The following is a 72,089-nucleotide window of genomic DNA, read 5'->3' on the forward strand; positions in this document are numbered from 1 at the left end:
CTCAAGCATTAAAGCATTTGTTAAAAGAATCCCTTCAACTATGAGGCCTCTAGGAAAGTGAAATTCACTAGGCCTACCCCTTGCCCCCAATCCTGGAAAGCTAAAAAAAAAAGGAGCTGTACTTTGACCTGGCTCTCTTCTTTTTAAAGATTGTATATTCTGTAATTTTGATTCCTTACTCTTTTTCTCAGGTGTTTGTAAAATTCTCCCTTTTGAGGCAAATAGTGACAACAACTAAACCATTATTTTTACTTACATGTTTGCAAATTTGGCCCAATTTTTATATTTCATTTGGATAAAGATGGAGTCATCAGGGATAAAATTAGGTGTAGCTTATATATTCAAGCATAAACTGTCTTCTCCTTTACATTATACTTCTCATACATTTCTAGGCAAGTTCAAGTATACTAGTTAGCAGTTCAAATATGTTCGATCCCCAAATAATTAGAATAAAAGAAATTCATATTAAGTGAGTTTGAGATGGGAAAAGCTGAAAAAGTTATTTCTGACGAACTGTACTGCATAAGTGAACAAACTAATACGTTAAAGCTTTCTCATATGTGCAAGATATCTGAATCATGGAACTCTCTTCTTAGAATATTTTTAATGCATATCTCTATAGAGAAGCTCTGAAGGCATAATATTGAATACAACTGTAGCTGTCAATTCTAACAGTAAGGTAAGAGAGAAGACTTTACTATGAAAGTGTACCAAACTATTCCTTTTGTAAAAAAGTAGAGTGTAAAATAGACTGAATTATGAAATATCTAAATTCTCATCCAGTATTTAGAAACTCCCTATCAACCCAGTAATCGCACCATGCATTATATTATACATTTATACACACGCATCTTTCTTCATAAACATCCCTACACAACTACAAAATACCTCATTGCATTTTGAAAAGCTGAATTCACATTCAGATTATGTTTTACTTTATTATTTTCGCGAAACTCTCTAAATTAAGTTTAAAACATGCATTTGACCTTATTCTTCCTTTACCATTTATCCTGTCATGGATCCTTTCAATAATAAATCAGAAAGCAACTTGTATAATTTCAAGAGTCTTGAACAACATTTAGCATGCATTTAAGCAGAAAGCAACTCAGCACTTTAATCAAGTGGAGAATTACCTGGGCTGTCTAATTGCAAGATGCCATTACGTGAATGGCATATGTTGGGTTGTGTAGTACACAACCTGAGCAGCCATATACAGGAGCAAAAAGTAGTGAAACAGATTGATGTTGTAGAGATTCAATATGCACATCTTTTTGTTTGTTCATTCGCTTTTCTCTTTACTAGGTGCATTCAAGTGTATAATAAAATTGTTAAACGTTTCTGGTGAAATAAACGTTGGTTATTTAGTGAGGTTTTATACTCCAATTATGCATTTTTAAAGTGTCTTTTATCTGATATTAGCATGACTACCTCAGCTTTCTTTTGATTAATTTTTGCCTTTTATGAAATATTAATTTCTTTACATTCAATCATTCTGTGTCCTCAATTTTTCAATGTTTCCCTTTTTTTTTTAAAACATCTTTATTGGAGTATAATTGCTTTACAATGGTGTGTTAGTTTCTGCTTTATAACAAAATGAGTCAGTTATACATATACATATGTTCCCATATCTCTTCCCTCTTGCGTCTCCCTCCCTCCCACCCTCCCTATCCCACCCCTCTAGGTGGTCACAAAGCACCGAGCTGATCTCCCTGTGCTATGAGGCTGCTTCCCACTAGCTAGCTATTTTACATTTGGTACTGTATATATGTCATGCCACTCTCTCACTTTGTCACAGCTTACCCTTCCCCATCCCCATATCCTCAAGTCCATTCTCTAGTAGGTCTGTGTTTTTATTCCCGTCTTACCCCTAGGTTCTTCATGACCTTTTTTTTTTTTTTAGATTCCATATATATGTGTTAGCATACCGTATTTGTTTTCTCTTTCTGACTTACTTCACTCTGTATGACAGACTCTAGGTCCATCCACCTCACTACAAATGACTGAATTTCGTTTCTTTCTATGGCTGAGTAATATTCCATTGAATATATGTGCCACATCTTCTTTAACCATTCATCTGATGATGGACACTTAGGTTGCTTCCATGTCCTGGCTATCAAACATTTAGAGAAGACATAACGCCTATCCTTCTCAAACTCTTCCAAAATATAGCAGAGGGAGGAACACTTTCAAACTCATTCTACGAGGCCACCATCACCCTGATACCAAAACCAAACAAAGATGTCACAAAGAAAGAAAACTACAGGCCAATATCACTGATGAACATAGATGCAAAAATCCTCAACAGAATACTAGCAAACAGAATCCAACAGCACATTAAAAGGATCATACACCATGGTCAAGTGGGGTTTATTCCAGGAATGCAAGGATTCTTCAATATATGCAAATCAATCGATGTGATACACCATATTAACAAATTGAAGGAGAAAAATCATATGATCATCTCAATCGATGCAGAAAAAGCTTTCGACAAAATTCAACACCCATTTATGATAAAAACCCTGCAGAAACAGGCATAGAGGGAACTTTCCTCAACATGATAAAGGCCATATAGGACAAACCCACAGCCAACATCGTCCTCAATGGTGAAAAAATGAAAGCATTTCCACTAAGATCAGGAACAAGACAAGGTTGCCCACTCTCACCACTATTATTCCACATAGTTTTGGAAGTATTAGCCACAGCAATCAGAGAAAAAAAGAAATAAAAGGAATCCAAGTTGGAAAAGAAGAAGTAAAGCTGTCACTGTTTGCAGATGACATGATAGTATACATAGAGAATCCTAAAGATGCTACCAGAAAACTACTAGAGCTAATCAATGAATTTGGTAAAGTAGCAGGATACAAAATGAATGCACAGATATCTCTGGCATTCCTATACACTAATGATGAAAAATCTGAAAGTGAAATTAAGAAAACACTCCCATTTACCATTGCAACAAAAAGAATAAAATACCTAGGAATAAACCTACCTAAGGAGACAAAAGACCTGTATGCAGAAAATTGTAAGACACAGATGAAAGAAATTAAAGATGATACAAATAGATGGAGAGATATACCATGTTCTTGGATTGGAAGAATCAACATTGTGAAAATGACTCTACTACCCAAAGCAATCTAGATTCAATGCAATCCCTATCCAACAACCACTGGCATTTTTCGCAGAACTAGAACAAAAAATTTCACAATTTGTATGGAAACACAAAAGACCCCGAATAGCCAAAGCAATCTTGAGAACGAAAAATGGAGCTGGAAGAATCAGGCTCCCTGACTTCAGACTATACTACAAAGCTACAGTAATCAAGACAGTATGGGACTGGCACAAAAACAGAAATATAGATCAATGGAACAGGATAGAAAGCCCAGAGATAAACCCACACACATGGTCACCTTATCTTTGATAAAGGAGTTAAGAATATGCAGTGGAGAAAAGACAGTCTCTTCAATAAGTGGTGCTGGGAAAACTGGACAGCTACATGTAAAAGATTGAAATTAGAACACTCCCTAACACCATACACAAAAATAAACTCAAAATGAATTAAAGACCTAAATGTAAGGCCAGACACTATCAAAGTCTTAGAGGAAAACATAGGCAGAACACTCTATGACATAAATCACAGCAAGATCCTTTTTGACCCACCTCTTAGAGAAATGGAAATAAAAACAAAAATAAAAAAATGGGACCTAATGAAACTTAAAAGCTTTTGCACAGCAAAGGAAACCATAAACAAGACCAAAAGACAACCCTAAGAATGGGAGAAAATATTTGCGAATGAAGCAACTGACAAAGGATTAATCTCCAAAATTTACAAGCAGCTCATGCAGCTCAATATCAAAAAAACAAACAACCCAATCCAAAAATGGGCAGAAGTCCTTAACAGACATTTCTCCAAAGAAGATATACAGATTGCCAACAAACACATGAAAGCATCCTCAACATCATTAATCATTAGAAAAATGCAAATCAAAACTACAATGAGATATCATCTCACACCGGTCAGAATGGCCATCATCAAAAAATCTACAATCAATAAATGCTGGAGAGGGTGTGGACAAAAGGGAACCCTCTTGCACTGTTGGTGGGAATGTAAATTGATACAGCCACTATGGAGGACAGTATGGAGGTTCCTCAAAAAACTAAAAATAGAACTGCCATACGACCCAATTATCCCACTACTGGGCATATACCCTGAGAAAACCATAATTCAAGAAGAGTCATGTACGACAATATTCATTGCAGCTCTATTTACAATAGCCAGGACATGGAAGCAACCTAAGTGTCAATCGATAGATGAATGGATAAAGAAGATGTGGTACATATATACAATGGAATATTACTCAGCCATAAAAGCAAACGAAATTGAGTTATTTGTAGTGGGGTGGATGGACCTAGAGTCTGTCATACAGAGTGAAGTAAGTCAGAAAAGAAAAACAAATACTGTATGCTAATACATATATATGGAATCTAAAAAAATAAAATAAAAAAGGTCATGAAGAACCTAGGGGTAAGACGGGAATAAAGACACAGACCTACTAGAGAATGGACTTGAGGATATGGGGATGGGGAAGGGTAAGCTGTGACAAAGTGAGAGAGTGGCATGGACATATATACAGTACCAAACGTGAAATAGCTAGCTAGTGGGAAGCAGCCTCATAGCACAGGGAGATCAGCTCGGTGCTTTGTGACCACCTAGAGGGGTGCGATAGGGAGGGTGGGAGGGAGGGAGACACAAGAGGGAAGAGATATGGGAACATATGTATATGTATAACTGATTCATTTTGTTATGAAGCGGAAACTAACACACCATTGTAAAGCAATTATACTCCAATAAAGATGTTTAAAAAAAAAAGATTATAATTCTTTCAATTCAAGTTCTGTCAGGTTACAGTCACCCTTGGGTGGATTGTGGTAAACCACCTAACCAATGTCTTCCCCAGGTCTTTAAAGCTAACATACAGGAGGTCTAGTGCTTGAATGCAGGCCTTATAGATCAAAACTGCCTGGTCTTCAACACTGGATTTTGATTGACACAAGTGGACAAGATAGATTTTTGACATAGCATAGATTAGAATTGGCATTTTTTGGAAATCAGTTGAACATGGAAGAGAATGGAGTAGGTAAAGAAAATGCCTGAAACAAAGAAAGAAATTGCAGTAGTCAAAGGAAATTCTAATACATGAGTATGTCAGTGAAGCATTTGTCAAGAAACAGGAAGCACACTAGCTATTTTAACAGGTAGAATTTAATATAGTCAATTGGTTACACTGGTGTTAGAAGATGGTAGAATTAAAGGTAAGACTAAGTATATAATTGCAGGAAGCAGCTACTACCCTAGAGTTGAGGGAACAAAGGGAAGAAGTTGCTGTTATCAGAACCTAGAAACTCAGGAGGGCTCTATGGATTTAGAGCTCAGACCCCTGAAGAGTGAGTGCTGCTGTCTGCTGCAGGTGTACAATAAACCTGGTTCTGTGTATGCAGAGAAACTGGATGCTGGAACCAACTACGGCTAGGACAGTGCTGACAGCAATAGCAAACAAATGAAAGAAATTACAGTCTCCCTTCCTCTTGCTTGCTAATTTCTCTGTATTGCTACCTATGGGTATTAAAAGGAAGTCTATTAGTAAAGGAGAAATGTAATTTGCAAATTCCTCACAGATTCTGGTTTAAAAAAAAAGGGTAATTGTTTCTGAGACAAAAATGTACATAACTACAACAATTATATAGAGACCATAGGCAGAGTGAATATATTAGAGGTACTGGTGCTGATGAGGCAGATAATGAATTCAAGATTGAAATAATTCAATTTAAAACATTTGGGAGATACATAAGTAGAACCCAGGTAGTTGAATATTTATGTATATCTGTAGCATAGGAGAAATATCATTGGCAACACAGCCATCATTCATTCATCTATCATTCATTTGTTTATTCATTCATTCATTCAATATACCACTGACATATAGGTAATAATAGAACCATGGGCTGGTTTATAACATCCAGGTGAATAAGAAATATTGAGAAAAGAAAAGCTAAGGATGTAAATCCTAGGATCTGCATTTGTAAAAGGCAATCTAAAGAGGCTCAGGATATTTACCAGTTACCAGATGTTTGACCTTGGCTACATGGCCCCTTTGTACCTCAATTTCTTTTTTTGTAAAATGAGGTTAATTATACTTGCTTCATAGGACTGTTGTGAGGATTAAGAGAATCAATGGCAGATGTTTACTATAACACCAAGTATATTGTAAGTGTCCAATCACTATTAGCTTTTATTGTGGTTACAGGAACACCAAAATAAAACGAATCAGCAAAGTTATTCCTACTACTGTTAAAGAAATAATTGGAAATTAAGATGTGCATATTTTGGTACATGACTCTTTTTGAATTATGGTTTTCTCAGGGTATATGCCCAGTAGTGGGATTGCTGGGTTGTGTGGTAGTTCTATTTGTAGTTTTTTAAGGAACCTACATACTGTTCTCCATAGTGGCTGTATCAATTTACATTCCCACCAATAGTGCAAGTGTTCCCTTTGCTCCACACCCTCTCCAGCATTTATTGCTTGTAGATTTTTTAATGATGGCCATTCTGACCAGTGTGAGATGATATCTCATTGTAGTTTTGATTTGCATTTCTCTAATGATTAATGATGTTGAGCATTCTTTCATGTGTTTGTTGGCAATCTGTATATCTTCTTTGGAGAAATGTGTGTTTAGGTCTTCTGCCCATTTTGGGATTGGGTTGTTTGTTTTGTTTTGTTTTTATTATTGATCTGCTTGTAAATTTTTGAGATTAATCCTTTGTCAGTTGCTTCATTTGCAAATATTTTCTCCCATTCTGAGGGAGTGTTCTAATTTCAGTCTTTTACATGTAGCTGTCCAGTTTTCCCAGCACCACTTATTGAAGAGACTGTCTTTTCTCCACTGCATATTCTTAACTCCTTTATCAAAGATAAGGTGACCATATGTGCGTGGGTTTATCTCTGGGCTTTCTATCCTGTTCCATTGATCTATATTTCTGTTTTTGTGCCAGTCCCATACTGTCTTGATTATTGTAGCTTTGTAGTGTAGTCTGAAGTCAGGGAGCCTGATTCTTCCAGCTCCATTTTTCGTGCTCAAGATTGCTTTGGCTATTCGAGGTCTTTTGTGTTTCCATACAAATTGTGAAATTTTTTGTTCTAGTTCTGCGAAAAATACCAGTGGTTGTTGGATAGGGATTGCATTGAATCTAGATTGCTTTGGGTAGTAGAGTCATTTTCACAATGTTGATTCTTCCAATCCAAGAACATGGTATATCTCTCCATCTATTTGTATCATCTTTAATTTCTTTCATCTGTGTCTTACAATTTTCTGCATACAGGTCTTTTGTCTCCTTAGGTAGGTTTATTCCTAGGTATTTTATTCTTTTTGTTGCAATGGTAAATGGGAGTGTTTTCTTAATTTCACTTTCAGATTTTTCATCATTAGTGTATAGGAATGCCAGAGATATCTGTGCATTCATTTTGTATCCTGCTACTTTACCAAATTCATTGATTAGCTCTAGTAGTTTTCTGGTAGCATCTTTAGGATTCTCTATGTATACTATCATGTCATCTGCAAACAGTGACAGCTTTACTTCTTCTTTTCCAACTTGGATTCCTTTTATTTCTTTTTTTCTCTGATTCCTGTGGCTAAAACTTCCAAAACTATGTTGAATAATAGTGATGAGAGTGGGCAACCTTGTCTTGTTCCTGATCTTAGTGGAAATGCTTTCATTTTTTCACCATTGAGGACGATGTTGGCTGTGGGTTTGTCCTATATGGCCTTTATCATGTTGAGGAAAGTTCCCTCTATGCCTACTTTCTGCAGGGTTTTTATCATAAATGGGTGTTGAATTTTGTCGAAAGCTTTTTCTGCATCGATTGAGATGATCATATGATTTTTCTCCTTCAATTTGTTAATATGGTGTATCACATCGATTGATTTGCATATATTGAAGAATCCTTGCATTCCTGGAATAAACCCCACTTGACCATGGTGTATGATCCTTTTAATGTGCTGTTGGATTCTGTTTGCTAGTATTTTGTTGAGGATTTTTGCATCTATGTTCATCAGTGATATTGGCCTGTAGTTTTCTTTCTTTGTGACATCTTTGTTTGGTTTTGGTATCAGGGTGATGGTGGCCTCGTAGAATGAGTTTGGGAGTATTCCTCCCTCTGCTCTGTATTGGAAGAGTTTGAGAAGGATAGGTGTTAGCGCTTCTCTATATGTTTGATAGAATTCGCCTCTGAAGCCATCTGGTCCTGGGCTTTTGTTTGTTGGAAGATCTTTAATCACAGTTTCAATTTCAGTGCTTAGATTGGTCTGTTTATATTTTCTAATTCTTCCTGGTTCAGTCTCAGAAGTTTGTGCATTTCTAAGAATTTGTCCATTTCTTCCAGTTGTCCATTTTATTGGCATAGAGTTGCTTGCAATAATGTCTCATGATCCTTTGTATTTCTGTAGGGTCAGTTGTGACTTCTCCTTTTTCATTTCTAATTCTATTGATTTGAGTCTTCTCCCTTTTTTTCTTGATGAGTCTGGCTAGTGGTTTATCAATTTTGTTTTCCTTCTCAAAGAACCTGCTTTTAGTTTTATTGATCTTTGCTATTGTTTCCTTTATTTCTTTTTCATTTATTTCTGATCTGATCTTTATGATTTCTTTCCTTCTGCTAACTTTGGGGTTTTTTTGTTCTTCTTTCTCTAATTGCTTTAGGTGTAAGGTTAGGTTGTTTATTTGAGATGTTTCTTGTTCCTTAAGGTAGGATTGTATTGCTCTAAAGTTCCCTCTTAGAACTGCTTTTGCTGCATCCCATAGGTTTTTGTTTGTCATGTTTTCATTGTCATTTGTTTCTAGGTATTTTTTGATTTCCTCTTTGATTTCTTGAGTGATCTCTTCGTTATTAAGTAGTGTATTGTTTAGCCTCCATGTGTTTGTATTTTTTACAGATTTTTTCCTGTAACTGATATCTAATCTCATAGCATTGTGGTTGGAAAAGATACTTGATACGATTTCAATTTTCTTAAATTTACCAAGGCTTCATTTGTGACCCAAGATATGATCTGTCCTGGAGAATGTTCCATAAGCAGTTGAGAAGAAAGTGTATTCTGTTGTTTTTGGATGGAATGTCCTATAAATATCAATTAAGTCCATCTTGTTTAATGTATCATTTAAAGCTTGTGTTTCCTTATTTATTTTCATTTTGGACGATCTATGCATTGGTGAAAGTGGGGTGTTAAAGTCCCCTACTATGATTGTGTTACTGTCGATTTCCCCTTTTATAGCTGTTAGTATTTGCCTTATGTATTGAGGTGCTCCTATGTTGGGTGCATAAATATTTACAATTGTTATATCTTCTTCTTGGATCGATCCCTTGATCATTATGTACTGTCCTTCTTTGTCTCTTGTAATATTCTTTATTTTAAAGTCTATTTTGTCTGATATGAGAATTGCTACTACAGCTTTCTCTTGATTTCCATTTGCATGGAATATCTTTTTCCATCCCCTCAGTTTCAGTCTGTATGTGTCCCTAGGTCTGAAGTGGGTCTGTTGTAGACAGCATATATACGGGTCTTGTTTTTGTATCAATTCAGCCAGTCTCTGTCTTTTGGTGGGAGCATTTAATCTATTTACATTTAAGGTAATTATCGATATGTATGTTCCTATTCCCATTTTCTTAATTGTTTTGGGTTTGTTATTGTAGGTCTTTTCCTTCTCTTGAGTTTCCTGCTTAGAGAAGTTCCTATAGCATTTGCTGTAAAGCTGCTTTGGTGGTGCTGAATTCTCTTAGCTTTTGCTTGTCTGTAAAGGTTTTAATTTCTCCATCAAATATGAATGAGATCCTTGCTGGGTAGAGTGATCTTGGTTGTAGGTTTTTCTGCTTCATCACTTTAAATATGTCCAACCACTCCCTTCTGGTTTGCAGAGTTTCTGCTGAAAGATCAGCTGTTAACCTTATGGGGATTCCCTTGTGTGTTATTTGTTGTTTTTCCCTTGCTGCTTTTAATATGTTTTCTTTGTATTTAATTTTTGACAGTTTGATTAATATGTGTCTTGGCGTGTTTCTCCTTGGATTTATCCTGTATGGGACTCTGTGCTTCCTGGACTTGATTAACTATTTCCTTTCCCATATTAGGGAAGTTTTCAACTATAATCTCTTCAAATATTTTTTCAATCCCTTTCTTTTTCTTGTCTTCTTCTGGGACCCCTATAATTCGAGTGTTGGTGCGTTTAATGTTGTCCCAGAGGTCTCTGAGACTGTCCTCAGTTCTTTTCATTCGTTTTTCTTTATTCTGCTCTGCAGCAGTTATTTCCACTATTTTATCTTCCAGGTCACTTATTGGTTCTTCTGCCTCGTTTATTCTGCTATTGATCCCTTCTAGAGAATTTTTAATTTCATTTATTGTGTTGGTCATCATTGTTTGTTTGCTCTTTAGTTCTTCTAGGTCCTTGTTAAACGTTTCTTGTATTTTCTCTATTTCCAAGATTTTGGATCATCTTTACTATCATTATTCTGAATTCTTTTTCAGATAGACTGCCTACTTCCTCTTCATTTGTTAGGTCTGGTGGGTTTTTGCCTTCCTCCTTCATCTGCTGTGTGTTTTTTTGTCTTCTCAGTTTGCTTAACTTACTGTGTTTGGGGTCTCCTTTTTGCAGGATGCAGGTTCATAGTTCCCATTGTTTTCGGTGTCTGTCCCCAGTGGCTAAGGTTGGTTCAGTGGGTTGTGTAGGCTTCCTGGTGGAGGGGACTAGTGCGTGTGTTCTGGTGGATGAGGCTGGATCTTGTCTTTCTGGTGGGCAGGTCCACATCTGGTGGTGTTTTTTCTTGTGTCTGTGGCCTTATGATTTTAGGCAGCCTCTCTGCTAATGTGTGGGGTTGTGTTCCTGTCTTGCTAGTTGTTTGGCATAGTGTGTCCAGCACTATAGCTTGCTGGTCGTTGAGTGGAGCTGGGTCTTGGCATTGAGATGGAGATCTCTGGGAGATTTTGCCGTTTGATATTACATGGAGCTGGGAGGTCTCTTGTGGACCAGTGTGCTGTAGTTGGCTCTCCCACCTCAGAGGCACAGCACTGACTCCTGGCTGGAGCACCAAGAGCCTTTCATCCACACGGCTCAGAATAAAAGGGAGAAAAAGTAGAAAGAAAGAAAGAGGATAAAATAAAATAAAGTAAAATAAAATAAAGTTATTGAAATAAAAAATAATTATTAAGAAAAAAACAAAAACGGACGTACAGAACTCTAGGACAAATGGTAAAAGCAAAGCTATACAGACAAAATCAAACACAGAAACATACACATACACACTCATGAAAAGAGAAAAAGGGGAAAAATATACATATATCTTTGCTCCCAAAGTCCCCCTCCTCAATTTGGGATGAATCGTTGTGTGTTCAGGTATTCCACAGATGCAGGGTACATCAAGGTGATTGTGGAGATTTAATCCGCTGCTCCTGAGGCTGCTCAGAGAGATTTCCCTTTCTATTCTTTGTTCTCACAGCTCCCAGGGGCTCAGCTTTGGATTTGGCCCCGCCTCTGCGTGTAGGTCGCCGGAGGGCGTCTGTTATTCGCTCAGACAGGAAGGGGTTAAAGGAGCAGCTGATTTGGCGGCTCTGGCTCACTCAGGCCGGGGTGGGAAGGGAGGGGCATGGAGTGCGGGGCGGGCCTTCGGCGGCAGAGGCCGGCGGGACGTTGCACCAGCCTGAGGCGCGCCATGGGTTCTCCCTGGTAAGTTGTCCCTGGATCACAGGACCCTGGCAGTGGCGGGCTGCACAGGCTCCCCGGAAGGGAGGTGTGGAGAGTGACCTGTGCTCGCACACAGGCTTCTTGGTGGCGGCAGCAGCAGCCTTAGCGTCTCATACCCGTCTCTGGGGTCCGCGCTTTTAGCCGCGGCTCGCGCCGTCTCTTGAGCTCTTTTAAGCATCTCTCTTAATCCCCTCTCCTCGTGCACCAGGCAACAAAGAGGGAAGAAAAAGTCTCTTGCCTCTTCGGCAGGTCCAGACTTTTCCCCGGACTCCCTCCTGGCTAGCCGTGGCGCACTAACCCCTTCAGGCTGTGTTCACGCAGCCAACCCCAGTCCTCTCCCTGCGCTCCGACCGAAGCCCGAGTCTCAGCTCCCAGCCCCGCCCGCCCCGGCGGGTGAGCAGAAAAGCCTCTCGGCCTGGTGAGTGCCGGTCGGCCCTGATCCTCTTTGCGGGAATCTCTCCGCTTTGCCCTTCGAACCCCTGTTGCTGTGCTCTCCTCCGCGGCTCCGAAGTTTTCCCCCTCCGCCACCCGCAGTCTCCGCCCGCGAAGGGGCTTCCTAGTGTGTTAGAAACTTTGGCTCCTTCACAGCGCCCTCCCACTGGTGCAGGTCCCGTCCCTATCCTTTTGTCTCTGTGTTTTTCTTTTTTCTTTTGCCCTACCCAGGTACGTGGGGGGGTTTCTTGCCTTTTGGGAGGTCTGAGGTCTTCTGCCAGCGTTCAGTAGGTGTTCTGTAGGAGTTGTTCCATGTGTAGACGTATTTCTGGTGTATCTGTGAGGAGGAAGGTGACCTCCGCGTTTTACCATTCCGCCATCTTGAAGCCTCTTTAAGAATTATAATCTTTGCACTTCATTGTTTCAGATTATATGTTTGTCCTTTTCTATTTTCCAGAGGCAAAGGGAAGGAAAGAGGTCAAGAATATGAGGGAGAAGTGTGTGAATAGGGGGGTGGGGGGGCAGACAAAGAATCTAGTTAGAGAAAAAAAAATCATAATTTTTTTAAATGAAAAGGAAGAAACACAATAACACGTGTACATATATATATGAAACTGTATATGTGCAGACACATATTTGTGTATGTATATACATATTTGATATGTTTTATATTTTATGTATCAATTTTATATTATATATAATTTTAACATAATTCTATACATAATCATTTCATTAGTGCTCTCAGTCTGATACTGTCTTTGCCCAAATTATTATTTTTACCATTATTCCTTAAAAATTAGGAAGAACTTAATTTCTTAGGGATATGACAAATGCTAGATTTACTGAAAATAACCTGCTATTTAGAACATGTTTTGTTCTTTCCTCTTTTGAACAATTCTTTAAAATCAAATCAATTAAAACTGTATTCAATTAAATATTTTAGTCTTGTTTTAAATATATGACAGTTTTATCAAAACTCCTAATATGATTGGTGGAAGTCTGGGTGAAAAGATACCAAAATACAGGTATAAATATTGACTTAAAGTATGGTATACTTACATTGCAAGATTATGGAATGTTTGGCTAAATGCAGCCTTGTGATTAATAAAATTACTGTTAAGTCTTGTGCTTAGATAATAATAAAAGGAATTCACTTATAACATCTAGCTTTTTAGAATATTCTTATAATATATCTGTATAATTCAATTTGGTAGTTATCATTATGAATTGTAATGAGCTACGGATGAGTCTATGAGTAGAAGTTCTGGTGGATAGAATGCCATTTTTGCGGCTTGAAGCAACATTTGCTGAGCCTTGGTCTGTCTTGCCCAAGCACTATTAAAAGTTCTGTAAAGGGAAACTCTTCATCTGCTCTGTGTTCTTTAACTTTCTACTTCATAGTGTTTGGCATGATTCCCAGCTCTCCCTGCTTATTCATATAATAATTGTGTTGAGTCTTTTAAAAATTCATGTAAAAGAGGGCACTTCCCATGTTTAAAAGAATAAAATTAGTTTTCTATTTAACTGTGCTGATACACTTTCCACATCTTAATTATTATAAATAAAGGTAATATATTTTTTTGTTTTTGCACCACTAATGTTTCTTAAAATGTTCAGTGTTTGCGGTTCATGGAATCGGAACATGTGGCAGATTTTCCAAATGTTCAGTAAAGTTAAATACAGGTGTTTCAAATAATATAAGCTACATTAAAGTTGTTTTACAGGACAAATATTACACAGTGAAACAAATGTTGAGTTGATTTAAAAATAGCTGTAAGTATTAAAAAATAATACTTAGGAGAGCAGCTTTATTGCTCAAAATAGACTAAATAAAGGGATTATGGGTCTGATAGTGAAAATGAAGGGAATTTGTGTCTATGAAAATGCCTTGAGGATAGAGAGCCACATCTTGTATATCTTTCTTATTTTTCTGAAGCATCTGGTTTGGCAATACTTACACAAAAACATTTTTACTTAATGAGTACCTAAGCCAATAATTGTTAATTTTTACTTATAGGTCTCTACAGATGGTAGGAATAACTCATTTCATTCAATCAACACATACTTAATTGACTGCTTCAAGAACTCTGACATGAACTGGGGATACTACATTGAACAATGTAAGTGTTGTGTTAGATTCCATGAGTTTAGAGTCTAATGGGGGAAATGGATAAAAATAAATCAATTAAAAACAATCCAAAAAATCTATAAAAATTACTAGCATATTTATCAATATAGCTGAATGTAATTTTCTGTCTTATATTAACAACAAACAGCTAAAAAGTGTAAGTGAAAAAGCAATCTAGAAGCTATTTACAACACATTATGCCAAATAATCAGTATCTAGAATATATGAAATATTCATTATAATCAATTTTTTTAAAAAAAGACAAACAGCATAAAATAACAAAAAAGTATGAACAGGCATTTCTTAACAGAGGAAGCAAATTTGGTCAGTTGAACTATTCACACACATCAGTAATTAGAGAAATGAAAATGAAGACTTCAGTGAGATGTATTGTTATATAACTTACTTTGGCAAAAATAGATGTTTGATTATACGAAGTGTTTGAAAACATGTCAAACAGCCAGAACTTACATAAATTTTTGATTGGATTGCAAATTACAGCAAGCTATTTCAACAATAATTTAGTATTGTATATGAAGATATATATTTCCTACAATGTCCTTCCACTTTTAGGGATATATTCTACAAAAACTTTTGCACAAGACTGGCTTCTAGAAAGAGGCTTGGCAAACTCTTAGGTGTTTCATTGAACCACCAAGCATGAAATGGACCAAGTATGAGTCTGGAACATCTTACAGCACTGTTTTTAATAGCAAAAATGCTGGAAATAACCCAACATCAATTGGCAAGAGGGTGTACAAATAAATTGTGGCATATTCACACAGAATAATATTATGCATAAGTGAAAAAATTAATTGGTATTATACCAACAACATAAATAAATCTTATAAATAAAATTTTAAGTGAAAAATTTAATACATGCACATACAGAAGCTGTGATACTATTTTCATAAATTCCTCAAACAAAACATATATTATTTAGGGATATATATATCCCCCTAAAACTACAGAAAAACAAGAGAATGACTAATTAAAAAGAATTCAAAATAACCATTGGAGAAGTAAGAATAGGGAGAAGCACAAAAGTGGAGATTCAATGTTATTCGTAATGTTCTAGTGATTTTATTAAGTAGTAGATTATTAGCTGTTTGTTTTCTTAGCATATTTCAAAAACTATACATGTAATATTGCATGTATAAGATTTACCTAATAAACATTATTTAAGCTTGAATAGAGAATATCAATTTGGGGGGGCATGTTAAATTTAAGTTATCATAAAAATATGCAAATATTTGCATCAGATAGAAAATTGGATTTATGAATTGGAGCAAAGAAAGGAGGACTGGCAAGTAAAGAAAAATCTAGAATATAAAATCTTGGAATGCCATATAAATATATATATGAGAAAAAAACGCCCTGAGAAGAAGTCATGGTTCACACAGTTAGGTGGAGGAGGAAAGCTAATCAAGGAGTCTGAAAAGAACTGACAATTCTGTTAGAAAGTAAAAGAGCGATCAAAAAGGTAGAGCTGGTTTAAGAAGGAGGGAGCAATAACCATATAGATTCTGGCTGAGAAGCTGAATAAAATGGAGCCATAAAAAAAGAATATATAACTTGAAGAATGACAAGAGCATTCCTAGATGTAGAATCCAAAATGCAGTGAATTGAAGAGTGAATGGAGAATATGCTGGAATATCCTGAGCAAACCTCCATTATAAACACCTAAAAAGAGTAGATAAAATTAGGAAAATGTTACTTTATGCTTTGCTGAACTTGGCAAGAAAGTCAGGAAACATTCAAACCAAGCAAGCGCGTGGATTCAGTGAGGTGAGCTAACCCCAGCCGAGGCGTAACTCAGAGCCTCTGTGACCTTGAGTGTTAGCTTAAGAGCTGTCTAAGAGACAGGAATAAAAATCCAGGCCTTACACATGATGAGGAATCTGGAGAGAGACAATCACATAAAGCTGGGACTTCAAAAGTCTATACTCTTCATGGAAGTTTGAACCACAGAAAAACCTGCTCTTGCAAGGGGAGACAGGATACACACTTGTGTTTCTCAAATTTGGCTCTGAGAGGAGAGAGCAAAATATTATCTCTGACTATTTGTAACCATGTGGTGAAGCTCGAGAAGGTTTGTGGCTTGACTTCACAGTACCAGCATAACCCAATTGTCCCAAAAATGCCCAAGGGAGGAAATTTATATTAAAGCACTAAGGTTGACCTGGGTTTATAATTGTTCCCAGTTACTCAGCAGAAGCTAATGTAAATTGTCTCCGAAGGAGGACACCTTGGACACAGGCCTTGAAGTATTACCCACATATGGAATTCAAATGAACAGAAACTATTAACAGAACAGAAAAAGCCCACACACAAAGCAAAAAGGCATAGTGAGCAAGTACTAGCAGAATGAGACCCACAGATTAAAACCCATAAATAATTCAGTTATTAAAATTATGGAACACACAATAGGAAAGACGTTACTGGAAGCAGATAAGAAATAGGAAACCACAAAAATCAACAAAAAATTAAAAAAAACAAAAGGTAATTAAAAAAATATATATCTATAGGTAAATACTCATTTTGATGGGTTAAACCAGATAGTACACAACTACTGTAAACTAGTTTACAGTAGTTGTGTACCCATCTGTACCCATCTAATGCCATCCTTGGAACGTATTCTGTAGATACCTGCAGAATTTTGAGATCCTTTCAAGTGGTCCATGAAGTCAAAACAATTTTCATAATAATTGTAGGAAGTTAATAGCTTTTTCTACCACATTGACATTTGCAAAAGCAAACATGGGTTAAATCTGTTAGGCATGGTTGTTATTGGGTGAGAGTTCATAAAAATCAAGTTGATTGGTAGTGTTGTTCACGTCTTCCATATCAGGAATCAGCAAACTTATTCTTAAAGGACCAGATAGTACATATCTTAGTCTTGTGGGTCACCCTGTTTCTGTGACAACTGTTCAACTCTGAAATGTGTATGAAAGCAACCATAGATAATATATTAATACATGTGACTGTGATTCAACAAAACTTTGATTACAAAATCAAGTATTTGGACCATGGGTCATAATTTCCTGGCTCCTGTTTTATATCCTTTTGGCATTTGGTCTACTTGGTCTATCATTTACTGTATGGGGCTTTAACATATCCATCTATAATCATGAGTTTGTATATTTCTTATTTCAGTTCTATCATTGTTTGCCTGTTTTTTCTTTTTTTTTTCTTTTTTTTTTTTTTTTTTGTTGTGGCCTCTCCTGTTGCGGAGCACAGGCTCTGGACGCGCAGGCTCAGCGGCCATGGCTCACGGCCCAGCCACTCTGCGGCATGAGGGATCCTCCCGGACCGGGGCACGAACCCGTGTCCCCTGCATCGGCAGAGGGACTCTCAACCACTGTGCCACCAGGGGAGCCCTGTTTGCCTGTTTTTTGACTTGTAAAGCTCTGTTGTTAGCAGCATACACATTTTAAAGTTGTTATGTCTTCTCCCCAAATTGACTTTATCATTATGTAATGTGGTTTTTTATTTGTAAAAATATTCATTTTTCTTAAGTCTAATTTGTCCATGGTAATATAGCCAGTTCAACTTTCTTTTGGTCAGTGTCTGCATGTTATATTTTTTTCCATCCTTTAAACTTGCTTTAAACTTATCTGTCTCTGTATTTTAAATGTTGTAGACATTACTTGTAGACACCACAGTTCTTACTTTGTAAAATCTCTAATCTGAAAATCTGACATTAATTGGGATGTTTAGACAGTTTAAATTTAATGTAATTATTGGTATTGATCAATTAAATCTATAATCTTGAAAGTTGTTTTCTATTTGTTGCAACTTTCTGCTTCCACTGAAAGTTCATGGAGAATTCCCTATGAGTGAGGAGTTTGGCAATTTGCCAAGAAATCGCTGTATTTTTCAGGTCCAACCATAGGCAATTTCAAAGGCTTTACATGGCAAGACTTATAAGGTTAAAAACTGCCCTCCCCACACAAGACTTGATGCACAGTCCTTTAAAAGGCGTTGCAGTCAAGGACTCAGGAACCCCTGGATGACCAAGCTCTTATGCATAGCTGCATTCCTGGCCCAAGTGCCTTCCTTTGGAGGTTTCCTTATTAGGAAAGTGTGAAGATACTTTCTCCACTCTGACTCAGTACTCACTGCTTTTCCACTCATTCTCCTTCTCCATCTCCCTCTTCCCAGTGCTCCCACCCCCCAGTAAAACTGCTGGAGTCTTTTAGCTTTTGTTCAAAGCTCCCTGAACAGTGAGATGATTCCCATGTCTGTGTCTATCCATCTGAACCTCTGCTGGGTGGGGGAGGGATTAGTAGGGGAGAGTCCATAATTCTTCTGTTTTCAGACTCTTGCTCACGGCATCATAGTCAGTGACTAAAGTGAATGTTACTTTCATTTTTGTCTTGTGGCTTTAATTGGCTACTCCGACATCTGACAGCTCAGCTGAGCTCCTGACAGTCAGTGAATTAAAACTATCTATGTATATGGGGCTCCTAGGTATTATGTACAGTCTTGCTAACCCACATTTCACCTTTAGTAATTTAGTTAAATTTTAGCTGTTTCTCCCTACCCAGGTTTCCTGGGATGGGGGTGGTAGGGGAGCCTGTGATTTCCAGACTATTCAGTTATCCTGTGACTGTAACTAACTAATTGCTTCAAGAAAATATCTTGTTACCGTGGAAGTGATGTTCTTTCCAGGCTCCTCAATCTTAAGTGGAAGCAGAAATATCTGGCCACCACTTTTTCCCAGCTTCTGAGAGCTAATCCATCAGACTATTAACATGTGCTCCCAGAAACCTTGCCAGGCTGTTAAATCCTGTGTCATGAGAGAATGCTCCGTATTTAGAACGCTCCTCATCTAGTTCCATATTCCACTCCCCTCAATCCGGCATCCCCATCATGCACTCTGATTTATTCTCTCTTGGTTCCCACCTATCCCTGTTAGCTAGATCCTGCCACTCTTTTGGTATAAAATCCCACTCAGTCCTCAGCTGGCGCAGCACTTTGTCAGTTGGGTGATATTGATATTTGCGTCTACATATGGGTCTCATGTTCAGGAAGGGAGAGAGAAGCCATTGTCTGAGAATAGATCGAGGAGAGAGAAACCATTGTCTTATAAAGCTCTTGCCACATGGAGGCTTCTGAAGAGTCTTCAAATAAAGGGAAGCTTTATTTACAAACAAGGGAAAGTAGGCTCCTTCAGATGCTCTAGATGATTCAGGAAAACCTGTGTATTCAAAGTCCTCAGATAACCCCATTCGATGCCTCAGGGTTCTGTCTCTGTTAGTTCTAGGCCCAGATATTTCCCTCTGTCTGCCCTTAGAATGCAGAAGGTGAGAGTCCCTCAATGGTGCCAAGGAGGCATCTCATTTTCACCGTTCATATTACATTTGTGATAAATAGATCTGTGCCTATTATATTCTTTCTTCAATGCATCAACAGCCCATGGAAATAACCTCTTAATTCCACAGTTGCTTTTTGTTAGCAGTTTCCTCCATACTTCTCAAACACCTGAGATTTTGCATATGCTAACACATGCCTTTCCTCCTGCATCATATCTCAGTTTACCACATATGAAAACCCTAGCCGTTGCTATGCTATCATCAGTGATGAGACCCCCCAATTCAGTCAGAAATTGGCTGCCCACACAGTATAATTTCCAGAGCAAGGGCAGTCCATAGTGGCACATGGATTACAGGTCAAGGTAACTCCCATTAAGCCCAGGGGAAGTTTCCAGAAAAGGGAGAAGTTGTGAGTTTCCATCGGCTTATATCTATGGCAGCTGGGGGAAGAATGCACTGCCCTATAGAAGGGAATGTGAGGGAGACTCCAACAGTCTCTGCTGTTGAGGGAAAGCATAGTGCTTTCCACAGGACAGGGGCTCAGTATCTTTTGAAAGATTTGTTGGCCTGTTCCACTTCCCCATATCTTTTCATTCATTTTTATTCACTGTCGTGTCCTTTTGCATATGAAACAAAACTCCCTTATTTGATAACAACTGCATTTCATGTTGAGTATCCAAAAAATAAAATTAATTTCTCCTGACATATTTGTCTACCCCAGTACCCTGAACACCGTTTTCTTGAAACCGGTTTTGACCTGTGGTTGATGGCCTCCTTTGCATACAGAATGCTCTTTTCAATCCTTCTTTTTTCCTTTTACAGTTTAAGCTCAGTCAAGTTTTGGTAGGAAATAATTCTTCCAGAAGACTTTCTTTTACACACAAATCTAGAGAAAATTTTCTCTTCTTGTATGTTTGAGAGTAATTCTGCCAGTAATAGTCTTTTAAATTTTATTGCATGGTAGTACGTTATTATTATTAAATTTTCTTGCATATACTTTATCTACACAACTAAACTAAGTTCCCTGAAGCAAGAGGACCATACTTTATGCCTCTTTCTGTTCTTATCAGAATTAAGCTAAGTGCTCTACTTATGAATGCACTGTGTAAAGATTTCAAAGTGAGGAGTCAAGTCTGTTTAACGTGTGTCCTTAGCATATAACAGTCTCTGGCACAGAGAAGCACTCAGCAAATATTTGCTGTCTGAATAAATTAATTAAGATTAAATTAATTTATGATAAGTGTGCATTCTGGTATGTCTGCCTGTGTGTGTATTTATGAATGTTAAATACAAATACCCAAATTTGATAGCTTGATTTTTGAAATTTGGGAATGTTTTCTGAAATGGCAAGTTTTTTTTTGCTCTGAATTTACTTAGTCTGCTTTAAATTACTATGAGGAAAGTAGTTCTTTTATTCTATTTATAAGCCACATAGTGATGAGCATTCTTGAATTTGTTTTTCTGTTTCTTAAAACCACAGACCTACAGATAAGTTTGAATCAGATCCAAAATCTGGGGGTATTCTAAAGCACATGGCGTCAGGCTGCAGTTCATGGTGAGTTCTATAACCACAGGCACGTGACAGCTAGAAATTAGTAAACCAATTTGGCTGGAAAGAATTGAGCCACATCTTTGTTTAAACTAAGCTTACTGACTCTTGTTTATGAAATAACCCTTGAGCTGAAATTCTTAAGAAAATCTTGGTGAATGTCCACCAGCTTCATTTATTGTTTTTCTTTTGTGCACATCTTTATAAGCTCTTATTATGTATGTTACAATCAGAATAAGTGGGCTTCTGTAAGGCTATTCAAGAGGAGAAGACTTGGCTAGTATTGCCAACATAGCTGAAAGAGGGAGCACCTAAAGTCTAATGAGAATATTCTTCCAGTTCTAAGAAACTTTGCAGAGTAGCTCCGCAAGCCCAGGAGATATGTACACCATAAAAGAACCCAAACATTTGAGTGCTTGTTCCGATTAGACCATGACTATCACAGTGTTAACAGATTTCATTATTGAAAAATAATGAGGCAAATATTCTCTGGTGGGCTAGATTATGTCTCTTTTTCACAAATGAATTACTGCAGGGGGAGCCTGTCAACTTTATTATATGTCCCTTTTCCCCTTTCACTTGACGTTTGGTTCTTTCAAGGCCAATTTTATTTAGTTTCCATTACTTTGACATTGTATTTTTTTCTTGTTATTTTTTCCTCATTTAGCTAATATCTGATCACCTGCTTAGAAACCTTTTAAATTGCCCTTTCACTTTTATCCTCTTCTTTCATATGTGACTCATCTGTATAGAAAGCTACACTAATGCAGTGAAATCATACTAGCATTGCTCAGTGCAAATATGCTTCCATATTCTGTACATGCTGCTCTGTTTGAATAAAATGTGTTTATTGTCCACGTTCTATCACATGCCCCACATACCTCACTTCATATTCAGTTTGTCAGGTGGCAAATCACTCATTTGTCAATATTTAGTTTAGCTCTCTCTTCTCTTGAAATGGAACTATGCTAGGCCTGGCCAGCTCAGGAGAAGAACTGAAGGGTAGCTCTTGATGCAAGCAAGCGCTAGAGATCTCAGGAGCCCTAATTTATGAATCTTCAGCCTCATCTTTCACAAATAATGTGACACCCCACTTAACATGTCTTCTTTTTCCTGACATAGTAGCAATCGCCAGTCATCTCTTCTTCCTTAGTTTAAATTTCCAGAAAAGGGTATATGATTGAGCTAATTACTCACTTCTGTTAAGCCAGACTCATTCATGTCTGACCATAGTTTAGCCTTTTGGCTTGCCTGGGATTGAGCTGTCTTGGATTAGATATCTGTCACTGATCCAGTCAATGGTGAGATAAACATGACCAGCCACTCTGCAAGGGTGGTGTTCAGGTAGTGCCCCTGACTTGAGAGTGTGGATACGAATAGGACCAACACTGACTGGTATCTCTATTACTTTCTATTTCTTGAAGGAATTAACACGTAACATCATTCCTATACATTTCCAAAAGTGTTCACCCACCACAAATTGTCCAACTAGAACAGTTATTGATTCAGTATTTATTACGTACCTAATATATGTTAGGTGAATTTTTACATTTATTCATATGAGGATAAATTAGGGATCTAAAGCTGAATAAGATACACACACACACACACACACACACACACACACACACACACACACACACACCTTGCTTTCAAGCTGCTTATGAGGGCTAGAAAAACTACCAATTACTTATTTATAAATTAACAAATGCATAATTAAGAAGAGTTGAAAATGGGAGAGATGAGGAAAGAGAGGTAAACAGATGAAAGATCATACAAGTCTTTGTGTATTACAATAGTTTTAATTTTACTCTAGCTGCAATAGAAAGCCTTTGGAGATTGTTCAATTTAAAAATGTATCATGATCAGATTCCTGTTTTTTTTTTTCTTTTTTCTTTTTCTTTTGCGGTACGCGGGCCTCGACGCGCAGGCTCAGCGGCCATGGCTCACGGGCCCAGCCGCTCCGCGGCATGTGGGATCGTCCCGGACCGGGGCACGAACCCGCGTCCCCAGCATCGGCAGGCAGACTCTCAACCACTGCGCCACCAGGGAAGCCCCAGATTCCTGTTTTAAAATAATCGCTTTGGCTGCCGCCTGGAGAATGAACTCTATGGGATGAGGAATGGAGACAGCATAAGCCAGTTAAGAGCCATTTGTCGTCTGGTCCAGATGACAAATGATTTTATTTTGAACTCCTCTTGGAATACAATATGATGAAAATAAGTTGTATCTGGGAGGTTAAAGAAAGAACTAACAAAATTTGTGATTTTCTGAGATAGGGCAAATTTGCTAAGCAATAGACTTGTCTGGAGAATTTCTAAAGGGTTAAAAGTAAAACACTTTCTGTTTTAGCCATGGTAAATTTGATATGGCTACTATACATCTAAGAAGAGACGGTGAGAATGCATTTGTAAAAATAAGACTGGAACACAGTGGAGAGAGCCAAAATGGAGTTAAAGATTTGAGAGTCATACCTTCTTTTTTTTTTTTTTTTTTTTTGCGGTACGCGGGCCTCTCACTGTTGTGGCCTCTCCCGTTGCAGATCAGAGGCTCCAGACGCACAGGCTCAGCGGCCATGGCCCACGGGCCCAGCCGCTCTGCGGCGTGTGGGATCTTCCCAGACCGGGGCACGAACCCGTGTCCCCTGCATCGGCAGGCGGACTCTCAATTTTGTTGATTTAGAGGCCAGGTAGAAAGACTAGTGAAAGAGACTGAGAAAATGTATCTCATGTAGCGGAAGGAAACTCAGATGAACCTTGTTTTGTTGGAGCCTAGAGCATGGTTATAATTGAGGGTGCATCAAAATCACCTGGAAAGCTTAAAACGCAGATTGCTGTCCCCAACCTCTTAGTTTCTGATTCAGTAGATCTGAGAAAGGGCCCAATAATTTGCTTATTTTATAAGGTATAATAAAGGGTCTGAGTACATTTTTTTATGTTTGACTGCTGACAGTTTTTCAGACTTCCTCCTTTCTCTTCCTCTTCTGGCCACATCTAGATAAGCTAATTAAACAGCCTAGCTTTCTTCTCCTTTGGTCCTGGTAAGAGATTCAAACCCTTAAAAATTTCTACCTGTGTGAGAGAACCTTTACCTGGCGTCACCCCTTAACCACTATAAAAACCCTAAGTCAGTCTCCTTTGCTTGCTTTCATGAGTCATTTTGGACCTGTTTAAGAACCATTTTGATGTCCCTAGAAAGTCTTATTATGTGAGTAATAAGTGTTTTCATGCCCTCTTAGTATGTGTGTGTGGCATCATCAGTCTTGACGTGTGAACCAGACTTCGGGCAGTGTCCATCCTGCTGCTTCAGGGTGGCTGCAGATAGATAATCCTTGTGCTGCTTATCTGGGGATCACTGAGAGACACTTACCTAAGAAATAGCATGTTTCAATAAAGAAGGAGAGATCATTCAATTCAAAACGCTGCTAAGAAATCAGGAAAAAGTTGGTCACTGACCTTAGGAAGATCATTTGTGATCTTAAATAAGAGCTACTTTAGTGGAGTATGTTGGGGATATAACAAAATGTAATGGAGTGGAGAGGAAGTCTAAGGAATTCCTTCAAGAAGTAGCTTTTTTAAAAAAAATGTTAAGGCATAGTATTTCTATTCTGATGGAATAGTTTAATATAAAAGGAGAAACTGATCATGTGATAGGGAAAGAGGAAACTTATTAAAGTCCTCGAGAAGTGAGAGATGTACTCCGTAGCACAACTGGTTTACCATTAGACCAGAAAAGGCAGAATAATTACGTCATATTAGGAATTTTTAACATATATATTGGAAGAGGAGAACAATGTTGATCTCATCTGATTGCATCTGTTTTCCTTATGACATATAAGCTGAAATTAATAAATCAGAAGAAAGGAACTGATTATAGAGAAATAGTCATTGGGAGAATTGGAAACTTATTTTCAAGGAATCTAATAGGGTTTTGTTTGTGTATTCATTTATTTTGGCAGTGATGAGTATTTATCTGAGAGGCGTAAATTTAAAGAAGATGCATAATTTTAAAAGAAGACCGGGTAGTACTAGGACTATTGAGTAATAGGTTAGGATTGCAGCTCTTAAGTCAGACGTTCTGGGCTCAAATCCTGGTTCTACCACTAATTAGTTGTGTGAGCTTAAGCAAAATACTTAATTACTTCCTCTTAAAATATTAATTTGACATGGGAACATGTCAGCATTCAAGGTCTGAATACTATTGTATGAAACAACTTCTTGCTGTACTGAGGGTAGATAGTTTACTGTTTTATCTTATATACTTTAATTCTAGGCCCATGGCAGACTAGCCTAAGTCCTGTTACACAAGTGGGTGGCCCTGTGACTAATCATGAAATGAGCGTTGGATTTGTTCTTGGAAAATTAGGATTCAATCCAGGAAGAACACGGTAAGAAGAAGGTCGCTTTCTTGATTTTGTCAAGCACTCTCATCCCTGCTCCCTTGATTGCTTTGGTTTTGTGCCATTACAAAGAACAAGGTTGGATAATGAAAAAAAAAATAGTTGGCCATTTTTGATAGTTTATTCAATTCTTTGTTAAAAATCTTTTCTCCGGTGAAAGCTCTCTGGTAAGCATTAAATCTGATAAAAGTCTTTCCCCAAACTTCAGTATTACCTAATCTTTCATTTCTGCTACTTCCAAATCAATGAGCATCTAGTCAAACTGTTCCCTACTACCAGGGTCAGCTTCGGAGGCCTGTGATCCGTCTACTTACACAGACCTCATGCAGAGAAGGGACCCATGCTTTGTTTAATGCTTTTCTTTTACCATCTTGAAATATTTGGGCCTTGAGTTAAGTGAAAGCTGATGGAACAATAGAGCTGACATGTGAGCCGAGGAGACACACTGAGTGACGGCGCACTCGCTTGGTTGTGGTCTAGCAGCAGTCAGCACCTGCTGGTTCAAGACTGTGGGCATGGTGGAAAGCAAGAATGCAGAGCAGTTGGCATGGCCCATAAGCACATGCCTCGGGGCATTTTAGGGCACCATGGGGACAGCCAAGCCAGGATCTAAAACCAGACTGGAGTAGCACTGGCTACAGCAGCAGAAAAAGTGCCAGCAGCCATGGCTATGGGAGGGAGGATGGGTCCTGCGTGGGTTTTTGGACCTGGGTTGTGAGGCTAGCTTGCTCTTCTGTCTCCAGGGCCTGTCTTTGAGACATCTGCAGAAATATTAAATCTCCAGTCTGAGTACTAAGACAGAAACTGCTGGAGTCAAACAGTAAACTGTGTCAGTACATTATTGCAAAATAAAAGTTTACATGTGGATATTGCAGTAAAGAATACTGGGAGTAATTAGAACACTTCAAAGAGTTCAGAATCTTCATTTTGATAACCGATGCAATATTGCAAAGCAAATATCCACAGGCTTGGAAATAGAAATAAAATTTAAATATCATTGCATTATTAGAAAGGAACGCTATTTTCATATGAAGTTTCAGATAACTATTCTTAACAAGGAAGGCAGTTTTAAATTAAATGATTCCCTTGAAATTGAAGATACAGCAATAGAATGTATAGACAGACATTTTGAATTATGTACAGATCCTGAAGTTGCCTTGTTTTTTATACGACGTCCACAAGTTACGAGAAATGTCAGAGGAAACATTAAAATGCTGTTATGTAAATTTACATTTAAATTAAATTCAGACTTCCAAGAGAGTAATTTGTATGAAGAGTTAAATCTTTTTAGAAAAAAATTTCCTTGAGAAACATCAGATCCAGATGTACTAAATTTCATATTTGAAATAATTTATTAGAAATCTATCCCAATGTTATCACAGCCTGTAAAACATTCTTATCAATTCCAGAAACAGTTGCATCAGCAGGAAGATCCTTCTCCAAATTAAAAATTATCAAAATTATTTGCGACCTTGCATGTACGAAGAGTGACAGATGCTTTCAGTTATATCAATTGTAAATAACGTGCTATAAATATAAATTTTCATGATCTAGTAAATGTATTTGCAGACTAGTGAGACCAAAATTCTATTATCAATCAAGATGCTACAGTAAAAATTATTATTTGTGGTATTATATAAAATTATAACACAATTTTTTGCAGTTTGAACATTAATATTATTTTTATGTAGCACTTGTTCCCCTTTATGTTTACAATTACGTTTAGTAATGAAATCTTTTAAAGAAAAAAACTTTATATTTTTGTACCTTTAATAGCAGGGTACTAAGCAGAGGGTCCCATGAAATTTTCATTTTGCACTAGGCAATGCAAATTATACAGCTGGCCTTATACACTGCTCAGACATTATTTTATATCCTACCTCTGGTTATCCTCTCACTCAAGCAAAGTAAACTTTGATATGTTGTAATTTTGAAAAACATTTCATCTTTTTCAAGACTACCCTTGAGAAGGGACGTAGTCCAACATATATAAGAAATGTTTGTTGTCCATCAGTTTCCACACACAGACCCTTCTAAGTATTAATGTTATTGCCAAACTTTTGATTTAGGTGCCATGTAGTATACCATTGATATCATCTTCTGCCATAAGTAGTTTATGTCATGTGTTTATAAACTCTCCAGGTGGCCAGTCCATTGGATAGCTGGTGAGCCATGCCATGGCATGTAAAGATAAACTGGGCTAGTCAGATCTGACTTGGAGTTTTGTTGCCATCACAAGTTGTATGCCCTCAAGTTTTCTTGGCCAAAGTTTATCTATAAGATAATGGAGTTGTTTAGATGTCTTTTGAGCTCCCTTCCAACTCTAAAATTTTATATAACAAAAGTGATTATTTGAAAATGTTTAACCACAATGATGGTTGATTACCCAAACATAAATGCCATAACCCAAAAGATTGAGAATTATAATTTTAAATAAAATCAATAATTATGGACTTAATGGAGGGTGTCATGATTTACACATTCCAGGACTACATCATGGAATCATTACAGATCAGCTTCCTATAATTAAGTGGTCTAGCTTTACAGAGAGCATATCTTAGCTGAAGAAAAGCAGTAGCAAAGACCAGGATATATCATTGACAAACTTGGTTATAGTATTTTGTTTTGACACTGCAGTTTGGCCTTTGTTGGATAGCCCATAATCCCATTTCCCTTCCCACTTCCTCAACTCTCCCACTTCTGTATGTTTAACGTAAATATGTTTCAGGGAGCATAGTACCAAATATCAAACTTTTTTTCACTTAAAATTTTTCCACTTAGGTTTACAAAACCTTTCTGAAATCTAGTATTACCACAGTAAGAGAGCCATGCATTGAAGAAACTTCATTTATCTTTATAGTTTTGTAGAAGATGCATTTGTTGTACTAAAGATGGGACAACCAGTAATAACAAAGAAGTAAATTTCTTTCTATTCCCAAGGTGTCATAGGTCATTCATTCAGGGGCTGATTGACAGATATGGTATAATATTATCTGTCCTTAAGCCAATGAGGTCACAGTGCTGTGGTGAAGAGTACCAAATATTGCACTGTATTTGCTTAAGTAGTGTGGTAGAAATCAACAGCTCTGAGTAATTTATTGCATTGACCACAAGGCCTGTTTGTTTCTAGTATACTTTGAAAGTTATGGGTTTGTTTATTCTGGGCCTACTCATTCTTTGTTTCCAGACACTGCTGATTTCTGAGCTGAGGTCAGGCTGTTCTTTCTAACCCACTCTTATAAACAAGTGATGAGATATGCAATACCCCAGCATAGATCTAAAACTTCCAAAGTTCTGTGTGGAATGCCTGGCACACTGCACAACACAGCCTTTGAGCAAATAGATGGATTTCAGATCAGTCTTTCACTTCTTAATTTAACTTTATATAATGGAGGAAACCATATGGATAAAATTAGGAAATTTAGAATACTAGAACAAGACACTATTCTGGAATGGAAATCATGCCTGTACAGTAGAATCTTCTTTTGGATATGATGTTGGCCAGAAACCTTACTGAAATTAAAGGGGAAAAGCTGAGTTGTAGTCATTTCCTCCCCCGCTCCCTTTTTTAAAATGCCATGCCATTTTAAAGGGAAAAAAATATTTTTTAAAGGGAAAAAAAACAAGGGAAAAAAAATAACCTGCTCCAAATTCTGTCAATGGATAAATTACTAAATTGGCTAATAGAAATTATACTTTACAAATAAATATGACATTATTAAAAATGAATCACCAAAACAGCATTTGTTTTTATCCTGAAATAAAAAGCCTTTAGATAGAATCACATTATTCAAAATTATTTTTACATGTACTCTATTTAAAAATTGAAAAATGTCATTAACATTTATCACTGAGCTGTCATCTTTTCTAAATATATTTCAGTCTATTATTAATAAAATCATTAACTATGTTTACTTATTTTACAATATAGTCATGAGGAATAATTGACATTTCAAATGCTTTAGTAGGATTCTCATGCAAATAAAAATATGCCTATCAATATTGCTGCTTAGCTTATCAATTACAAAATAACTAGTAAAACTCAACAAAACTGAATTATCATCTTCAACATCTACTTGCCCTAGATTGAATTAAATAATCTTAATTCTTCACATTCAATTGGTATTTATATCCAGCTAGTTGCTTAGATGTAAGAAAGTTAGATCTAAAAAATTACAAAACTTTTCCACAGTTATTATTGGTTGAATTGTGTCCCCAAATTCATATGCTGAAGTCCTAACCCTCAGTACCTCAAAATATGATCTTATTTGGAAATAGGGTGTCTTAGGCAGCTTGGGCTGCTATAACAGAGCACCATAGACTGGGTGGCTTAAACAAGAAGCATTTATTTCCGTAGTTCTGGAGGCAAGGGAGTCTCAAGGTGCTAGCAGATCCAGTGTCTAGAAAGGGTCCACTTCTTGGCTTGTAGACTGCCACCTTCTCTCTGTGTCCCCACATGGTGGAGAGAGAAGAAGCAAGCTCTCTCATGTCTCTTCTTATAAGCACATTAATCTCATCAGGAGGGCTCTACCCTCATGACTTAATTACCTTTCAAAGACTCGATCTTTAAATACCATTGCACTGCGAATTAGAGTTTCAAAATATGAATATTGGATGAACACAAATCTTCTGCTCATAGCTTAGTGTCTTGATAGAGGTAATCAAGTTAAAATGAGGTAATTAGGGTAGGCCCGAATACAGTATGACCATTGTACTTATAAAAGGGAAATTTGAAGACAAACATGCACACAGGGAGACAGTCAAACTAAAACAAAGGCACAGATTGGGGTGATGCTACTGCTATAAGCCAAGGAATGCCAGAGGTTGCTAACAAACCACCAAAGGCTATGTGAGAGCCATAGAATAGATTCTTCTTCATAGTTTTCCTAGGGAGCCAATCCTGAAAACACTTCGATTTAGGACTTTAACTTCCAGAACTGTGAGACAATAAATTTCCATTATTAAGCCGTTCAGTTGTTTGTACTATGGTAGCCAAATTAATGTAACAGTACTCTGTCATGTATATAAACCTATATGTACAAGTTGGTAATTTTATATATAGATATGTATATACGTATATATATATTTCACATGTACTGCATATGGGTGTATGAGTGTATGTAAAAGAAAAGGCATGGAGAGAGACAAAGGAAATTGCTATCAGTGGTAATGGGGGTATCGGAGAGGGATTGTTAAAGGATTGGGTTTTTCTTCAACATTTTAATTTGTTAAAGGGAAACAAATTAATAGTCACTTGTATGATTTAAAGTTAATTATAAAGAAAAGAATAAGTTGTAACTTGAAGCTTCTGTTGAAGTTGTCATTGTATCTAATCTGGACAATCGCAATAGCTTCCTACTAGGTTTCCTTTGTTTAAAATTTCTATATTTATCACTTATCCCCTTATAGGAATCCTACTAACCCTCCAAGAACCAATCCTTTACCCCAAACTGCCAGGTTAAATTAGTTATTCCCTCCTGTTGAACATGGAATACCATGCTTTGATTTCCATTATAGCCCACTTAAGAATTTGATATTTCATAGAGAAAGTTTGATATATTTTTATGTTACTAGAGTGTGAGCTTCTTGATATGAGACAACATTTATCATTCTGTTTTGTAAAGAGTGGGAACTTTACAAATATTTGCTGAATTCTATAGTATACAGGTTAAATGGGCATAATACTATTGCATTCAGAAGCATATGTTTTAGAGTCAGACAGACTTGGATTTTTATTCCAGCTCTGACACTTACGTGTTATGTGACCTTGAGCAAATAACCTAAACACCTACCATTTAATTAATAACACTTATCCCAAAGGGATATTTTGTATACTTAAGCATGTGTGACATTTTTTGATACCCAACTGGAATTTAGTACTCAATAATTGAGTTACAACTTTGGTTGCTGTCAGGATCAATTATAAAACTGAAGTTTGGTGCCTCCTCTTTACCATATTTTTCCCCTTGTAGCTGTTGTGTTTAATGTCATTAAAAAGAAATAAAAGTTCTTGTCAGTGAAAAAAAATTTGAAGTTTACTGTTTTGTCGTCTAGTTTTTTTTTTATTTTATATAAAGGTATTTGGGTTCCTCATTGTATTTTTTGGATCTGTCCATTTTGACTGGTTATTGTACAAACAGAAACTCCACGGCAGTATGTTAAGATCCATGATGGAGCTATTAGGCTGGACAAATTAGGCATAATTCATGAGATAATACCATCCATGGGCAGCAATTATCTGGGAATCCAGATGCTAATCTCTCATGGTGGCTTATTCATATAATCATAAACTGTGTGTTTCTCTATCTCTCCTTATTTTTCTCCACTGATTCTGACCTCACTCTACTTCCTGTGTGCTTGACGTTTCTATTTTCCATTACTTTATACCAGATCCTAATTCTGCCTTCCTGACTTCCATCGGTAAGCTGACCACGCCTCCTTCACTTTTGTTGAAGATTTGGCTGTGTATTGTCCCTGGGAGATGTTTTATTTTAGAAAACCCAGCTGAAGAAAGATGTGTGGAAAGAGATCTGAGAAAGATGACAAGGATGGTAAGTTGCTTAGAAACACCGTCAAATGAAAATGGGTTGTTGAAGAAGCTAGAGAAGAAATAAAATACTAAGAGGTGATGGTAATCGTTTTCAAATGTTTGGAGAACTGGCATGTAGAAGCCAGAGTAAATTTTTTCTGTCTTCCAAGAGGTCAACACAGGAAAGCAATGATTGCAGAACAGAGAACAATGAGAATTCATTCCAATATAAAGCTCTTTACGCATCTTTGAATACATTTCTTTACATTTTCAAGACTGACTTTATTTCATTAAATGCCTATGATTCTTTTCATTCCATAAAAGAGGTTAACACTCTTTGGACTAAGACGCCAGAAGCAGTTGGAATATGATATAAGTCATCCTGGGGAGCAGTTGTACCAAACGCCCACTTCAGTCCCTCAGCGTCTGCAGACTCTCTTTTACAGTTGCCACCTCTGGCTCCAAGCATGGTGTGTTTGGGCTCAAAAAGCACAGTAGCACCCAGAGTCATGATGTGGAAACAAAGTACTATTTGGGTTATTTTTCAACCAGGGGAGCCATGTATGCTTCTCTGAGTCATTCCTTCCTCACCCCTTGCAGGATCTCATCTCCATCCTCAGGCATTCCCTTTCATGTCTCTCTTCTGCTCTCAGGTCCTAAATTAACAGAGCATTTGGTTCTAAAGCACTGTTGCTGTTCAAAGGACTCTGAAAATTCCTGAATTTTGAATGATATCTTCTTTTTGATTCCAGTGGTTCATTGAACGATCAATCCTCTAAGCATCTTCTGTAATTCTTCATGAGAGTACCGCATCTGAATTCCTCCTCTTCATGAGAATGCACTATAGGGGGGCCGGCAGATGATATGATTTTCAGAATCACAGGAAACTGATCACCTTAATTAAGACATTTTAGCAGAGGCTGGTTGCTCAACTATTAGGAATATTACAATTCCTACATTAGCTGGAGGTAGAAATATGTTATTTAAGTTCAATAGTTTATAGTTCTTGTGCCCACTTAAAATTCTCTTTGCCTCAACTTTTACTAAAGAACTGTTCTGTTGACATGTTCCAACAGAATTTATCCAGCTTCATGTAGGTATAACATGGAAGTGTTATCACCTCGATCTTTTTGCCCGTGGCCTTCTCTGATATTGCTACATGGGACAACCAGGAATTCACTTGTTTTTGCCAGAATGTATATAGGGTGTAGGAGTTATCATTGTTTGGAAACTTGATGCTTAGCCTTCAATATGGTATAGTTCCCCCCTCAAAAATGGCCTCTTGGTGGCAAGTTGATGACCTCATACCCTTTCTATCCCAGGGAGACAAGCAGCTCATTCTTACCAGAACTGACACCAACGCTGTACATGGGTTTGCTTTTCCTGTGTACAGCATATCTGCAAGCATCACCATCTAGTGCTTGCTTTATCAGCATAGTATATTGCACAATATTGTTTCATATCAAGGGACCCATTTTTTGTCAACAGAGGTGTAATAATAGGCATGTAACTATTGGATCTGCTGGTCTAATGTATACCCCATCACCCAGGAGCAACAGATCTAATGAAATGATGAAACAGCCTGTTAAATTTTCTTTCTCTCCTCTGGGATATGAAATATATCTCTATAATGGAAGCATATAACAGCAGGCCTACCCTGTACATTTCTGCCTAGGGCTTTTCTGTATCTCATGTCTCTTCCCTCTGAAGAAGTATCTCTTGGAACAGTCTTTGAACATGGGGATAGGAAATGATAAATGAATGCTTCTCCTTTCTTCTGCCAAGTAAGTGTTCATGAAGTTTCTCATATGGCCCCAAGACATCAAGTACCTTGTTTCTATAGTAATGGTCCAATTGATAACATAATGGCTCTATTTTCATTCCTGGTTCTCTTGCCCTATGACTCACTTCTGGTTCCTGGGTTCATAGTTACAAATAAACTATTCATGTATCATCCTTTGTCGCAGGCCTATTTTCAAAGAAACATAGGATAAGACAATATCTAATGTCCCTACTAACTCTGGCAATGTATCAATTTTCCTAAAGGTAATTGCACTGTAAATCCGACTGACTTTTCCATAATAGCCTAGCAGAAAAATCATGGATTCCTGTCTCTGAAATGAGCTGTCACTATCTGCTTTTGTTTGAAAAGCTGGGAGGATACATTAAGTAACCTTTTCTTAGTCTGTGGCTTAATGGGTACAGTTTTGTGATATCAATCATTTGTAAGACAAAATAGAGCTGAATCAAAATGGCATGATTGACACAACAGAGCCCAATTTAGACATTAGCATGTGGCAATAAAAATGTGCAGTCAAAATACTTGGCAAAGGCCGTTGCTGTGGATTCATAGAGATGACAACAAACAAGTTTTTTTTCGTGGTCATGAAAACCACAATTTTATTATTATAACATAAATAACTCTAGGCAGAGGGTCTTGGCAGTCATAAGTGACTTACTGTAGAGAATCTATAAATGTTTTTAATCCTTAAATAATTTTTCTTTCTTTCATTCAGATATAAAAGCATGAGAAATTCTACCACTTAATCCTTTGATCTGATTAAGCTTTGTCTGTTTTATGAGTGCTACCATTATGCAGGTGGACTAGATTTATAGATTTTGGCCACTGGTATACCTAATTGATTTGTCCTCAACTGAGGTTGAGTTAACTTTACTATACTTATATAAATGCTGAGGATTGTCACTTTAACCTCCAATTTCTTCTATTTGTGGAGGTTGAAAAGGTAAAAGAAAAAACACAAGATCTCCCAGAGGCCTTTCCAGTTTCTAGATATAAAATATGTTTAGCCAATTGGATATACCTGTTGAAAATTTGGAAGGTAAAAGTGAGGTGACATTTACCTTCGTATGACTCTTGACTGTTGCTGAAGGCTAACAATGTGGATATGTGGGGCTTCCCTCTAGCAGCATTCAGTGTCCCTTCTCCAGCTTCCTGGGTGTGAGAGGTAGTTACAGAATAACAGTGTCTGTTTCTTGCTCTCAGCATAGTCCTAGTAGCAACCTCCGAAGTCCTTTCTTTAGTGGATCAGAGGGCTTTCGTGTATTTGAAGAAGTTCCATCTCAGAGAATAAGAATATAGAGTGAAATCTATGTTCACATAAAATTATTTTCTTAGAAAAGTACCATGTGTTAAATACATTAGCAAAAGTGAAAAAAAGAAGGTCCGAGATCAAAGCCCTGGCTTGTGTTTATTTTTAGAGGACTTAGTGGAATTAGATGGATATGGTGGCAAAAATGAGATGACACTACCCTTTGGGCATTTGTGTGCTCTGAGCCTTAAACCATGATGCCTTCTGTAGACCTTTAAAAAATCAACATAAAATCTTTTTTTTCAAAATTGAATAAAAAAGCATTTTCATTTTACCTGACTTAAGTTTTAAAAATATGTAAAAATGTAACATATTTCTACATATTTCGATGAGTTCACATTCCTGTCTCCCACTCAGTAATCTTCAACTCAGAGTAATGTTCTAAGAGAGAAGATTCGTGTCCCACATTGGGCAATCATATGTTTCTCAGATGGATTCATATAATTCTAGATTGTTGTACTATTAAGGAAAACAGTTTCTTACAGTCAATGATTGTACTAGATGTTATAAATTCCTCACAATTCCAATTCCTCACCCTTGGTTAATAGCCAGACATCATGGTTTATCAACTGATTGTAACTTCAGGAGCAATTCATAGATTCTAGAAGCTGAGAGTTTAAGCCATCCTGGACTTCTGATTTTCTAAATATTGGTTCTTCACTGACTTATTTATTAAAGAATCCTAAAATTGTACCAAGTCTCCTAGCATTATTATGTGGAACCTATTAAATACAACATGCATGCAAGAATTTCTTTTTAAATTGTGTATTTTTCAGTTTCGGTGAGTGGTGAAAAAGCTGACTCTTAGAATACCTTTCCAATGATATTCTTTTATTCTAACATGTAAATATGGATTATTCCCTATGTTCACTCGACAGCTCACAATGGCATTTGAAATTATGGATGATACAACAAACTTGTCTCAATCTTTTGTGCATCAGCTCTTCCCACTGTGTTTCTTTACAGGATTGTATTATTTATACATTTTTCATCATCTGTGCTCTTAAACATGGATTTGCATAGCACAAAAATTTATAAATTATAATAAACTGAATGGCATAGATGTTTTACAGAGATGTGATCTTTAAAATGAAATCGAATTATTTTCAGACTTGATGAAGAAAGAGTAGTTATACAAGTAGTGAAAATGAAATCATTCATTGTACTGGATATATAGTGAATTAAGATAAACATGTGAAAAGTGTTTTTCAGTTTCTACAGAAGTATGAAAAACACTTTAATAAATAATCAAAAATAGAAATGTGGTAGTTAGTGACCCCAGCTTAGCTGCTGAGAAGTATATTTCTGCTGCTCACTGCTCTACTGAACATAAAAGACCTCTATAACTCTTCAAGAGTTTGCAGAAAATGTGTGTAGATTTTTAGCTTACTGACTATTTAGCACAGTGCCTATCTTAGTGCAGTATTGTCACTGGTGACCTCTTTGCACTGAAATGATTGAGAAGAACTTAAAATAAGTATTTAAAGTTAATTGGAAATTTTAATACCTGCCTTTGTCAGGCTGTTTTGATGTCCAAGAGGGGTGGAAATGAATGAATTCTGAAAACATCACTCTTCTTTTGGCCTGAAAAATTCCTTTGTGGTGGAATTGAAAGTTTTAGTCGTTGCTGTTGAATCACAGAGGTGATCTATGAGTGCAGTGGTTTGAATGACTAATGCATTAATGTCTGGAAGACAGACAATGGGGATTTTAGCAGAACTAGCTTCCAGGTGGCAAAGGGTTCCACTTGTCTTCCCCCATGAATGCACCCACACACTTCTTTGAAAGCATCTACCTATTTTTACAAGTTCATGCGGTAATTGTTTGCCAGGAAAGTCCTTCACTTAAGGGGACAAAAGAGACAACAAAGAAAAAACTATCTGGCAAGAAAGAGCAAATGCCCTTTATCCCTTTATCTGTGCTCTTTGGGGACAGTCACAGAGTAATGTGAGCAAACAAATGCTTTTTCTTGAGTGCCAAAATTTCTCCAAGAGAATATTTCATTCAACATATGGCTTTGACTTTGCCTGTCAACCAGCTTTCTTATCCCACCATCTTTCTTCTTTTTTTTAGAAAAACTAATTATTACATAATTCATAAAGGAGTCAAGCCAGGTTTTTAGAGTTTCTTCTTCATGCTACTAATCTTTTCACAAAATTAATTGTTACCTGATGATTCTTTTCCTCGTTACTACTTAACCCCTTGAAATCTACCTCAACTCCCACCCTAACCTCATAAATATTTCTTGTTCCAAGTCCATCAACAGTGTGTTTCCAGGGACAAATCACTTTCCATTCCAAGTTGCCATCCTTTTCTTAAATTCTTGTCCTGGGTTTTAGTTTATGCAACATTGTTTATTTAGGCTCTTTTCCTACTCTTCTGTCTTTTTTTTCTGTCTCCTTCCTTTCTTTATCTCTTTTCTACAAACTTGTCTCTTTTCCACAATTCCTCAATAATGGTGTTTCCACAAAGTGTGCATTCTACTTTGTCACTGTTGTCTTCATCATATGCTTCCATGATTTCTTCCATCATAATTTTGAAATGACTCTAAAATTATATACTTACTGTTAATCTCTTTTTCTAGGTCAAGTATGCATTTAAAAATATATGTGATAATTACACATGACATGACCTAGACATCTCAAATTCAGCGTGTCCCAAACCACTCTCAGCGTTGTCACTCTTTGTGGTAAGCAGATTTCTAAGATGGGACTAACAGCCCCCCTCCCCTGGTCTACATACCCTGCATAATCTCTGGGACTGTGAGTATATTATGGATTTTACTCATGTGATCGAGTTATATTTTATGTCATATTTGACTTTAAGAGAGGGAGGTTATTCAGATGAGCCTAACCTAATAGCTTGAAACCTATGAATCTGGATCAGAGACAGAGGAATTCAGAGCTTCGAGGCATGAGATGAATTAGGAAGAAGGGAGATTGTAGCTGGGTCTGAATGGAGAAGGGGCCACTTGACAAGGAATTGGGGCAGCCCTTAGGAGATGAGATTGACCCCTACTGACAGCAAGGTAATGGGAATAGCCCTTTAACCTCAAAAAAGTGAATTCTGCCGACAATCTGAATGAGCTTGGAAGTAAATTTTCCCGCACATCCCCCAGATGAGGACTCATTTTAGTGGGCGCCTTGATTCAGCTTGGTTATACCTTGGGGATGAAAACTAGCCATGCTGTAAGCTTTGGACTCATATAATGAATGAGAAGGAGGGGCAGGAGAGGGAGGAAAGGAAATGTCAGAAAATGTCAAGTCCTTTAGCCAGAATGTTTTCAAGTGAAACCTTGAGTTGGTATGGTGGAGCGATGTATTTTAAGCAGTGAAGTAGAGAGACTGAAGGCACAGATTCTGTATTCAGCCTCAATTTGGATTCTGCTCTTTCATCTCATTGCTTTATCTGGAGGCAGGTTACTTTTCTCTCTGGGATTCAGCCCTTTACCTGTACAATGAAGATGTTAATAATAGCAGCAATCTCAGATTATTTGAGAATCAAATGAGCTAATATATTAAGTACTTAGAACAGTGCCTGGTCCATAAGAAGCATTAAAAAAACGTGTTAGCTGTATTTTCACAACATAATTTTTAAGTTAACTGTAGCAAGTGTATCTACTCATGCCCTAGATCACTTAGCCTAGTATCTTGCTAAGGATATGTATTCAGTTCCTGACCGTTGAATAAATGACATTGGGGTGGACATTTTTCCCACCAGGCAGAGCCGCTTACCTATAATCATCCTGTGGTAATGAGTTAACTCTCCTGGGAGATGCTTTAATATTTGTGTCTATTTGAAAGTGTGGCAGAATATGTAAATGTATAGCTTCATATTCTCAGGAAATTAGTGAATTTTCCCAAATTGCATGTGTCATGCTCACACACAACCCTGACACTGCTCGGAATCTAAGCTTCTCCTCTCGTACCCCTCCACCACCATAAATGACTCTTACTGGTTTATTCAATTTGGATTCACAACAGACATATATTCTGGAGCAGTGGCTAGCATAACTATTACTCTAAATATGCAAACATACTACTAACACATTTGGAATATGACTTCTGTTGTAGAGAGTCACTTATCTTTCTAGCAATTTTTATTTTAGAACATGGAGTTTAACCTTATAAAGCCTTTAACTTAGCAGAAGAAAAATAGTAGTCCCAAATGTCATAGCATGATAAGGAATTCAAAGTAGAAACAGAAGATGTCTCCTATACATGATTCAGTTTCCTGTTCATCTCTCAGAGCTTCAAAATCATGTGGAAATTGAGATAATTATACTATACTACACATCTTGAAATAACTTTTGTCTCCTTTAGTGACAAATTTCCCCTTTCCATTAAATTCTGGATGCTGTTCAATAGGGATGATTATCTGAATTTTTCCTTATGTCATTAACTGAGGTTTCCACTCTTAGATACCTATTTAAAATGTAATAAATTTAAACACTTTGGTCTAACAGTGCTAAAATGTTATGCAAAGATAAATTGTAGATTGGGGGTACAACAATCTACAATTGCCAGCAACTTATTTATTATTGCTAACAACATATTTATAGGTGGTGTTTTCCGTATTTGAAGTTATGAAGCCTAAGTCATATGATTTCACACATAAAAAAGAAAGATATTTTTAAAAGAAAATGGCAGGCCAATGAAGCCATGCTTTGCAATCAGTTGGCTTTTTTATTTCACATCGATTAAGCTTAGTCTAACCTCAAATTACCTGCATTCATTAGGTTGTAAAATAAAACTTTAGCTAAAAAGAGCACCATAACTCACTGGACTTTTCATTCTGAAAGAGTCTGTTTCATGTTACCACGTTGTGCATAAATGACATAGCCGGAGAATTATGTGTGCCAAGTGGACGCTCATTCATGTAATACGTGTATAACACACTTTGCTCAGCAACTTGCTAACTGCTGCTGGGGTTCAATTCCAGGTCACAAAATGAGTTATCTGGGTTTTCTCTGAATTACGTTATTTTTCATGTGGGTTTTGCTTCTTTGATAAAAAAGGTGCTATGTGTTAAATATCAAGATAAGAGAATGAGAAATTACAAGCAAAAGTAGTTTTGTGATTTGAAGTTAAAACGCATAAGGAAAATAAAGCAAATGTGAACGACAGCTGCATGAAAAAATATCCCAAACTGTTAATTTGGTCTTTTTTAATTATCTCAAGTGACATATTAGCTTATATCACAGCAAGTCAGATCATCTGGACTATTTGTGTTTAACATAATTAATACATTACATCTCATGTTCATTTTTGCTGTACATAGACCCATTTTATTACCATTCTGGAAACATGTTCATAATGGTAAACTCTCAGTTAATTATAGCCAAACTAATTGGTATACTTTACAAGTAAAAATTCTAGTATTTCATTTTCTAGATAATGAAGGCCAAAATAATTGAATTTAATTTCATCAGGGATATGTTTAAGTAGAAGATATTGAAAAAAAAAGTAAAAACGATGAACCCTTAGAGACAATATCTTAGAAACTAACATCTGACATTTGTGTGAAAACATCCCTGTCTTTCTCCTGGCAAGTTCAAAGTTCTTTCCCTTGTGCTTCCATGGTACAGTTTAATAGATTTAAATAGTTTAGAATTATTAGAGTGCTAACTTTTTATGAAAAGACAAATTGTAGCTTGGACACACCTGTTATTATCAACAACATGTTAATGGTAGTGTTTTCAGTGTTTAAAATTACAAAACCTAAGTCATATGATTTTACACATAAAAAAGGAAGATGTGACAGGAGATTGTTTTTATTTGTTTACATGACTTCTTCTCTCATTAACCTAAGCTCCTTGAGAGCAGGAATCATATTTAAATCATCATTATTACTGAAATATTAACCCGGATCTAAATCACCATTTCTACTCAATAACTGTTACATGAATGAATTAAACTATTATGAAAACAATATTTTTATTATATAGTAATTATAATAACATACCTAATGATACCTATATCACTCAAACAAGCAACATGATATCTGCAAAATGATGAAGATAAGAATAAAAATACCAGAGAAACAAGGTGAATTGAAGCCATAGCACTGAATAATACAAATTAATAAAATTTACAATATTGGTATAATAAATATCAACATACTAAAAATGGAGAATAAAATGTTAGTAGAGACTATACTGAGAAGAAAATCTCATTCATTCTGTATTTTTAAACATAACTGAAGGTCGAAGTCTTTCGTATATGATCATTCTTTTAACAACAAAAACAATATGAACAGGAAAGATGTCACATAAACAGTGATATACTGATGAGCTTCTCTGCCTAAGCCAACAACACATGAGAATTATTAACCCATTTTTCTTCTACTATATGTCTTTGCCAAGATAATCTGCATGCAGAAACCCCATGATTTTAAGGGAGTTCCCCACTTTGTCAGCTTTGTAGTAAATGAGACACATAATAAATATACTTCCAAAACAAAGGATGAAGTGTGACTTCAGAGAATGTGTGTGGCTTTGGAATTTTGAGGTTTATAGATTAAAGATCTAGCTTGGTTTTTGACTCTTTTCTGAGTGGGGTTCTATAATAAACTTCAATTTTTCCATGTGTGCATAAAAAATAGTAATATACATCTGCCCTCATCCTAGCTAATATTGGCATCTTTTTCATGGATATCCTCAATATTTATAATAACATTATTTATATGACTAAGTATATTGTAGCATTCACATAAGGATGAAGCCAAAGGAGCTAGTTTACATTCCGTCTCTGGAATTTTCTGTTCATGTTAAATTTAGTTGTATTTTGAAGGAGAAATAAAATTTCTTAACTGACTTTGAAGACCCATTGTTTCATTTTTAAATGGAGTTAGATGCTATTGAGATGAAATAAAAGAAAAATCTACAAGAGTGACAAACACTGGCATCAGATACAATTTTCCAGTAATTGTTTTCTAATGCTTACTTGACATTGGTTATTAATAAAGCAGAAAATTTTAAATAAACAATTTTGACATTTACTCATTGATTTCATATAAATACAAAGGAATTAAGTATTTTAAACAATGTATTAAAATTGGCTTTTTGGCTTCATATAGACAAAGGCTAGTAAAACACTCTGCTTGGTTTTTTGTGATTTGGCCACGGATTTCACTGTCTGCATGAAATCACATCCTGATTCTAATAAAACAAATTGGAAGCTCCTATTATCTCAGAAAACCTAAGTACTTTTTACAAAAGTGGTAGGAGTTACACCAAATTTAATTGTTACACTGTACTTAGATATTAACTTAGGGATCATCTTTTGCTTGATGACAGAAAATAAAGCTAAGTTACAGACACTGATTATAGTTTGGACTACAGTTTTCAGTAGAATGATCACCTGGGGTATATTTATTGGAAATGTTGGAAGGTTTTGCATGTCTCAGGCTTGTCGTAGAACTAAAATTGCATTTTTAGTTCTTGTATTTTACGTCTTTTCCCCCTCATTGCTTTGGAAAGCACTATAGGCAAATCAATGCAAATGATTTAATTGCCCATTATGTGTTGGTGTTAAAATACTGAATCATGAAAGATTTATCAGTTCTGCAAAGGTTAGTATCCAAATGAATGAATATTAGTTGAATTATTTCTGTCACGATGACTCTATCAGTTCAATGAATCTATTCAATAGTAGCATGCGTTATTTCTTCTTAGTCAATACATTGATTCTTTTTACTGGTGTCACAATGCTGAACCTCAAAGACTGATAATCCCTGAATTAATTTCTGATTGAATACATTGAAATAATATTCAAAATAGCTACTTTAAATGATACAATTTTATATCTCGAATAGGTTAGGTACCAAATGCAAAATGCGCTAAAGCATGTCTTATCAAAATCAAGTTTTCCTCCATCTCTGGTCACTGATACACTGTTTCTCTCCGCAGAGGCATTATCATTACCAGATTATTGTGTTAATTTCCAGAAATGTTCATGTAAATTGCTCTCTCTCTCTTTCTCTCTCTCTCTCTCTGTTGCATGTGCGCATGTGTGTATTTTATTTATTACGGATGCATAGTACTGAAGAGTGTATATTTATACAATTCATTTAAGTAGTTCTACCATGATGAACATCTATATTGTTTCTAACCTTTGCAAATTTAAGAAAAAAGAGACCTTCTATTATTTTGCATTGCCTTGCTGTCTATATGCTCACCTGTACCATGCTGTTTAGTTATTATAGTTTAATGTTTTATATCTGATAAGAATAATGGCTACACGCAATTAAAAAAGTTTTTTTAGAATTACCCTGGACTTTTTGATTATTTGGGTTTTTTTCTGCAAAATCTGCCTAGTACTTTAAATTTTTTTTTTTTTTCTTTTTGGCCACACTGCACGGCATGACGGACCTTCGTTCCCTGACCAGGGATCAGACCCATGCCTCCTGCAGTGGAAGCATGGGAATCCTAATGACTGGACCACCAGGGAATTCCCTGCCTAGAAGTTTAAAAAATAGTATTTTTCTTGGAATAATTTTAAAGTAATAAATTAATTTAGTGAGAATCACTACTTTAATGTTGTGGAGTCCTTCTAAATAAGCACATATAATGTTTTTTCATCTTATAAAATATTCTTTTGTCTCCCTTTCTAAATTTTTTTATCTAGAACTTGACCGCTTGTTAAACTTATTAACAAGCATATTTAAATCTTTCTTGTTCCTATCATGTAATAACTTTTCTTCCATTTTCTATGCTGACTGATCCTTGCTTGAATTCTATAAACTTACATTCTTAGATTTTTTTTCAGGTCAAGAATTGTCACCTTCATATAACAATAGTGCCCATTTCTCCATCAAATTCTACAACTTTTATTTTTTTGTTCTTGTTTTGTTCTTATTGCCTAGTATTGTTAAATGTTGTTGGTTTGCTTTCATTATTTTAGTAGCAAACTTTCCAGTTTTCTCATTGAGCATAATGTTGCTTTTTGGGATAAAGTGAGTGTATTTCATCATGTGAAGGAACTATCCATTCATTCCTACTTCTTGAGAGTTTTAACCAAAACTTCTTGTTAATTGCAATTTTATGTTATTAAATGCCTTTTCAGATTTGTTTAGATATTTTAATATTTGATCTATAAACGTGGTATATTATATAATTGACATTCTGATATTCAGGGATCTTTATATTTTTAGAATAAACACGATACATCATGGAATTTTATTATCCTTTTAATCAGTTCATGAATTATTTTTGTTGAAATTGTATTTAGGATTTTTTCATTGATATTTATCAGTAAGATTGATCTGGAGATAAGATGTTTTTGTGTTTACATTCTATGTTAGATTTTGATATGAAACTTTCTTCATCAAAATACCTAAATGACTTCCTTGTTTTCCCCTCTCAGTAAAGGATAATGCTAAATGGTATAGAATGAATCTGTTACTTAAAGTTTCTTTGAGGTACCTCTGTGGAAAAATCCAGGCCTGGTGCTTTCTCAAGGAGAGAATCTCTTGGAAATTTTATTTATTATGTCACATTTTTCAGTTTAGACTTTCTATATCTTCTGCATCAGTTATGATAATATATATGTTCATGAAAATCATCTTTTATCTACGTTCACAAATTTATTTCGTGAAGTTGCCAAAGAACTCTCTTAAATTTCTCTATAATGTCCTATATATCTATGACAACTTGCTACTTATTGTTTCTTATTTAATGTAATTATATTGTCTTCCTTCCTATCTTGATTTAATATGGTCATATTTTATATATTTTACTGTTTTACTACATAAGGAAGTTCTCTACAAAGAAGTTAGTTTACTAACAAATAATTAAATTACCCAAACAACTGTTATTTTATTAGCTTTAAATAATTTTCACACATAAAAAAATGAAAAAATGACAATATCTACAAATTTCTCCTTTCCCTGACATCACTTTTTACTTATGAAATTTCCAAAATTTTAAGGTTTATCATGTTCATATGTTGTATTATGAACTTAAGCTCCATATTCAACTTATTCATGGTCACACATTCCTATTGCCAGAGTTTCTTCATCATCTCAAAGTTGCCTGAAGTTCATTCTGAAGCAGTAAGTTAAATGAAAGCTTATGAGCAATATATGACCAGTATATCCCCTGAGTTATTTCAAGTTCAAAAATTTCTGCCTATTAGCTTTATATTTGAATATAATTGAATTGTGTGAAATGTCCTTGAGTCACATTTGGGGAACTGCACTGTTCTACTGTCTTTCACCAGTGAAGGGTTCAAAGTCATTTCCAAGGTAATGAGAATTATCTTTATGACAGGGTTTGTGAGAAAATGAGTTCTTTTATCTGTTACTTCTCTCAGGCAACTGAATATATTGCTTCTAGTTCAGTCATTGTCCTCCACCCTGCCTCACTGGCAAAATGATTTATGCAAATATTGCTCATCTGTAGGATTAGAAATCAAACCAAGTCCAAGAAATCTCTCACTGTGATTCCAGGGACCTACTTCCCATTTTTGTAAGCAAAGACTTGTTGGTTTGCACCTTTGCTTTTGCCCCTTATTTTAGAGAAGTATTACCTACTGCTCAGTGTACCCTGGAGTGAGCATTCTGTGTCTTTCTAATCCTCATTTGACCATCACTGCATTTGGGATACCTTTCTATTAAGTTGAGACACAAGGTTTCAAAAATATAGAATTAACTGCATGCTGTTAATATCAGAAATTGTAAAATATATTTTATTATTTTAAAAGTGATAAGACATGTGACGCTAATACGTTATATTACTTTAAAGGGTTTGACTTAGCAGAATACTTTATTCTTCAAAGAAAAATATTCCATTCTATTTGACATCAAAAGAAAGAATGAGTAAAAGTCAGAGAACAAGAAGAAAAATAAAAAATAATTTCAAACAGATTTGTTATGTTTATGTGTGTCCACTTCATCAAATTTAAAAACAAAGGTAATTTAAAAACTTTGTGTATTGATTAATTTGTGAAGAATTCATTGTAGTAGATAGACTGCTCTCTTTTTAAGAAAATTTTTGTGTTTAAATTTAGGGGTCAAAATTATAGGATGTGGTGCTCTATTGTATACATCTTACCCTATAAAATAACTCAAATATAAAGGCAACATTCTTCCTTTATCCTTTTCATATTCTTCCAGTAACTGAATATTTATTAGTTTTATAAAAATGAAAATTTACTTTCCAAATAAAATCTCAGTGCATTGGTACCCAATAAATCCAATTGCTACGAAAGTCCAGCAGATTTCTTTTCCAAAATATAAATTAACTATTTTGAAATCATATATTTCAGGATATATGGATGCAATTTTTTTTAATGTGAATTATTGGTTGTATGCAGCTGATGGAAGACTTACATTTTATCTCTGTGAGATCTTGTTTGAAAGCAGGTGTTTGACAATAATGTTTTATGGCTACTTGAAACCATTAAATGTATATTTCAGGTATGTGATCAACATCACTTATCCAATATTGTGAAGCACAGTAAATCTTGCAGGAAATGCTGGAGCACTATATACTTACGGCAAGATTTCTACATGTAGCAACGTGTTTATTGAACACCATTAACCTACCACAAAACTTTAATATCGTGAGAAGAACCACATAAGAGTTACAACCACATTTTCAATTTATTTATGCTCTGCAACCATAGAACAGCAAATATCACATGAGAAGAAGATCAAAGGTAAGAACATTTTAAAAGATTTTAAATCATATTTCTCTACTATTAATCCTAGTGATGAATTATAATAGAATATTTTTAAGCATCCTACCTTTGGGGTTATTTCTTCTTCTGTCAGTAACTTCATCTCACACTAAAAACATTGAAATATGAGATTACATTATTTTTATTAGAGCTTTACTATTATATTGGACGTATGCTAACTTAGAAAAATGAAAAAAAATCACGGACTTTGGAATTCAGTGTACAAATATAGCTGAATAGATTTTCATGCTAAATAATTGAATTTGTCATGTGTGAAATTAAAAGCCATTATTTAATAAAATATATTTCCCCAACACTATACTTCATCTTTTGTTTACATTCAAAAATACTTATTGAGCAACTACAATATATGAGGCACCATGCCACCTGTGAGATTTAAAAGACAAAACCAAAATTATCTAATGTTTGTGAATGTTAAAAAAGAAAATATTTTGTTGAAAATTCCTATTTTTTAAAAAAATTTAATGAGATATAGTTTAACTGCAGTAAAGCACATTAATCTTACATGTGCATCTTAATGCATTTTTACCTATGTTTACCTCTGGGTAACCATTCTGCAAATCAGGATGTAGACTATTTCCACCACCACAGGAGCCTCTCTCTTGAACTCTGTCAATACCATTCACATTCAGCTATGATCCCATCCTCTGTCACCACAGAATAATGTCCCCTGATTGAGAACTTGCTTCCACTCTTGCCACACACTTAATGAAAATATGATGAAGGTATATGAAGGTTACTTGATCGCCCTTGTTACACAAGTCCCTTGTTGCTAAACCCTTGCCTTACCCCAGAATTTTTGGGGAACTATTGTTACCTTGTCTCTTAAGGCTTTGCGGAGCCCTGGGGTTGAACTTTCACATGTCTCCTCCTCATCTCGTCCCTAACCAATCCTTCAGCTGCAGAAATTTGTTCTGCTGTCCTATCCTCTGCTTTTTCCCTTCCATTTCCTCTTGTTCACATATGAAGTTTATATGCTAAATAGAATATTTGTTTACTGTTCTTGTATTCATGTCTTGGGAGGAAGTTATGGCAAACATGCATGATGTCTCCAATGTTTATTGGAAAATGTGCACTTTGTTCTACCTTATTTAGTCAAGTTGATTGAGATATAATTCACATACAGTAAAATTCAAGTGTTTTAGGGCAAAGTTCTATGAGTTTTGACATATATATATACGGCTCTGTGTAACCACTACCACAATCAAGATAAAGAAAATTTCCATCAAGACAAAATTATCCCTGTACCATTTTGTATTTAAGCACACCCTTACCCGCTAATCCCTGGCAACCACTCATTAGTTTTCTTCCATTAAAATTTTGCCTTTTCCAGAATGTCATACAAATAAACATAATCACATTGTCATCCGGTCTGCATAGTCCCTTCACTAATTCTTATCGCTTTTCCTCTGTGTGTAATGTATCTTTTATTCTCTGACTTCATGATTTTCTCCTTATCTTTGGGTTTTCATAAACTTGGTTATAAAGCATCTAGATTTCAAAAAATTTGTTTGTTTTTTTATTGTCATTTTTCCTGCTTGGGGATCTCTGCATACCTTTGGTATATAGTTGATGTTGACATCTTCTATTATTTTTGGAAAATTCTTGGGCATTCACTCTTCAAATAGTTCTTCTTCCTCTCTATTTCGCTATTCTTTCTGGAATTATAATTAAATATTCTTTTTTCTTTGGGATTCCAGTTGTACATATGAGACTATTTCTGAATTTCTTTTCCTATAGATACAAATCCTACTGATGGGTGACCCCAAATTCATAGTGAAAACTTTCTTCTTCGTGGTATCACATTACGGAGGATGGAAAAGTCAAATACTTTTCCAGCCTCACATCACAGCCAGTGGTGACTACAAAGATCTGTTTCAGTCTGTGAATTTAAGTGGAAGTCTGGTACAAGAGCTTCTGGAAAAATTTTTAATATTTTAGATGAAAATAGGAAAATGCAGCTAGAGAAGAGTTCTGCCTACTTTATGCCTTGAAGACATAATTTTTGGCACTACAACAACCATCTTGGACTCACAGACCTGTAAACCAATATGCTAAGATTATAGAGCTTAAATGCAGATGAAACCTGAATCTTTGATATTGTTGAGGCACCGAACCAACCCTGAAATTTCTACATTTAGACTTACCATTTTTCTTCATATTGCTGACAGAAATTAGTCAAATCTGAATTGTAAATTCAATAAATGTCTGCTTCTAAAAAGAGTATAAAAAAAGACATTTTCAGATAAATGAAAGCTGAGAGATTGTGTCACAGGCAGACCACACTGCAACAAAAGCTTTACGATATTCTTCAGAATGAAGGGATGTGATACTGGATAGATTAAAGACTGAAAGAAAGGATGAAGAGTACTAGAAATGGCAAATAAATACATGTAAAAACTATGTTTAATTCTTAGCAAAATTTCTTTAAAAGAGAAATTACTTTTTAAACCAAGAACAATAACATTGTAAACCAGGATTTATGACTTAGATAAAAACAAGAGTATGATAATAGTGAAAAGATAGGTGGTATGTAAGTGGAATTATGAAACTTTATAGCATTTAACTGGGAGATGTAAAGGAGGAAGTCATACAATATTCACTTTAAGTAAACTCGGATAATTAAAGAGTGCAAATTTTAAATCCAAAGCAGTCAATCGTTGTAATTAGCTTTACATAAAATAAATATAATTATGTAGACTGGAAATGAACAATTGGAAAATAATAAAAATTTAAAAATCATAATGGCATTAAAGTAAAAGACTCAAGCAAAATTTTTAAAAGAGGTTTACAAAACCTGTACTTTGAAGACACAAAATATTTCTAAGAGGAATTTAGAAACCCTAAGTAAATGGTAGGATATATGGATTTATAAACTGGAAAAATTAATATTGTTAAGGTATCGAATTTTCCAAAATTGATTTGTAGATTCATTGTACTCCCAATCAAAATCCCAAGCAAGATTATTTTGTAGATATTGACAAGCTGATCTAAAATTTATGTGGATAAACAAAGAACTTAGAAAGGCAAGGCTGTATTGTAGAAGAAAAATAAATTGGATGACTTGTGCTACTATCATTCGAGACCTACTATAGGGCAGCAATGATAAAGTGAGTGCAGTAATTCATAAGGACAGACACACAGGTAAATGAAACAGAATAGAGTCTATAAATAGGTACATACAGATATGGCCAACTGATTTCCAACAAATGTGCCAAGATAATTCAATGGAGAAGGGATAGTCTTTTCAACGAATGCTCCTGGAACAATGGGATATCTGTATGTTTAATGTGAACATTGCCCCTTATATATTATTCTTACTAAAAATTCAAAATAAATATCCATAGACAGAAAAGTTAAAAATATAAATCTTCCAGAAGAAAATATAGAGAAAAATCTACACAAATTTGGAGTAGGCAAAGGTTTTTTGGAGAGGATTCAAAAAACATTAATCACAAATGAATTAATTGCTAAGTTGGACTTCATAACAAATTTATGTTTGCTTTTGAAAAGAAGCTCACATTGGAGGAAAAGTATGTTTCAAACACATATTGGCAAGGCGCTTATATCTAGAACATAAATGGACCTTTTACAAATTAATACTAAAAGAGTAAACAAATTAAAAAAATTTTTAATATAATTTTAAAGGTTACTTTCCATTTACAGTTACTACAAAATATTGGCTATATTCCCCATGTTGTGCAATACATACTCGAGCCTGTCTTACATCCAATAGTTTGTACCCCCCACTCCCTCCACCCTTATAATGTCCCTCCCCCAACTGGTAGACACTAATTTGTTCTCTATATCTGTGAGTCTATTTCTTTTTTGTTATATTCACTAGTTGTATTTTTCAGATTCCACATATAAGTGATATTATACAGTGTTTGTCTTTCTCTGTCTTACTTATTTCACTTAGCATAATGCCCTCCATGTTGCTGCAAATGGCAAATTTCATTCTTTTTCATGGTTGAGTAGTATTCCATTATATATATATATATATATACATATATATGTATATATATATGTGTGTGTATATATATATGTGTGTGTGTGTGTGTATATATATATACATATACCACATCTTCTTTATCCATTTATCTATTGATGGACACTTAGGTTGCTTCCATATCTTGGCAATTGTAAATGGGCAAGAGTCTCAAACAGGTACCGCACAAAATAAGGTATACAGATGACCAATAAGGTCATGAAAGATGTTCAATGTGAGACAAGAGCTTAAAATGAAAAGTACAATGAGATACCATTTCACACTCACCAGAATTGCAAAAATTAAAAGTGCTTACAATACTAAGTATTGACCAGGATATGAGCTATTTGAACTCTCACTTATGATGAGAGAGTGACTTTGAAAAATATTTTGACATTTCTTATAAACATTTAACCTATTTTGAAATTTTCACTAGAGAAATGAAAACCTATGTCCATCAATTTTGTGAACAAATGTTCATAGCTAATTTAGTTATATTACTCACTGAAACAACCCAAATGTACAAAAACTGTGAGTGGGAAACAAACTGGTGCATGTATACATTGGAATATTACTCACCAGTTAACAAGAACAAACTTCAGATGCAGCCACAACACACATGACTCTCAAAACACTAATCTGAGCAATAGAAGCCAGACGTACATGCTGTATAATCCCTTTTATATGAGGTCTTAGGAGAGGAAAAAAAAAAAAGTCATTTGATAGAAATCAGCTTAAATGTTGCCTTGAGTCAGGTTTTGGGAGAGAATTGAATAAATAGGGACATAAACATATTTTCTGGAGTGACAGAACTTTTTCATATCTTGATGGTGGTGATAGTTTAAAGGTACATACGTTTGTCATAGCAGCATGCTGCACAACTGAAATATGGTCATATGGTAATTCAAAAAAGTTGATTCCAAATGTTACAATCAGAGCTATGCCTCAGAAAGATAATTTGTCCGTGATGTTTATATGGAATGAGAGGCAGTAGGTAGGGGTTAGAAAGATTGTGGGTAATTACACTGGGTAAGAGAGTGTTGTTATATCCCAGATAAGAGGTAAGGCAGACCTGTGATGGAAAAGATAAATGACGTTTGAGAAGAGAAGTACAAAGAGATAACTGAGGACTTTAGTGTTCTGCTTTTGCTGAACTTCTGAAGTTGCAGGGCCAACTTCTTGAAATATGTAGCCACTGTATTTTTTTGTTTGAAGCTATTATGATAACGGTATACTTCACAAAAGAGTGACTAACAGACAAACAAGGCTACATTGAAACAAACTTCAAATACAAATGGCACACTTAATAGCCTATGCTGCTTCTATAGCCAATTTCTTGTTATAAATGGCTAGGAATATGCTAAAACCAATGAAAGCAATATTTGTGAAGTATTCGCTCAAGATACCCAAGTACTTTGTGAAAAATTATCACACTTTGGTTGAAAGTCCTGTGGATCTTTGGCTCAAAATTTTTTGCAAGTTTTGGGATACACATTTGAAAAATATAGGAAATGTGGGACGAGTTTATATAAATTCTTTGTTATAGTTTTCAGCAGTCATCTTTGTAACAGTAATGAAATAGCAAGTTCATGACCTACTGAAGGCATTTAAATATATTAAACAATGCATTTTAATTATGCTAAGAAAAACTGGCCTACTTACCTTTTAAAGATAGAATTAAAAGAATTTTTTCACAATGCAAAATTTTTATCTATACGGAAAAAACTCTCGTTTCTCACTTTGTCTAATTTGCATGTTCTTTCAGTAAAAACAAAACTCTATTACAAAAAGAAACAGCTGGAATTGCTCTAAAAGGTGAAATAGAAGTATTTTGACAAGATTGCCATGAATTAATGTTAACTACGCTGGGAAGGCAGAAGTAGCTAACATGGAGAGATTAATATTCTGATAAAAAGAGAAAATGTCTTAGAGAAAGGAAAGGTTAAGGGTTAAACGCCATAGTATTTGACTGTTGGCCAAACAATACTCTATGGTTTACATCTTAGTTCAAGATCTGAGATGTAAACCTTCGCTTTTGCACAAAAACATAATAATAAATAGGTTGTGTTAATATACATTTAAAGTGAGGAATTTGGAGGGGGTGGTATTTGAATTTTTTAAAGGCAGAGAAATACTGGGACTTGGAATAGACTTTGCTCCGATCTTAGCAAAGATGACATCTTTAGGGAAATGTATATGAAAGTGTCTCACTTGGAGAACATTAACTTTTTGAGCTTAGTACTTTCCAAGTCATTAACATTTGAATTATTATCAGTGAATCTTAAGAGGTCATATTTATAAAATACTATTATGTAAGAATAAAATGTCTTCAAGCAATTTTAAAATTTTAGGAAAATAAAGCTTGTTATCAGAAAGTTAATTATGTCCTAATTTAATATAATCTTTCTTATATCTGATGTGAAAATGCATATTTGCAAAGCTGTGCCGTTCACAGAATTTTAATTTGAATATACCTGTAGGTGTACTTTTTGTGATGTACGATTTTTTTTTTGAGAAAGCTGTGGCTTGTATACAATTTTTGTAGGTATTACACCGAATCAGAGGACCATCTCAGAATTCCTAGACTAGTTTTGATGCCCCACACCCAGTACTTCCTTAGTGCCTTCTGCTTACCCTCTTATTGCACTGGTCACATTACATTATAATTGCTGGCTTGTCTGCTTTGGGAGATTATAGATTCCGTGAAAGCAGAGGCCGACCTTCAAGCACAATATCTCAAACAGAAATGTGGGTGTTCAGTAAATATTACTAAAAAATGAAAAATGCAGCAACAAGAACCAAAGACCTTAAGCTGACATCATTTTAAATAAACATCTGAATACCTTTGAATTAACTCAGCAATAATGAAATAATAAAAATACACAATGATTTTGAATTAAGAATTAAATTGTCTTCTTTGGATGTGTGGCTCTTTCATTCCTGTTTTTTTGCATCTGGTCTGACATCAATAGTTCTCAGTAAGTCTCAGTAATAAAGAGGGCATCGTTGTTGTACTAGCCACATCATTGAGGCTTTTCAGTCTAACGCAGAAAATTGTTTTGTGAAGGAGAAAGAACAGAATAAGACTTTTCCTGATAATATTCTAGGTCTAGGCATTGCATCATGACCAAATGAGAAGCCAGAAAATAAAAGAGCCATGATGAATTATATATTTTCACTCACTTCCATTGCTTTAAAAAGATCATGGACTTCAATGAAGCTTCAAGAGACATTACAGATGCAAAATAATGCTCTAGTATTGAACAGCTTTTTCCTCAGTTTCCTCAAAGTAATTGAGAATCTTGAAATTTCCTCCTTTTTTAAGAGAAATTTAATCTTTGACTAACTTGGAAATGCATTTTGTAAATGTGATTTCTCTTCTGATGTCATGAAAAATCTTATTCCTGAAAGGGATCTTCAGCACTAACCTGTCCATATTTTCACATTTGAAGAGACTCAGACATAGAGAAAATAAGGTTGCCTGACCTGGCACAGTGGCTTTAAATCTGGCTGTGGAACCAGACTGCTGGGTTGGCATTCTGGGTCTGCACTAAGGAGCCATGTGGCACAAAGCAATGTAGTGGAACTCTTGTTCTTGTTTTCCTTCTTTGTAGAACGGAGTTATTAGGGAAGCCTAACCATGGCATCATTCTATGAAATAAGTGAACATAGGACACTTAGAGTGATGCCTGATACAAAGTGACCACTCATTAAGAACTAAGTCTACTCTGGAAATTCCAAATCCTACCCAAGTCTGTATTCAAATCCATTTCTTGTAATGTTGAGTGAAAACATTGATGATGTTTTCGAAATAGGCGCTTTGTGAGGAGCAGAATTATCTTTTATTACATGTTACAATAACCGTCTTATTGATATATGATGAAATGTAGTTGGGGAAAATGGGGCAGACAATATGGTGAAAATACATAGATTAAAATTAATTTACATGATTGACCTAATTATAAATTGGTAAATAATAATTTTTTCATCTTTGATTTTTCATCTTAAACTAGTTTTTATTAATTAGTCATTAGTACAATATTAAAAAGAGTATTTAATCAGATACTGGTTTTTTTAGGGTAATAATTCTGATAATAAGTGTGAGTATAAAATGCTAAATTATTGAGATAATTTAGGAGATGCTTGTTATCTCTTTTGAATTAGTATATATTTTTCAGTAATGCATAACTCAAATTGGGTACTCCTTTTTCCTTATTAACATTGTTTAGAAGGTTTTTATCACAACCAATTAAATATTTAAGAAATATACTGTTAAGACCTGTCTAATTCCTCCTCATTAACAGGCAACAATCCGGAGAAACATTTATTGTTCCTTTGACCATACAATTTGGTCAATACATTTGCTGCAAATTTCCAAGAACCCTCCTTAAATCCCATTAATTGTCCAACAGAGCCCAGGTAGTTCTTTTCTAGAAAGCCATGTTTCTGTCAGCGGCCCATTCTCATTGCCAAACACCATCAGGAACTGTGAGGTGCTGTGTGATTTGCCCTACTCGCAAGAGAGTAAGTTAACTTGCCACAGGTTCATGGAAACTGACAAAAGACAAGAGACTCTCGAATCAGATGAAAGAGTCATAGGAACAGCAGTGTTCAACATGTCAGCATGCTTGTGTGGGTCCTCTGAGCCCCAATTCCCACAGGACCACGTGGAGGGCCAGAGGACACCTGTGCACAGGTGCTTTACAGGAGAAGAACCTGGGCCAACGACCCAGTACTGCCCCTTTGCCAGCGGCAAACATGGTAGCAAGCAGCAAACAAACCTGCTGTCTCCCCTTTTGGAGCAAAGAGGTGCATGTAGTCACTCTCATCTTCTTAACCTACTTAGTTGCCTGGGTGACTAACTACAGAAATCGCTCTTTATCAGGAGGAGCTTGCAGTCTGGCACATTCAACAAGAACATACAGGGATGCTCCGGAAGCCTAAGATAGATTTCCTCTTCCAATACACACTACAGAAATAATAAAACTAAAGCAACAAAATCTGACTAAATAGTAAATTTAGAGACTAAAGGCAAAATAGTTATCAATAACTGGAAAATAATTTATATTACAAAGCCCAAAACCAACCAACCCACCAACCCCTCATCACCTTTTTTCCCTCTCACCTTCATTTGACCTTGGAGAGTCTTAAATAGTGATTTCTCATGGCGGGGGTGGGTAAAGGATACCCCATCCTTCTCTAGGTTCCTATTGTTTCTGACCCTAGTTAAGGAGGAAAGAAGTCTTACCCTTGAAAGAAGGTTAAAATATCGATAAATAAATGGAACTGGATATCTTAAATTGCCCGCTGAAACGGTTTATGGCACTACTCTCATTATCGAAGAATGAGAAGAAAAGTGGACCCACCTGCGTAGGCTCAGGTCCAGTGCTTTTGTTATGTGGCTGAGAAGGTAACTAGAGGTAGTTACCTTAGATTACTTTAGCCTGTTCTCACTATCTTGGGGAGAAAATGTGAACATTAATGATATTTTAATAACTGTCTAGGATGAATTTAATTTTGTTAATCCAGAAATCTGTCAGATATAAAAGGTGAAGTGTGTGGTCAAAATGACATAAATTGGAGCTATATCAAACCAAGTCACAGTCATTTATTAACATAAAACCATAGCTATCTAAAATTTTGCTGAATAATGGGACCTTAGAGTTCACGTGATTTAATTATCTTGATAGATGAGTTGAAGCTTAACGTGATTAGTACAGGAGCATGCAGTCAATTAATAGAGAGATGGTCTAGAAACAAGAATCCTGGCCCTCAGTCTAAATATCTTTGCACTGTAGAATGACTTATGTCAAGCACTTCAACTTAACCCATACAACTAAATAACCAGAAATACACAGACAAAACTAAACGAAATAAGCAGGATAAATGTCAATATATAATTGAGGATTGCACATAAACCTTATTTTTTATCTGGCAAGAATTTACGTGTCCACTTCTATTGCTTCCTTTTCTTTGTGACAGGTCTCTGAAGATCATGATACTTTGGAAGAGCACAGCTACATTAAAAGTCCCTCCAGAGTGAGTTACCTTCACCAATATTCATGAATACTGTGGGACACTAGACAACCTGGGAGCAGAACAGAATATAAAATCCGGTTTTGGATCTCACAGATGGCAGGTAAAGACGTAAAATCAAAAGGAACTTTGCGACATATTTTTGCAAACTAATATATTAGGGGAAAGGCTTAAGAAGAAAGCCCACAGAGAGGAACACTGTAAGGAAGAGAACGTGCCCAAGGAGGATCAATAGCACATCGCTTCCAATGGTTAAGTCACTGAAAACAGACCTGGAGAGATATCACTCATCACTCACAAGTCCAGAAACCATTGCAGCCAAGTCTTCCTTTCATGTGCCACCTGCTGTTGCCGGTCTAAAGGAAAATGCCCTACCAGATGTTCCCTAAGCAACTTTTAGCTGAAGTGGTTTATGATGTTTGTTTGTCTTAGCTTTATCCTGTGCCCTACCCCCCCCCCCACCCCTCCCTGCTGGCACCCAGGGAGATCACTCCATCCCTCCACAGGCTCCAGGCCACATGACAGGACATGCTTGGCAGCGGCCATGTCTATCTCCTCCAAGGGCTTTTGAGATTGTCATTCTGCAAGATCAGTAAGCCCTCCTAATTGACATCCTCCTCAGTGTGTGGAAGGTGGGAGTGCAGCCAGCATTGAAAAAGATCACTTTCTAGGGATCCAGTGATCATTGCCTAATGATTCCAGGAGAAGGCACGGATGGAAGATGTGTTGTTTGACATTTATGTCAACAAGTTTTTAAAGATAAATTTAACCAGACCAGAAAATGAATTATTGTTTACATGCCTATTATTATTGTTTCCATAGCTAACACTCACATTTGCTGTCGTCAATCATCAAAGTGTAGTAATATTAACAACCACTGAAAGAACCCTTGGAGACCACTATTCATGGGCAATATTACCGAAAATGTAGAATCATGAGTGGTGATGCAATCAGTGTGAAATAAATGATATTAAGAAACTGTAGAGGCAAGACTATCTATGTTGTTTCATGGCACTATGAGTTCTAACAGCATTGCTAACTGTTTTTTAGACTAATTGACATACAACATTATCTTAGTTTTAGATGTACAACATAATGATTCGATATTTGTATGTACTGCAAAATGGTCACCACAGTAAGTCTAGTTAACATCCATCACCACACATAGTTACAGAATTTTTTTCTTGTGTTGAGAACTTTTAAGATCTACTCTCTTAGCAACTTACAAATACATGATACAGTATTATTAACTATACATTGCATCCCCATGGCTTATTTATTTTAAAACTAGAAGTTTGTGCCTTTTGACCCCCTTCACCCATTTTGCCCACTCTCCACCCTCCATCTACTGCCTTGGTGACCACCAACCTGTTCTCTGTATCTATGAGCTTGGTTTGCTGTTTGTTTGTGTTTCAGATTCCACGTATAAGTGAGATCATACTATATCTTTTTCTCTTAGTGGGAGATATGAAATTAGCCAGGATGGTGCCTTTAACAATGACAATAAAGAGACAGTTCCTGGACATTAACAGGAAGAAATGATGCCTGGACAGTGAAAAAACAAACAAAAAACATCATTGTGCGCTGGTTGGACAATAAACTGAATACAGAAATCTCCCATACAGAAGTATCTCTACCCATTATTCTGAACCTTCATTGATACTTCACTGTACCCAACATGGCATTATTTATTTTGTAACCAAACTGTTCCTGTAGACATGAGCCCTATCAAATATATTTCCCTGGAATCCTGCACACCCAATAATATTAAGTTAAAGAGTGGAACCCTAGAAAAGTGTTCCTGGAAAGACAAGCTTCCTTGCTCCAGTGCTTGGATGCTGACGCCACATCTCACATCTCAGTCCAATAAAGGCCGATTGCACCCAGCTGCTGGCTATTCCTAATCTCCTCTCTCACCCGGTGTTCTGTGCCTACGGAAGGAGGAGGAAGGTTGGTAGTGAAATGACAGCTTTAAAAGCCTGTGTGATTTGCCACATATCTATATGACAATGAGATCAACAGACTACAGGCATACCACTCAAACTATGCACCAACGTATTCTCTCCAGAGCTGCAGCAGACTCATGGAGGAGCTGCGTAATATTTTAAGTTTTCAAGAAAAACACAGCAATACTCAACATCCCTCAGACATGGAGTGAAAAATATTAACAATTTCAACATCACGTTGGGCTGCATTCCTGATGATGACATCATAACTTGCTGAGCTATGTTTCCTGCAGCTGCGTGATAAAAAGTAAGTACCATATGACAATCTGCGTGAAACAGGAAATGAGTGTGTGAGTGCTTGATCTGATTTAAGCATTTGCAGAGCCAAACAGGTGCACACACCCCGTTTGTAAGTAATTGTGGTTATTAAGAATGAACTAAAAGTATTATTCTCTCAATTTATGTGTATTTTTTCCAAAAGCCTACTAAGTTGTTAGGACATAAATACTTATTAAGCTGTCTGGAATTAGCTACTAAATAAATGGAACTGTTAGGTATTTCTTTTAGCCTAGGACATGCAAAGAGAAAATTACTAAGATACTGAGAGTGAATCCAAATGTGTGTGAACCTCCCAAGCTTTAGTAGAAGAGGAGTTGTTTTGGATAATTTTTTGATAGGATGACTTACATTCTCTTGAACCATTTCTTCTTGGGAGATCTGAATGTACAAGTCAAAATTTTAAGGTTCGTCTGTCCCATCTGAATCATATTGACATTTAAAAAATTTCAGTGTGTACTTAGGCATCTACGTAGTGATTACTAGATGACTAAGTTGTTATTACTTTAACAAAACTAGGAACTTGAGCAATCTGAAATAAATTGGTATATAAATAAATTTGGTTCATTTGACATTGACATGTGTCCCAAATTTGAAATTGATAACATGAAATTTGTACCTTGGTAGTCCCTAAGAACTAAATGTCAATATGAAAAAAATAATGATGAAATGTGATGCAATTAAACTGCCTTCTTAAGAAGGACAGGTTTTAACCAAGTTTGTGACAACCCTTAAAATATTACAACCGGTTTCTGCCAAATTCCCCATTCCCAAGTGGAATCATCAGACCTTGACAAAGTAGACTGGTGTTCTAAGTTTTAGCACCTTGGGGGTTTTATTTCATGTACTGTATGTCACTCTGCTTCTTGCCTGGGGGTGAATAAATCATTGTTTCAAGGAAGCATAGGGACAGCGCAACCAAAATGAGCTAATATCAATGGTTAAAAATAGTAAAGAAGTCCAGTAGGAAAGGTTCTCTCTTGGTTCCATTCATCCCCCCAAAGATTTTAGCACATCTCCATGTGCGATAAAATAAAGCAGCCACTCATTTTTCTAATATGCTGAAGACCAGTTTTGTTCATTAGAACGTGTTTCCTTAACTCTGATTACAAAATAACATCTCACATATTTGTAATTAAAGTTCACTTTTTTACACTGTAAGGTTTTTAGTAATTATCCATAAAGTGACATAAAATGAGTATAAAACCAATGTGCATTTCTTTTTCTTAAATTTTTATTTCATATTGGAGTATAGTTGATTTACAATGTTGTGTTAGTTTCAGGTGTACAGCAAAGTGATTTGGTTATACATATTCTTTTTCAGGTTCTTTTCCCATATTATTAGAGAGTACTGAGTAGCGTTCCCTGTGCTATACAGTGGATCCTTGTTGATTATCTATTTTTTATATAGTAGTGTGCATATGTTAATCCCAACCTAGTGGCTGTACCAATGTATATTCCCATCAACGGTGTAGAAGGGTACCTTCTCCAGCATTTATTGTTTGTAGATTTTTTGATGATGGCCATTCTGACTGGTGTGAGCTGATACCTCATTGTAGTTTTGATTTGCATTTCTCTAAAAATTACTGACGTTGAGCATCTTTTTATGTGTTTTTTGGATGTCTGTATGTCTTCTTTGGAGAAATGTCTATTTAGATCTTCTGTCCATTCTTTTGATTGGGTTGGGTTTTTTTTTGATATTGAGCTGCATGAGCTGTTTGTATATTTTGAAGATTAATCCCTTGTCAGTCGCATCGTTTGAAAATATTTTCTCCCATTTCCTGGGTTGTCTTTTTGTTTTTTTGATGGTTTCCTTTGCTGTGCAAAAGCTTTTAAGTTTAATTTGGTTCCATTTGTTTATTTTCGTTTTTATTTTCATTACTCTAGGAGGTGGATCTAAAAAAGATATTGCTACGATTTATGTCAAAGTGTGTTCTGCCTATGTTTTCGTCTAAGAGTTTTATAGTAGCCAGCCTTACATTTAAGTCTTTAATCCATTTTGAGTTTGTTTTTGTATGTGGTGTTAGAGAATGTTCTAATTTCATTCTTTTACATGTAGCTGTCCAGTTTTCCCAGTACCATTAAGAGACTGTCTTTTCTCCATTGTATATTCTTGCTTCCTTTGTCATAGATTAACTGACCATAGGTTTGTGGGTTTATTTCTGTGCTTTCTGTCCTGCTCCAGTGATCCATAAGTCTGTCTTTGTTCCGGTACCACACTGTCTTTGATTACTGTAGCTTTATACTATAGTCTGAAGTCAGGGAGCCTGATTCCTCCAGCCCCATTTTTCTTTCTCAGGAATGTGCATTTCAACTGAGAGCTTGTAGTTAAGGTTTGGCTAGAAAGAAATAGAGGCAATGAGAAGTATAATGTTCCATTCTTACCTACTGTATCATCTGACTCAACCATTTTCTTTTTGGTATGACTCTCTGGTGGGAAGTGGTCCTCAATTTTAGGCAAAATGACCTTTAATGAGACTATAAGAGGCTGTGTATGTAAAAGTGTTATGTTCCTGGACGGAACTAATCCTGCATATTTTTCCTTAGAGATGAAATGAGTGTCAGATTGGCAATGGAAGGTTCTATTATTACTGTACATATTAATGAAAGAGTAGAGAGATGGATTATATAGAAACATGACAAATGGTCATCAAGTTTCAGTGATGTCATAACTATAGTGTTGTCAAAACATTGTTAATATATCAATACATGATGCATGGTGTAAAGTGCACCTGAAAATGTTTTACCCCCTTCTGACAAAGTACAGTGGGGCCTCCAGCTCTCTATATCCATGGTTTGAAAACCCTGGTCAAAAATATTGGAAAAAAAAAAAAAAAACCTCCAGAAACTTCCAAAAGGCAAAACTTGAATTTGCCAGCTCCAGCAATTATTTATATTTACATAGTATTTACATTGATTAGGTATTATAAGTAACCTAGAGATGGTTTCAAGTACACTGGAGGATGAACGTTATATACGAACACTATGTCATCTTATCTACGGGACTTGACCGTGCCTAGATTTTTGTATCCTCGGAGGTCCTGGTACCAATCTTCCATGGATACTGAGAGACGATTGTAGCTTTCTTTTCTTCTCCTTCTATTCCTAATCATACTACTCCTTCTTCTGAGAAATACACCTAGTGAAATGCAAGGTTAAAGGAGAGATCATGGTCTTTGGAGTCGGACCTAAGTGTAAATCAGAATACCATGGTACATGGTCTTGGGGAAGATATTTAACCTGATGATGATTTTAACATAACAAATATGGGTATAAAATCATTCTCTGAGGGTTTGTACATAGATTAATTCAGTTCCTGTATGTAGATTTCTAATATGATGAGGTTCTTTTACTTCCCAGGCATTTATTTCCTAGCTCTATAAGCCTGCCCGAGGTCTATAACCTCAGTGTCTTCAAATATTATACTGAGGCTAATAATAATACCTACTTTTAAGGTTGTTTTAACATTTAAATAATATAGCCCAGGTAAAATGCAAAGTACAGTGCCTCTTCAGGGAAAGTAATACATGTTAGTTGTTATTATTATTATTGTATTACTACTTCTATTATTACTAGTAGTAGTGGAACTCCCTTCTCCTACATGCCTCATCCACAGTGTATAGTATACATGATCTTCCTTTTTGTGCTTGGCAAAATGAATGCATTGTAAAATTGATTGCTTAATGAATAGAAGAAAGGATTGCACTTGGCACCATTTAAGTGTCTAAAAATTTCAAAAGAATGTTTATGAGATACATTGCACTTTAATGAAAAGCCTGTGGTTGGAATGTGTTTTCTCCAGTGAATTGAATGTGTCACTGCAGCTGGTCTCCTACGTGAAAGCGGAAGATCTCAATGAGAACAAAGTAAGGGCAGGGCGTTCTGTGTGTCTGCAAAGGCGACCAGAGTAATTTAGGAATGGTTCTGTACCCACTGGGAGATTTCATACACTCATCACTTTCTTTTAGTCTGATATACGGGCAGTTCCTTCTGCTACTCTTATTCTTGGCTCCCTTGAATGATTGCTTTGCCAGAAATAAGGCCATGACTCAGGCTTGCCAGATGGGTCATGCTTTGCAGGCGCTCAGAAGAAGCCTGAGGCGTGTTTATGATACACGTCATGTCTGAGGTGAGTTAGAGATTTCCCTGGAATTTCGCAAAAGAAGCAAAGTCTGTAGGGGTATTCATCAATTGTTTGAAGAGGAAAAAAAATGTACAGCTTGCTTTTCATAATGTCAGATGACTGGACACAATGCAATGCCTGAAAATGTAGTACACTGGGTGAAGGAAATAAAAATGGAGAATTTAGCATGAAAATCCTTTTCTAATTCAAGAAAGAATACATTCAGAACTCCAAGGTTTCACATTTGGAAAGGAATCAGCCCTAAACTTTGGACCCTTCTATGTTATTTATTTATTTTGTAATTAAAAACTTGTTAACACAGTGAAACTTACATTGATTAATGAATAATAGCAGATGCCTTGCCTGGATTTTTTCCAGGCTTCTTAGGAACAGTAAGATTGGGAAGTGCAATATAAACCTTTTGATGGTATTTTGACAATACTGTGTCAGGCACATCATTGAAATAGCTGTCTGCATTTCAAAATCAATTTCATTCAATAGGAGTTATGAGGTTTTCTATTAACATTTTCCCTGAAGTTTTAAGACTGAAGAGCATTTCTGTGACCCACTTCTCTGAACTAGGATTTGAAATAAAGCAGTTGTGATGTCTCTGGGCACTGGGAAGGTATTCTTGGTCTCAGCCTCTCAAACTTCATCAGCTGAAGAGATAAGATGAGCAGTTAGGATGTCAATGCATAAAACAGAATTTTGTATCTGAAATCCAAACAGGCAAGTCAAAATACACTGTTGACACACTTGCTTCAAAAGTCCTGAAATGTAACTGAGATCACAAAAGGTGTGTTTTGAAATTACTTCTCAGTGGTGGATTTCATTATGTGGATGGAAAGCATGCAGTTGTATTGTTTGAAGGGTCTATAGATTTCAACTTGATAATACATGATAGCTTAAACTAGAATATTAAATATGAGTTCTTTGAAGATAGAAATCATCTCTTACTCATATGTATACACATATCACATAGCAAAATCCCTGATCAATAACAGACTCAAGACAAGTTTATTGAATTTTACTAAATTGAGTCACAGCACTTCACCACAAGGTAAAAAGAATACTAGATAGGAAATCTAAGGCAGTGACTCAAACTAGCGTGTACAAGAGTCTTCTCAAGAACTTGTAAAAATGCAGTTCCCTCTCTCTCCATCTCTCTCTCTCTCTCCAAACTACACACACACACACACACACACACACAATTTTCATTAGAACTACAATAATAATGCAAAAGCAAAATTCAGAGATTTTTTCAGTAATAAAGAGACAAGAAGGGGAAAAAAAAGAGATCGTAAAGAAAACTGTAGGCACTGAGAAGAAAAGTAGGTCATGTCTCGAGGCAAAGGAAATATTTTCATATCCATTTTATTTAGACTTGAATATAAGTAGTTGGTACGTATAAAGAAGAGGAAACTTCTAGTAAGCCCCCCTGTAACTAGTCATGCTACTTTTTTTTCTGGATGTTTCTCCCTAATTCAAAATATTGTTATAAAACAATTCCATTTTTCTGTTGCTGGAGAAATAGTTCCCATTTCAATTCCTTCTTAGAAGTCTTCCCTCTCAGTCACCAGGTAGAGCCAACCTTAGTGAATAATTTTAGCATGGAAAACGGAAGGTGGAGGGTTAATAGAGAAAGCTAGGAAGGGGTCACAACACAACACCCACTTTCCTAGCACCCTCCAGGACCCACAACATGACACATGCATTTTTGTAAAATAAATTATTATTGGAGTATAGTTGATTTTCAATGTTGTATTAGTTTCAGGTGTCCAGCAAAGTGAATCAGGTATACATATACATATATCTGTTCTTTTTCAGATTCTTTTCCCATATAGTCATTGCACAGTATTGAGTAGAGTTCCCTGTGTTATACAGTAGGTTCTTATTAGTTATCTATTTTATATATAGTAGTGGGTATATATCAGTCTCAATCTCCCAGTGTATCCCCCCCATCCTCTTTGGTAACCATAAGTTTGTTTTCTACATCTGTGAGTCTATTTCTGTTTTATAAATAAGTTCATTTTTGCCATTTTTTAGATTCCACATATAAGCTATATCATAGGATATTTGTCTTTTCTCACATGTATTTTTATACCTAGAATACAGCTTGGTCATGGGCTAAGATTATTTTGCAGAAACTAAACTTCCCAAGCTTTCTTTGGTTTTCCAGTTATGTGAATTAGCTACTTAGAACATGCCATGTTTACTTTCCAGATTTTGTATTCCTGTAGGGATTTACACTTCATTGTGATGATTGTGTGGTTTTAGAAATCCTTGTAAATCCTGTGATTACCAAATATGACATACCAGACCAGTCTGCTGTCAGTTGCTCCAAACTAGTCCTGAGATGTAGTTACTATTTAAAGTAACTGCTCATAGAATGTGAGTAAAAGTTGACTTTTGTTCACACGTTTCATGTGATGTAACTGTTAGTTCCAAACTCATCAAGTGAATAGCTCAGCCATATGTGTGCCTATGTTTAACAGCACATTTTATCATCAGTAATTTCCTTTTTTTATTAAAAATTTTCAGTTGTTAAAAAACTAGCATTCTCTAAATACTGGCTACATCTATATATTCCAGTTAACTGTACCATGGGAGTTCATTTCAGCTGCCTTCCTTTCTCTCATAGCTGATGCTACTTCATTATCAATCTTTCCTGATAAAACCAGTACGATCGCACTGAGGACAGATCCTAGACTGAACAGGGACATGAAACTAATGGAAAACCATGCCATTGCGTAGAGAAACATTTTTGGGTGAGCTTCCTCCTCAGGAGAGGATAATGTCTTTTAAATTAATTTGATATTTAATTAATCACTGAATGGAAGCTGTATTTAAAGTCTAAACATTGCAAAATTCAGCATCTATTTATATCCAATTAAGAATAAAAGAAATAGTATGTGGAAATAATCATTCCAAGGTATTTCAGAAAGGGTGTGAGCCATCTGAGACATGGGAGAAGAAAGGGCAGAGAGGATAAGGCAGATTATATCAGCTTACCGCTGTGTAAAGATTTCCCCGGTTCGGAATGAGGACAAGTTGAGTGGAACTTAATAGCAGAAACACAGCATATAGTATTTACTATGGTATGCATCAATAATTTAATGACCTTAACTTATAATAACCTATATACTCTTTTGGTTTTTAGGATTTATTTTTTCTTCACCAAATTCTGGTAACTATGTAAAACAATTCAGATATTTTTGTAGCTAGATCTCTGGACCAGCTGGACAATGACTCACCATTGAAATTCAAGATTTTATTATGGAAATTAGGAAGATGAGGCAAGCAGCATCCTTTGTGGTAGGCTTGGCTCAGTTGATGTGTGCTCTGTGTTGAATAAGAATTGAGAAAGCACTAGACTGGGAGTTAGGCAGTCTTTCTTCACCTTGGTGATGTATCCAACCAGGTTGAGATCATCTAGACCGGGGCTGGGTGGATATATTTTCTTCTATTTATGGAAGTCATTGATATTTCTCCTCTTTTAAGAGGTGGACTTGGGCAAATTAGGCAATTTCTGGCCATCAGTTTCCTCATATATAAAGTGAGCGTAATAGTGGTACCTAATTAATAGTGTTGAGGAAGGATTGATTGAATTAGTACATGTAAAGAGTTATAAATGGTTCTTGGCACATAATATGCAAAAGAACCATAGCAGGGCAGAATTCAGTGTCATCAAGAGCATAGCTCTCCTGGAGCTTGACTGTGTGAGTTCAAATTCAAGATCTCCCACATCCTAGTGGTGGATCCGGTTTCTCCAAGCCTCAGTTTTCTTGTGAAAACTGTGAAAAAGGAGATAGAAATAATATCTTTCTCATCAGGACATTTTGGGGGATTGACTGAGAATGTATATGTAAAACACTTAGGACAGCTTTGCAAAATGTAGCTATTTAATCATTATTAAATAATTATTAATTACGCATCTTAATTGCCTACATAAAATAGTTTTTGTTGTATTCAAGTAGTGTAATTTTGAAAGTCTGTTGATCATGTTTACTTATGAGGAAATTGGTTCAAAAGGAGAATTGGGGTTATTCAATAGAGAGAAACTGACGTCTTCAGAAAGTTTAAACAAAAACATCTACGAGGCATATTGTTATTACTATGTCATGACATTATAATGTTACACATTGTCTAAAAATAAAACCTCCTTCTGGAAAGAATATTCGATGATATGATATAGGAAGCATATCCCAGTTTCTGAAAGAACAGAGAATTCTATTTGCCATGTAAACATACCTCTTTCTCTACTTTCCCAACCTCCTTCTGTGGCCTCTTTTTTTTTTTTTTTAATAAAGAAAATGTTGGGGGTAGGAGTTTATTAATTAATTTATTTATTTTTGCTGTGTTAGGTCTTCGTTTCTGTGTGAGGGCTTTCTCTAGTTGTGGCAAGTGGGGGCCACTCTTCATCGCGGTGCGCGGGCCTCTCACTATCGCGGTCTCTCTTGTTGTGGAGCACAGGCTCCAGATGCGCAGGCTCAGTAGTTGTGGCTCATGGGCCTAGTTGCTCGGCGGCATGTGGGATCCTCCCAGACCAGGGCTCAAACCCGTGTCCCCTGCATTAGCAGGCAGATTCTCAACCACTGCGCCACTAGGGAAGCCCCCCTTTTGTGGCCTCTTAAAGGAATACAATAAGTTTGGGCTCCTGGGCATTCTTCCCTAACTCCTCTGTTTATTTTCCACTTTTGCTTTGCTGCTGTCCCCCACCCATACTTAGCAACAGCCACTTACCATTAGAGTCCTTAATCCAGGACCTGTTAGGAGAACATCCTTAATATCTATTAGTTCCTAGTGGCTTACTTCATAGGTAGCTTTATGCACATTTTGTACGTTTGGTCAGGCCTTCTCAAGGTACTTTATATCTTAAAAAGGAAATACGTTCCATTGCTAAACGATAATAATGGTGTCAAACAACAGTTTCCAATGGAGGGAGGGTGTATTCTTGCAACGTTTTTTGGAAGGCTTTTATTTTCCAAAGTATTAAGATGTAAAGCTCCTAACGGTATATGCATAATAAATATTTAGCTTGACTGTAAATAATAATGAATAATAATGTGTCCTATACCCTGTAGTTTTCCTCATGATGTTGTATGTCTCTTGTCCATCTGTTCTTCATTTTGTTTTGCTGATCCAGATGATTCTGTAGTACATGGGAGTGCAGAAATTTATAGATGGAGGAGAGTGCAAGGTAGCCCTGTTACATTAATCAGATTTTATGTTAGTTTCAAAATGAGAAGAGTGTTTTGAAAAGCCGAAAGGACTCTCTTCCTATAAAAAGACCAAATGGCTATTGAAAACCTTCTTTACCAGCTTTAAACCCATTTTTCTGGGAGCGGTTTTGATTCAGAGCATAAAGGGGAAGTTAATGACTTGGGGAAGGTTTTTGCTAATGCAGTGTGTCTGTGATAAAGCAGTGGGTTTACTGACAGGAGAAAATTGGGATGGGGGTCTTGAAAACTGATTCTCACTGTCATATATAGTATTCGACCTATTCATATTGGATGATAAATTATACCGCCTGGCTCTTTCTATGCTTTTTGCCTCATAGAATGCAAAATGGCCTACACCTGGTTTTTCAAAGCAGTAGTTAATTGAAAACTTGACATTAATACTAGCACACAAAATTAATTATGTTCATTTGGTCCTATGTTTTGACTTGTAGTTTTAGACACATAGGAATACATTAATGATGATGCCATTGTTGCAAATTACATACTAATCTCTTATTAGGAAGTGCATGTAAAGCACATCATTTGACAAATATGCTCAGTTTGCTTTGGGAGAAGACATTTTCACATGAGAGTGTTGCCCCAACACCTGAACTCTAATCCTGTTTACAAAATTATATTAGTTTGGGCAAACCATAAACTATTATTGAGCCACTGCTTTTTTTCTGTTCAATACTCTGAAGTTAATACATTTAATCACAACTAATAGGAAATGATGTGTCTTGAATGATATATACCTAATCAAAATGGTCTCATGAACTATTGTTTGATAACAATCTTTTAAATAATTTATTCCCCAAATTTGGTAATACTTTGGTATCACTGAAGCTATTTCTATTTTATTTATAGGAAAAAAAATAACGCTAACATGAAAAGTTCTTTAATCCTTTTTAAAAAGTCATAAATATTTTGTGCATATAACCTAATATTTTTAAAGAGAAAAAAAATTCATAACCCTAGATTTTGGACCAAAGCAACCTATTTTAAGCATGAGACTTGTATAAAAGTTATTAACATATGCATCCTTGAGACGATGTCATTCTACCTCAGAATATATGTATTTTTCCATACCAAAAAATAAAAAACATTTAAATTTCTTGTCAATTACATAACATATTTTCCCCCAAAACTTCAAGTGAAATTGGAAGAAATGTGTACTTTAGTTATCTTATAAGAAAACTTGTACTTTTTCTTGTGTTTATAATCAGTATTATCTTTTGTAACAGTTAGTGCTGCATTCGTACGGATTTTTAAAAATATGTCTAATTCTTACTGTAAGGATTTTATCTGCAAAAGATCAGAGTTTAAACTCTACGTCTCTTCACTTGCATGAGCTCCTTTCAGAACCCTGGCAGTAGCCCTAGCAACGCATTCATATGGTCTTATATTTTTACTAAAATTGACCAGAATAAGTCATTTCAGTTAAAATCACTTGAGATTATCGTGTCTTTACTCCATCCTCTGTGTCATGTGGCTTTGAAGTGGCCCTGCCCATTTCTGGAATCTGTCTAAGGGGAAGCTTGGGACACATTTTGTTTGGGTTTGGTAGGATATGTATTTGATCATCACTTTATGATTTGGCAATGACTTCTGTGCATAGTTAATTTATTGCTCACTATCCCCTTGTAGGAGTGATTTCCAGAAGTTCTATGCCAACTTGTCCAACATTGTGGCATAAGGGTATAAAGACAAAGGTCATATTGAGGTATGGACATCCTGTCCCATGGCACCGTGGTCTTGATTGGTGTGGGAAGTGAGGAAGGTACAAGGTACCAAATGTATCAAGCCAGTTGCTGATTTCTGTAAAAAAATTTTTTTTTCATTGACTGACACTCAGGTTAAAACAGTGTTCTTTCCTTCAGGCATATACTCAACTGTGTCCTCAAATCTTAGAACTAAATAATAACAATAGTAATAATTAAGAAAAATAAATAATAAGTTTCTATCAGCTGTGCTAAAAGACAATTTCAACTCTTTCTCTACTGAAACTCTTACAAAAGCATTATCATATGAAAAATTAGAGGTTTTGCCAAAAACTGTAGGGCAAAATGTATCATAAAACTGTGTCAGGAAGATAACTAAATTGAAAACAAATTTACATTATTTTTCTGGATTTTTTGATGTGTGTGGTATATGCCAGCTTTTGATATTTGTTACTTGTGTGACTTATTTTCCCATTCTAAATAAATCTTCATTTTCACACTGAAATTTAAATTTATAATTATATATATATTTTTAAATCCCTAAATTGTATAAGCTACAGACCTCATAAAACAGGATCCGCCTCACTTTATAAATTTAGTAATTAATTGATATCCCTCTTAGTTATGTTATGATTGAAAACATATCAACATATATATTTTGTTTATAAAAAATAAAATTAACATCTCTGATCTCACTGATAATTTATGACTGAAGAAATCTTAGTCAATGAATCCACACAGCTATAACACAAGACAAAAATCTTATTCTAATAACAAGGACTATTTACCAAGTCCTATTTTAGAAGATTCTGTAATGATATCATTTCTATTAAATTAGTGAGAAAACAGATGCACAGAGGGGATCCGTAGTCCTAACCACTGTACATACTACCTGTCAAAGTAACCTCTTTCATCTAGTAGCAGATCCTCAGATTTTAGACATGCTGAGAAGAATTTAACCAGCTTAGTATATGTTTTTTTTTCTTCCAAGTTTGGGTAATGGGATCACAGGAGGCAATTCAGAAACATCTAGGGGCCTTCTTTGGTGTACATGAAGCAGAGGTCTCCTCCGTATATGGGATCAGTTGCAGGATTTACACCCATATTTATATTTTGAAAATTCACCCAGATGATTCTGTTAGACCTTTAAGTGACAAGTAGAGTAAAAATATGATTGCAAGAATTGACTATGAAAACTGAAGAGAAATCAAGATGCTTTTTAGAGTGAATTGGCATTTTCTTTTCTACTAATTCCTCACTTTGGTGTCCCACAAACTGATGTGTTCCTAATAATTAGAAAGAGATGAACTTATACCTAACATTCTAGAGAAGGTATTCACACCACTTTAAACAGTCTTGGTTAGACAGCAAGTACACTATTCAAATAGTACCTGCACAACCTTTGAGACATAGATCAGGTTTTGAGATTTATAACTTTAAAGCAAGCAATACCATATAGTATTTTATTTGGGTATATGTATATATTTAAAAGAATTAAAAACTTGGAAAAATAATGAAATTCAGAGTGATGGTTATTTCTGTGATGGATATTGGGGAAGGATAGGAGAAAGGAAGTAAGAGGAAAGGTGGGTAGATGTGAACCACCAATAGTATATATGCCAGTTTGCTTTAGTTTTGGGTTAAATGATAGGTTCCTGAGTGTTCATTATTTCAGTAAACAATGAAATGAAACAAACAAATGAAATTGAAAGTTAAATTCAAACAAAACTAAAATCAATATCTTCTTTCTTTTTTTTATGGAGATATAGTTGAT

The 72,089-nt window shown here is 35.8% G+C and overlaps 1 long non-coding RNA gene across 3 annotated transcripts; it reads left to right on the plus strand.

Moving 5' to 3' along the window:
* Positions 1-11,704: 11,704 nt before the first annotated feature.
* Positions 11,705-59,291, plus strand: LOC307191451. 3 transcript variants are annotated; one of them, XR_013829786.1, is made up of 8 exons: positions 11,705-11,758; positions 14,226-14,328; positions 21,135-21,209; positions 25,476-25,590; positions 31,993-32,153; positions 46,660-46,901; positions 56,914-57,070; positions 58,384-59,291. It is a non-coding gene; the product is annotated as an uncharacterized lncRNA (long non-coding RNA). The 3 variants fall into 3 exon arrangements; XR_013829787.1 differs by lacking the exon at positions 21,135-21,209; XR_013829788.1 differs by lacking the exons at positions 11,705-11,758; positions 14,226-14,328; positions 21,135-21,209 and adding an exon at positions 22,909-23,344.
* The last annotated feature ends 12,798 nt before the right edge of the window (positions 59,292-72,089 follow it).

This window comes from Stenella coeruleoalba (assembly GCF_951394435.1).
Source record: "Stenella coeruleoalba genome assembly, chromosome: 9".
NCBI lineage: Eukaryota > Metazoa > Chordata > Mammalia > Artiodactyla > Delphinidae > Stenella > Stenella coeruleoalba.